The 69,148-nt window shown below is 42.1% G+C and overlaps 1 protein-coding gene across 1 annotated transcript; it reads left to right on the top strand.

Moving 5' to 3' along the window:
- The first annotated feature begins 25,607 nt into the window (after positions 1-25,607).
- On the top strand, positions 25,608-64,781 carry NTPCR (nucleoside-triphosphatase, cancer-related). Its single transcript, XM_087431938.1, has 5 exons — positions 25,608-25,744; positions 30,145-30,307; positions 30,828-30,924; positions 53,754-53,963; positions 64,144-64,781. The coding sequence occupies exons 1-5, from the start codon at positions 25,711-25,713 to the stop codon at positions 64,210-64,212; spliced, it is 573 nt and encodes a 190-aa protein (XP_087288064.1). The 5' UTR covers positions 25,608-25,710; the 3' UTR covers positions 64,213-64,781.
- Positions 64,782-69,148: the final 4,367 nt, after the last annotated feature.

Below are 69,148 nucleotides of genomic sequence, written 5' to 3'. Positions count from 1 at the left end.
GAAAAAGCCAAATTCTTCATGCCTGCCCTGGTCTCCCCACTTCACACAAGCAAATAACTTATTTTAAGAAATGGATGTTAAGAAACCAAATAGTGAAATGAAAAATGACTGTCCACTGTGACCCATGCGTGCTGAGGCTGAGAGAGGGATCAACGGAATCCAGTCAGCAAATATTTACTGAGTCCCTCCCATGGGCAAGAAGCAAAAGGCTGGGCCATGTTTTCTCTCAAGAGGTGACTGTAATTTTAAACCCACTCCCTTATCACCTAGCTGGCTAGCTAAAACACAAACATATTAGTAATTAAAGAATGAAGGTTGAAATAATATTTCAAGGAGAGATATTTAAGCACAGTGATTCACTAAATGAATGGTGTGCATTTGCTATGGGTCTGGGAAGGGAGATACTGGTTGGGCTACATACAGCTTTCCAGGAGAGGGTTTTCGTGGAGGGAAGCATTTGGCTTGGACCTTACTGGATAGTATTAGTTTCTATGTAGCATCCTCTCTTACGAACAAGCAAGGCTTTATTAGCCTTGATAAGGACGTAAGAGCTACCTGACCATCACAGACAGCAATTCCTTTGTGACAAGATCCAGTATAAACAGGAGAAAACACGTGGTTAATGATGGGATGGTTTTGTTCTTATGTGGAAGCAGGGCCAATAGTCCTTCAGATTCGTGTATGAGGTCGCATGGCTTTCCCAACTAACAATCTCCTGCCACACAGCAAAATGGAGACAATGGATCTCAGCTCCCTCTCGTCTTGGCACTCAGAAAAACATCCATGTTCTTCCTAGGCCTTACTCCCATAAATATTATGATTCAGATTCTCCTAGCTCCTGCCCTGACCCTCCTCCTTACCTTCCAGATAATTTTCCAGGTTCACAAAAATGGACATTTATGGAGCTCTTGTCTATCTCTCGTCATAAACAGACATTTATGGACCTTTTGTCTTTTTCTCTGTTGGGAGAACTAGCCATAACCCACCTCTGCCTAAACTACATTCATTCCTTTATTTATTCTTTCATTCAATAATACTTCTTGAGCACCAGCAATGTGTTAAGCACTGTGCTAGGTGCAGGGGATTCAATAAAAATTGTTGGAATCTATAGTCAAGTGAAGGGATCTAGGTAAGCAAAGAGGTTGTAAAAATACTACGTTACGTGCAGTGTCCCTGACTTGGGTGTAAAGAACATATCCCAGAGAAGTGACATCAAAGCTGAACCTGAGTGAGTAGGAGGTGGTCCTGCAGGGTGGACAGAGGAGAGGTTTTTCTCGCCAGACAGGACTGAATGTAAAAGGGCCTGCAGGCTGGCAAGCCGGCGTGTTGCAGAAGCTCAAATGTTTCAGGGGGCTGAGCAAGAGATGAGGCCAGAGAGATGAGCAGGGGTCAGTTGCTGAAGGCCATGTACAAATGCCCAGAGTTTGACTCTGTCATCAGGGCGACACAGAGCTAATGAAGACTTTTAAGCTCTTCAGCGTGACAAGCTCAGAGTGACTTGCCATGTAACACTCATTGGGCACTTTCACCTCTCTCAGCATTTTAAAGAAATGACTGCATCCCAGTGAAGCCGTAGCAGGCATGCAAAAGAGCAGAAGTTTTTCTCATTTTACAGGTGAGGAAACTTGAGATACATGGAGGTGACAGGGCTTGCCAGGGTCACACAGGAGCCCAAAGCAGAAGTTGAACAATCAGTGAAGTCCATGAGGGGACAGGGAAATGTGATAAGAGTGCAATGAATATACTGTCCAAATAGAACTGAGCTAATATACAGTATAAATTCTTTAAATGATTTTTTTAAAAAAGCCAAATACCCTGCTTGAAACTTAATCAGGAATGTATTGTGCAAGTTGGGACAGTGAAGGTCAAGGCTTTGGAATTACACTCCAAATATCTCTTGTCCTGCCTCCTAAAATACAGCCAGACAAGAACCGTGTCACCAGGCAGTGAGTAAAAACCAAGAGCCGCTGTCTTGAGAGGGGAATATGCCTCACTCTCTCTATATATAACTGGTAGTGGATCGACGGTGTAAGTGGTTTTAGTTCTAGGGGGAGAAACGAAAAAATTAGTGCACTTTGATACATGGAAATGCAGAAGGAAGGGTCCAGCATCAATCATTCAAAACCACAGGTAGACAGTGGCCTGTTTCCTCCGCTGTAAGAGGAGATAATAATGGCACCCACCTCATAGGACTTTGGTATGAGGACAGCATGAGTTAATGCACGTCAAAACGCTTAGGGTAGTGCCTGGCATGTGATAAGTATTTGTTAGCTGTTCTTTCCCCTGTGTTCCCTTAAAGAAATGTACACACAGTTTGAGAAATTCGGTGGTAGAAAAGCCTTCCAAAAGCATGCGGCTTCCCTGTATCCAGCAAGGCTAGGATTGTACCTCTAGGAGAATAGGATCAGACTAGACGAGGGACACGTCTCCCTGCAACACCCAGCACATAGAACCCCAGCACTTCATGGTTCAAGCAACGTGCACCACACAGCAGAGGAGGTTAATACCTATGCGCATTCACTGGTGTTAATGTAAAATTCCAGAGTGTTGGATTCTAGTGTGGATCACCAAGAACTGACGACCGAATATAAATGGACAGATACATCCTGTGTGAAGAGTGACTTAGCTAAAAGTGTGGCGTTTGAAAACTATTGTAGCTTTTAAATTTCATTTAACTTAATGATACATGTATTTCAATTAAATATGTAATATGTAATAACAATCCTTGGGAGGCCAGATCTGAGTAATACATGAAAAGGAGGGGAAAATATACCATTTTCTATTTGAAAGGCCACCCTTTCCAATGACTTACATCAGTTTAACAAATCCACACTCGTTGTCCTCTTGTTTTCTGACTGATCCTTTATACCAATCTCTGGGCCACAGATTCAATGAGGAATGAAGAAACTTCACTCTTTTGTAAAAGCCCTTGACCCTTAAAGTCATAGTTTGAGGCGATAAATCTGCGTGGCAAAATCATCCTTAAAAATCTCTTTAGTCTTTTCTGCAAACAAGAGAGCTCCAGGTGGCTGGGTGCTGTCTAGGTTCAGCAACAATTTAAAGGCAAGTTCTTTTCTTTAAAAGGCATCTAATCATCAGTCAGTGGCTCCTAGAGTAGAAGAATGGGTAGTGCCTGACCTTTAAAATTACTTCTCCACCACTTTTAATATTATTTTATTACTTTATTATTTTATAATTTTGTACTGAATACTCCCTCATTGGTTTCCCATTGGTTGTGTGCATACATGAGGTTATGCCACTGCATCTTTGTTTCATTTGATGATCTCTCTTTGCTTAGTTTCTGCAGGATATAGATGGAAACAATCAGAAACAATGTATTCTCTTTGAACTTTTTGCTTTCCAACATAACTAAACGCTTTGACCTCCCGGATCCAGCTGTTTCCCCCTGCTCCAGATTTAACCAGAATGTATGTGCATAATAATCTTGCTAATTTAACTTTTATGTGGCCATGACAAGAATCAGTACTTTTCATTTCAGCAACAATGGGCTCTGTGTGTGACCTCTTGTCTATTGAAATCACAAATGCAATCAGAACTGGTAAATCTGACTCCTGTCTTATACTCTTCCCACCTGCAGTGTGTAATCTGAGGTCTATAAATGTTTAATTGATAAAGATTTCAATGTTTCCTATACATCTACTTAACACTTTGTTTAAATTCTAGCATAGCTAATAAGTGCCAGAACCAACATTCACTATTTATCTGACAAAGGATTTGTATCCAGAATATGTAAAGAACTATTATAACTCAGTAGCAAGCAGACAAACAATCCAATAAAAAAATGGGAAAGAAAATTGAATAGACACTTCTCAAAAGAAGATATACGAATGGCCAATTAGCACATGAAAGATGCTCAACATCATTAGTCATCAGGGAATGCAAATTAAAAACTTAAGATATTTAATGGATAACATTTTTGTAAAAAGACTTGACAATACCAAGTGTTAACAAGGTTGTGGAACAACAAGAACTGTCATGCATTTCTAATAGCAATGCAAAATTTTACAACTACCTTGGTTATTTGGCAGTTTCTTATAAAGTTAACACATATCCACTATATGGCCCAGGCATTCCATGCCTAGGTATTTACCTAAGAACAATGAAAATATATATCCACATAAAGATGGGTATACAAACATTTATAGCAATGAGACATTTCAAATGTCCATCAACAGATGAACAAATCCTGGTATGTCCATACAATAGAATACTATTCAGCAATAAAAAGCCATGGAAAGGAATGAATAAAAAGCTCCTTGAAATAAACTCATAGAGCTATTTATTTTCATACCTAGTGCAACTTCAGCCTGTGTCCCTTCTTCCTCTTTTTGTTTTTTCTAGCTTATAGCTGAGTTCACATAGACAGGCCGCCCAGGTTGTAACTCATGGAACCAACAACATGGATATTATAAGTGAATACAGCCAAACACACACAAAATATATACTACATGGTATTCTAAATAGGAAGAAGTAAACTATCGTGATAGAAATCAGATCAGGGGTTGTTTAGTGTATGTGTGGCAGCAGGATTGTCTGGGACGGGGCATGAGGGAATTTTCTGAGGTGATGAAATGGCCCCTGTCATGCATTTGTTAAAACTGATCAAAGGGTGCGTATCCTTTATTTTTAAAAGTGCCCATCTCAGTAGTGTTGTTACGTGGATTAAACATAAAACATTAAGCCTGCAAAGCATTAAGCATAGTGCCCCACAAAAAATAAGTCCAGTAGTATTAGAAGCTTCTGGTTTCAAAATGGAAACCATAATGAGCTAGAGAAAAACATGTATTATAAAATTATCTATGAGTTTAAAACTTCTCCCCAAATTCCAAAGATTTGGGGTATTATGAAAGCAAGTCTAAGAGTTTCCACGGAGATGAATTAAGGGGAGGAAAAAGAAGGAAAATAGCTTCTCTAAAAGAGATAAGAAAGGAAAGATTAATTTTTCTCTCCAACTTAAAATAGTGTCTTTGTTTGTATAATTAAACTACAACTTGTTTGTAAGACCTGATAGACAGGCAAAATGTCCACATTCAAAATTTGCAATTTAAGAAAACATGTTTTAAATAAAGCAAGAAAAGCATTAATTATAAATTTGTTTTTTTTTTTTTTTTAATTACAATAGGAAACCATGAGGTAGTTTAGTAAAATTCTTCAGTTTTCTAAAAAGGACTCCAGGCTTAAAGTTCATGAGTAGCTTAAAAGTAATTTACATCCATCTAAAACTACACAGATGCTTAGCTACTTTGAAATCCACAGACTACTAGAACAAATCAAACCTGGCACAGAGGTGAGCTAAGTTAGCCCTTATAAAGTGGAAAGGGGAATTCAAGAGTGGTTATCTCGTCCAGAAAGAACTCAGAGATTTAGAGCAAAAGTGAAGATTTCTGCCATAGTCCTTGGTAGAAAAGTGGTTCTGGAAAGTTCTTTGAGATAAATTCATAGAGTTATTTATTCCTGAATCCTGTGCAATGTCAGCCTGTGTTCCTTCTTCCTCCTTTTGTTTTCTCTGGCTTTTGTAGTTAGGTTTATACAAATGGGCCCCCCAAGATGTACCCAAGACCACTCCAGGGTCTGAACCAACCAGGGCTTGGTATTTTGTTAGCTTGTCAACTAGTCCTGGGATAAAGAGTGCTGGAAATGCCCCTTGGGTACTATCATGGGCACTTGGTATCCCTTGTCCAGCCAGGCTTGGCCTGTACTGAAAGGCTGGGCTCCTGCAAAGCAGAGCAATACTAGCATGCAGCAGGCAGACTAGCCAGACAATGAGGTAGCGCTATTTGTGTCAAGTGTCAATAGGGCAGTACCACTGAGCTGCAAACTTGACATGTTTTACAAGTGGGGACTGTGCAACAAAGCTAAGAGTCATCTTTCCACTTACACAAAATGCAATGGTTTGTAGACCATGCATCTGGACCTTTTTATGGACTTCTATAGTAAGATTACTAAATCACTATTTCTTGATGCTTGATTGTTAGAGAGGATGTGGTGGTGAAATTATCTTTAGGCCAGAAATGACAGTGGGAGCTGCTGTCATTGAACCGGATTCCCTGAATTCACTGGGCGTTTTAGGATCCTGGGGTGTTGGGGTTAAGCAGAAACACTGAGTCACAGGCAAGGACATGTGGTATTGGACAGCAGAGCAAAAGCTATTCAGTACTTGGACTGATCAGTAATCAGAATAGTCTGACCTGCAATGTCTTTGGTGTTGGTCATGGTGTTCCTAGAACCAAAATTGTTGAGCACTTACTAAACTCTTAATTTGTATAAGTGGAAAAGCTCTACATCTGGTGAACAGAAGTCTAAGCTGAGTCACCACAATAGACCGTTACAGCCTCTCAACCAGTTCTCAGACTTGAGTTAGTTCAAGTCCAGCCCAGGGCTGGGACTGGAGTGAGGCAAGAAGGAACCCTAGGGTACAAAATCTAAGGAGGTGCTCCCTCTCAGGGTTATGCAAATGCAGGATCAGTGCATGCAGGTCCCTGAGAGTAATCACCTCCTTAAATTTTGTGCGTGAGTCCCTCTCTTGCCTTACTCTAGCCCCAGCCAACAGAGCCCCTTGAATGGAAGGGAGGCCAAGCCCTGTAGAGGAAGGACCTTGCTCTACAGCAAATATTTATACTGTAAATCTTCCTCCAAAGGACCTGTGGCCATTTACCAGAGTGATTGTGTGTTGAGAAGAGGTAAATAATCAGACTTTTCAGGGATTACAGGACATTGGCTCTAAACTGAAACTAATGTCTGGAGCCAGACAACACTGTACTCCTCTAATCAGAACAGGGTCTTATGAAGGTCAGGTGACCAATTAAGTTTTGATGTAAGTCCATTTCATAGTGGACCTAGTGGGTCCCAAACCCATCCTTTGGTGATTTCCCCAGTTTGGAACGTACAGTTGGACTACGCATACTCATCAACAGACAAACTCCGCACGTTGGTTCCCTGATTTCTGGAGTGAGGATGTTATGGTAACAAGGCCAAATGGAAGCCACTAGAGCTGCCTCTACTTAACAAAATAGTAAACCAAAAGCAAAACTACATTCATGGAGTGATATCAGAGATCAGTGCCACCTAATCAAGGTCTTGAAAGATGCAAGAGTAGTGATTCCTACCATAGCCCCATTCTAGTCACCTATTTGGCCTGTACAGAAGACAGATGAATCTGGGAAAATGAGAGTGAATTATCACAAACCTAATCATGCTGTGACTCCAATTGCAGCTACTATTCCAGATGCGGTTTTATTGCTAGATAGAATCAATATATTCCCTAGCAAGCGTATAGACACAACAGCTATAGCTGTTGATCTGGCGAATGCTTTTTTTCTCTATATCTGTTAGTAAGGACCATAAGAAACCATTTGCTTTCAACTGGCAGGGTTAGAAACACACCTTGACTGTCCTATCTCAGAGCTATAACCACTTTCCAGTCCTAAGTCATATTCTAGTCCTCAGGGAACTTAATCATCTCTCCATTTCACAGGACATCATGCCGGTCCATTATTTTGGAGCTATCATGCCGATTTTTCCCTGGTGAAGAGAAAGAAGCAACCATTGGGAGATAAGGTTTTTCACATTTCTGCATGTCTTGCAAGCAGAGGCACTGACTGCCTTTATTCTGAACTATATTTTCAAGGTAGTTTGTATATTGACTAGCCTTGGAAGATAGAGATAGTGTCTTCCTCCAAAGCAAAGGTTAGGCATGCTTACAGTATAGTATAACAATGACAATGTCTCCCTCTGGAGCAAAGGGCAGACATGCTTCCTGCCCATTATAAAAGATTCAGGTTCCCTAAGTTCAGGGTTCTTCTCCTGTAAGGGAACCCACATGGGCCTCTTTGTGTTGTCCTGTAGGAACTCGAGCTTGGGGAACTGGTACAAGAAATGCTGATACTCTAGTTACTGCTATTGCTTTAAGTAATAAAGTCCTTTGGCTATGACCCAGGAGTCTCATGTCTTCTACTAACATCCATTAAACTGTAACAGGTAACTTGTTAGCTTACAAGTAGGGTAAAATCTCAGAGTCTTCACAGTTCTTGACAGCAATTACTCTAGATAATTTGATAAGACTCAAAAGACAGGAACTAAATCCTGCAGAAATCCAGAGGGGTACCACCCTCTTGGTTAAATTCCCAAGAGACCAGTGATTTGGAGTCTGTTGAGATATCCCTGCCAAGATGAAGAACAAGCTGCTGCATTTGGCCCCTGTGATATTGTGATTTATAATAAGAAACACACATATTTGGTCTTTGTCCCCATTTCTGGCACAGAGTTCCCAAAACCCTGGAATTTCCTAAGTGATGAGAGCAGTAAAGGTATCATTTGTTATATTAATGAGGTGATTTCCAGAAAGCACCTAAGGATGGGGGCTTGTTGCCAGGAGAACCAACGGTGTGACTAGATGGTTGAAACTTTCAGTCCCACCCCCTGACCTTCTGGGAGAGGAGAGGGGCTGGAGAGTGAGTTCAATCACCAAAGGCCAATGATTTAATCAACCATGCCTATATAATTAAGCCTCCATAAAAACCCAAAAGGAGAGAGTTCAGAGTGCTTCTGGGTTGGTGAACACGTGGAGATGCAGGGAGAGTGGCACACCTGGAGAAAGCATGGGAGCTCCACACCCTTTCCCCATGCCTTTTATGCATCTTTTCCATCTTGCTGTTCCTGAGTTATATATGTCCTTTTATAACAAACCAGTGATCTAGTAAGTAAAATGTTTCTCTGAGTTCTGTGAGCTGCTCTAGCAAACTAATCGAACCCACGGAGGGGGTGGTTGGAACTTCCAATTTATAGGCGGTTGGTCAGAAGCCCAGGTGACAATCTGGACTTATGACTGGTGTCTGAAGTGAAGGAAGGCAGTCTGTGGGACTGAACCCTTAATTTCTGGAATCTGATGCTTTCTCTGGGTAGATAGTGTCAGAATTGAGTTGAATTGTAGGACACCCAGCTGGTGTCCAAGAATTATTGGTGATGTGGAACCCCTCCCACACTCACACACTGGAATTGGTACTAGAATTTTAGCCCCTCTTATCACTACGAAAGAGGTAGCACATATCTCATCTGTGCTTGCTACTCCCTCCCATTTATTGAGTAATCTGAAAGGTTGCCAGTTTTGAATGGGGCCAAAAACACTGTCCATGGAGTTATGGAGAGGCTTGTGCTGCATCATATTATTCCACATGGCATTGCTTCTGAACAAGAGACTCATTTTTCAGTAAATGAAATGCAGCAATAGGCTCATGTTCATGGAATTTATTGGTCTGACTATGTTTCTCATAACTCTAAATATCTAGTTTCATAGAACAATGAAGTGCCATTTGGAAACTCAGTTACACTGTCAGCTGGGTGGCATACAGTGTATAATCAACATTCTAAATCAGCCACCAAAATATGGTGCTGTTTTCCATAGCCAGAATTCAGGGGGCTGGAAATCAAGGGGTGGAAATGAGAGTGGCTCCTCTCACGATTATCCCTAGTGAAATATGTTTTCTTCCATCCCCATGACCTTGGGCTCTGCTAGTCAGGAGGTCTTAGTTCTCAAAGGATAAATGCTTCCACGAGGAGACATATCAATTGTTCCATTAAAATGGAAGGTAGGACAGCCCGCTGGCCACTCTGGGTTCCCCATGCCAGTCAATCAACAGGCAAAGAAGAGGGTTACTGTATTGGCTATGGTGATGGATTCTGACTACCAAGGGAAAATTAGGTTGTTACGACACAATAGGGGGTGAGGAGAAGTATGTCTGGAATGCAGCTGATTACCTGGGCCTTCTCTGAGTAACCCCATGTCTCCTGAATAGTCAATGGAAAACTGCAGCAACCTACAATAGCGGGACTGCTAATGAATAGAACCTTCTCAAATGAAGGTTTGGTAAGGAATCACAACCAGCAGAGGTGCTTGCTGAGGGCAAAAGGAGTGGGGAGTAGAAGGAGGCTATTATAAATACTGGCTATGGCCATATAACCAATTGTAGAAATGAAGAATGTAACAGTTTGAGTATTATTTCTTTATTTTAATATCTATATGTATTAACCATGTTTTCCTCTTCTCTTCCATTCCCCTACTATCTAACATAGTAAGTGTTAATGGTGGTTAACCTTGATCTCAACACTTAAGTTACAGGGTCTCACAGAGGGAGGGTGACCCAGCTAGAAAAGGATGATCATGCAAAGATGGATAGAGGGACTTTATTCCCTTTTGGGATGAGCGTTAGCATGTCTACCTTTATTTCAATCTTACTAGGACTTGCTGCATTGCGCTAGGCAGAAGCATGAGCTCACTATTATCTTTACTTGGAGGTTGCATTTGGTTAACCGCATTGTATGTGGATGCCATGTTGACACAGGGTAGACTGCGATGACTTTGGACTGTGTCAAGTTAGCTAAGCTGGACTTACGTTTTCCGAAATTCCTGTCCCTCCTCCATCTTTCTGGGTTAGCTTTGACAGCAGGAAGCATCTTGTGCAAGATTTGAAGGCAGTGGTAAAGCAGCAGCCGTGTGTTTTGCCCACAGAGAGTCAGTTTGTGGCGCCGGGCACTGGGGCAGCCCTGTGTGTTGTCACTGATCTACCAGCTCCCCTTGATACTGGGGGCACACCTGGACGCTCAGCTCTCCTAACTCCTGCCAGATCTCCATCAGCTTCTCCAAGCCCTGGGCCTGAGTGTGCAGCTCTGAGGAAAAGGTGCCAGCTTCTCCCACAGGCCACCCCCATCCTCGAGGTTGGAGCTGGTGAGAAACAGGCTCCAGCGTGCCCTTGCTCTCAACCCTGACCAGCTGCCCTTCATCTAACTGACCTCTAGGGGTGTCAGGCTCAACAATGGACAGAGGCAAGCTGGCTGCACCAGCTCCCACAGCTATGTAAGCTCTAACCCTATAATAAATCCCTCATTCTATGTCACCCATAGAGATTGGTTTCTGTGATCAAACTATACCTGATACCGAAGGCAACATATTAATGGGGTCATCTTTAAATAGAGAGGATAGAATTTCCTAAAGGAGGAAATATATGGGGGAGAACAAGAGAAGTAATTGTGCGACAGTGAGAGGTTTCCTCAAGGCCACAGAGGAACGCGTTGACTTAGCTCCTCTGCTGGGGCTCGGCCCACGAGAGTGGATGAGAGTATGTACATTTGCATTTGTGTGTATGAGGAAAGGGCCCTTCACAAAAGGGCGCAGGAAGACCACTGGGCTCCGGCCTCAAATGATCTCCTAACACACAGTCACAATGACACACTGATAGGATGTGAAGATGAAGACAGACGTCACACAACTTTAAATCAGAACAACCAACTTTAAATCATTACGAGACCACATCACCCTCCGTGATGGTTAATTTTATGTGTCAACTTGGCTGGGCCACAGGGCCTAGATATTTGGCCAAATGTTATTCTGAGTATTTTTGTGAGGGTGGTTTTTGAATGAGATTAACATTTAAATCAGTGGACTTTGAGTAAAGCAGATTTCCCTTCATAATGTGAGTAGGCCTCATCTAATCAGTTGAAGGCATGAACAGAAGAAGACTGAGGTCCCCTAATTAAGACGGAATTCTCCAGCCTGATGGCTTTTGAACTGGAACTACTCTTCCCTGCGTCTCCAGCCTGCCAACTTACCCATCAGAATTTGGACTTGCCAACATCCATAATCATGTGAGCCAATTCCTTAAAATAAATCTCTGTGTGTGTGTGTATATACATATATACACACACATACACACATGCATCCTATTGGTTCTGTTTCTCTGGAGAACACTGACTAATAAACCCATAGTGAATTATAAATTAATTTTGTATAATTATTGTAATTATCTTGTGAAAAGCACGTTTATATTACATTGCATTACTGTTTTAAATTTTAATCTGTTAAATGTAAACATTCTTTACAATTATACAATATTTTATAATCCTCTTCTACTACTCTCCCTCTAGCTTATTCTGCTCCGGCCATTCTAGCTTCCTTCCATTCGTCAAACGTGCCTCAAAGACTTTGCATTTGCTATTCCTTCTGCTGGAAATGCTTTTTTCCTCAGACACCTGCATAGCTTGCTCCCTTGCTTTCTAAAGATTTTGACTCAAATGTGTCCACAGAGAGTCTTTCTCTACCCTCTACTCTTTCAAAATTATAACCTCTCCCCCACACTGGCTCCTTGGTGTTGGTTAAGACTCGCCAGATGCACAGAATGCCAACCGCTGGCTGTAGACTTCATTTCTGGAGATGGGAAATGACAGAAATTGTGAATGATCATGAAATTTTGTCATAATCAAAGACAAAGAATTGGCCAAAAGTGCAGATTTATATCTAAATAACTGTATTTCCAGTTCTCAATCTTTTTTTCATAGTTCTTTTAGAATTTTAAAGATTCTAAAACTATATTAAGTAGTTTATACACTGATACCTGTGTAGAGCCATGTTTTATTGCTTGTCAAAGAGTTCTCCACTTATATAATGTTGACATTCTCTAATTATAAAAGTGACACATGTGGGGCCAGCCTGGTGGCATAGTGGTTAAGTTCACATGCTCTGCTTCGGCAGCCTGGGATTTGTGGGTTCGGATTCCAGGTACAGACCTACGCACCACTTATCAAGCCATGCTGTGGCAGGTGTCCCACATATAAAGTGGAGGAAGATGAGCACGGATGTTAGCCCAGGGCTAATATTCCTCAGCAAAAAGAGCAGGATTGGCAACAGATGTTAGCTCAAGGCTAATCTTCCTCACAAAAGAACAAAACAAACAAAAAGTGACACATGTTTGTTGTAGAAAACATAAAGATACAGAAAAACATAAATGGGAAAAATCAAAATCATTCTTATCCAACTCTCCAGAGATAACCAATACTAAGGTTTTAATCATTTACATTTTAGGCTTATTTCTGTGCATACATAATATATATATATTTTATTTTTTAATAAATTTTACAAAGTTTTGGTTCCTTTTTTTAAAAAAACAACATATTTTCCTGTACTCATTAAAATTCTTCACAAGCAGAATTTTTCCTGGCTACATAAAACACACTATTCTATAGTATGACTGGGTCATAATTTATCTAATCATACCTTTATTTTAGGACATTTAAATTATTTCAATTTATTCATTATAATAACAATAAAGTGAATATATTCGTTCATAAATATCTGACATGAGCCTCCTTTAATATTTTGATATTAACCTTGCCTTTTGACTTTAAGCTAGGCCTACAAATCCTCAAATTGCTATCTGAAAAGAGAAAAATTCAGTCAATCTGATCAGTTTGGTACTGTAGATATATCGGCTAAGTATCCTGTCATACACAACCATGTTTTATTTTATTTTCTTCTTTTTTTACCTTCAAAGATATTCTTTTTTTTTTCTTTTTGAGGAAGATTGGCCGTGACGTAACATCTGTTGCCAATCTTCTCCTTTTTTCCTTTTTACTCCCCATAGCCCCAGTAGATAGTGGTATGTCATAGTTGTACATCCTTCTAGTTGCTCTCTGTGGGATGCCGCCTCAGCATGGCTTGACGAGCAGTACGTAGGTTCGCGTCCAAGATCTGAATGGGAGAACTCCATGCTGCCGAAGTGGAGTGCGCGAACTTAACCACTACGCCACTGGGCCAGTCCCCAAAGATATTCTAAACCTCAGATTTAGCTTTTCCTTCTCCTAACTGCATCTCAGAATCAGGATTTGAGAGCCAAGGACTCCTTGAGGCTTTCAGGTCTAATTTCCTCACGGTACCAATGAGAGTGGTGGGGAGGGGACACTTGCCTGGGCACAGTTAGTAATCAGGTACCCTTAGGGTTGCCAGATTCAGCTGGCAAATAAAAATCTAGGATGCTTACTTCATTTGAATTTCAGATAAACAATTTTAGTCTAAGTATGTCCCAAATATTAAATGGTTAAAAAAGTAGTATGCATTGTCCCCCTGTATTTTTCTAGCCTAGGCACACTGCAAACTCAGGCCTCCCGTCAACCTGGGGCAATGTGCTTCTCATCACCCAACACTGTATTTGGGGATTACGGGCTAGGTCTCTCTCCTCTAGCCTCATCCCCCAATTCTGGGCCTCTGTTCCTGAAATTCTCAGAGGGACTACAGAAAACATGACTTTATAACCTGAAAATTTTGGCTCCGTTACAGGGTTGGTGGGACAAGTCACATAATTTTTGTGTTTCTCCAGAACCAATACGGCAGAGGTACCAGTGGCTTCCTTCCTGGATGTAGAGCACATCACCACGTCCTTTCTAAGGAGCTCCTGGTCCTGCAGAGGCAGTGCTGTCTGGGGGGAGGGAGCAGACAGCAGACAGCCCTGCAGTGCAGGCCCTCTGGGTGGCAGCAGCACCGGCTTCCCACCCTGAGTGACCCCGCAGAGTCTGCGACCTGGAGAAGGAACCATTCTTGGGAGCGGCAGCTGCAGCAGCAGAATTTTAAATGAGGTGAATCCATGCATGCACATATACACACGCGAGAGAGCTGCTCCCCGTCTCACTGTGCGTCTCCTACGGCGTGGGTAGACTTACAGCTGCTTCCCAGGTCCCTGCACAGAGCCCATTTAAAGGGTCATGGCTATGTCAAACAGTTCTTTTATAATAGCCGTTTTCAGAGCAATTACCGAGCCATAGAGAGTAGTGGATCTAAACACCCCACAATACATTCAGATTTCAGCAAAGCACTCAGCAGTCAAACAGTGTTGTGAAATCAGATCATCAGGTTGTAATCAGATTATAACTATATAATAGTTAGCAGTCTATATAACAGACTAAGCAGGCCTGGGGATGATGCAGGAAGAATCTCGCAGGAGCAAGGGCTTGGTCCGGCCCCCAGGGATACAGCAGAGCCTGAGGCAAGCACTGGACACAGAATGCTCCGCTAGGACCATGGCTACAACTGCCATGGCCACCGACCCCATGGCCACCATGTCCCTGTGTCTTTGTGTCAACAGCATCTAATTCACGCCAAGGACGGAAATATCTGATTGGTGTGGCCTCAGTCACTTGCCTTTTCCTTGGCTGCAAAGGAGGCTGGAAACACGGTATCTGAAGTGGAAAGAGGGGAACTCTGCCTCCTGCAAAGACTCATAAGGTGAGCAATTCCCCAAACGTACAAAAGGGTTTAGCTGCTGGGCAGCTAAAATGAATGTCAGATTTTAACTACGCTATTTCATAATACTGTTGTGAAACACAGAATGAGATAATGCGTGTAAGAGCTTAACACATAGGACGTGAGCTTAATGAACTTTATGCTTTATGATGATGAGGAGAAGGAGAAGCTGCTACTTTAGGAAGGTTAAACTCTACAAACCTGATGTACATCTGGACACATCAAGAAAGGCAGCAGCATCCCAGGGCAAGCCATTGGATCAAGTCTCTTCATGGAACACCAGTCTAGACGGAATACAGGGTACAGAGGAGCAGGCTCAATAATACCACGGGGACACGTCAGCAAAACCCAGACAGTGAAAAACTCCATAGGACGGACCACCAGTTTCTTTAACAAAGAAATTACCAGGAAAAAATGAGATGGAAGGGGTCCTTTATATCAAAGGGATACATGATGTTTTCAGCGAATTACCTGAGTAGGATCTGCATAAGGCATGAACAAACAAACTAAAAAGAATAATGAGCTAATTAGGGAAATTCCAATGCTGAGTTGGTATTTTATGATATCAAGAAATAATATTTTAGGTGTGGTAATGGTATTATGGTCATGTTTTTAAAAGTATCCTACTATTTTAGAAGTGCATATCAAAATATTTATCAATGAAATGATATGACGTCTGATATTTTTCTTAAAAAAGTTCAGCGTGAGTTTGGGGCAGGGGGCGGAGATGAAACAAGATCAGCCGTGAGTTGATAATCGCTGAAGCTGGGTTTGGGTCCATGGGGCTTATTATTCTATTCTCCACATTTTCACATGTTTGAAATTTTACATAATTAAAATTTAGAAAAAGAAGGAACAAAAACCTGGAGTACAAAAACAAGTCTAAGAAAAGCTTCTAAGAGGAATGCAAGACCTAAGAGAAGGTGCCAATAACTCATCAGGCATGTTCCACCTTCCAGCACATAGGAACTCTGGGATACAGTAATACCGGCTGATTGACCTTATAATTTATGAGAGCTTCTCCATAAACAACCTCACTTCATTCCTACTGCATACCTGAGTGTCCTGCAGGGCAGGAATTTTATTTTTATTTATTTTTTTTATTTTATGGTCACTGAGGCCCAAAGAAGTTGAACAACTTGCCTAGGGTAAAATAACCATCTGGTCTTGGCTCAGCGACCTGAATTCCCACATCAGTGCTCCTTTCACGTTTCTAAATGTTTTTCTATCAGAAGTGGCCGTGCTCAGTGTCACTCGTGCTCCAGTGGCAGGGTGTGAAGCCGGGCTCAACAGCCCTGCTTTTGCCTACGCAGGCTTGGAGGGGCGCGCCCTGTTGGTGAAGATGGGGAGTGTCCCCACTACCCAGCCTCAGGTCTGCAGGACGGCAGGGGGGTTGCTTACCTGGGGTGGGGTGGTACATGCTGCGTGTGTGCATGGGGTTGGGTGTAATTACGGGAAACCAGTCTGGTATTTGCACAGCCCGGTTTTCCTCCCACCAATGAGCTCAAGTGTCATCACATCCATTAGTCCTGTTCTTTCCCACTTTCCCTTCCACCCTTGCTCCCCTGCCTGTCCAGTCTGCATATTTGGGAGAGTGGTCCTCCAAGGCCATCTGTCGGCCATTTAGACAAAATCTGACTTGAGGCAACTGCAAGAAAGGAGCAGAATAGGGCTAAGGACAATCCTGGGTCTTCTAGCTATCTGTGCTAAAAGTCTCTAGTTGGGGTTGTTTCCTGGGGACCACGAGGGTATGTGCATCTCTTTAACCCAACCAGGCCTGGCGGACCATAAGAGGAGCTCTGGAACCATCCCTCTCAATGATCTTCACCAGCCCTTAATTGCAGGAGCCAGTTTACCAGGATTCCAGCTCCAACGAAAGCCGTTGCTGGATAGAAGATCTGCCCTTGGACATCGGGGTCATTCTGCAACAGTGAAAGTCTTTCTCCTGGCTCTCCTCCCCTCTTCATCCTCACCCATTCACGTGATGCATCCTCCACAGCCCAGCTCAAGCCACACCTTCTCCAAAACCCTTTCTCTGACCACTCCAGCATTTAGTGATCTCTTTTCTTCTGCCTAAGTTTCCATCTATTGATGTTTTTTTAAATTTTTAATTGTGGTAAAATACACATAACATAAAATGTACCATCTTAACCATTTTTAAGTGTGCAGGTCAGTGGCATTAGGTACAATGTTGTGCAACCATCACCACCATCCATCTCCAGATCTCTTTTCATCTTGCAAAACTGAAACCCTGTTCCCATCAACCAACAACTTCCATTTCCCCCTCCCCAGCCCTTGACAACCACTGTTCTACTTTCTGTCTCTATGAAGTTGACTCCCCTAGCTACCTCCTATAAGTGGAATCATACAGTATTTGTCATTTTGTGTCTGGCTTACTTCACATAGCATAACGTTCTCAAGGTTCATCCACGTTGTGTCATGTGTCAGAATGTCCTTCCTTTTTAAAGCTGAATAATATTCCATTGCACGGATATACCACATTTTGCTTGTCCATTCAACCACTAACGGGTTGCTTCCACCTTTTGGTTCTTGTGAACAATGCTGCTATGAACATGGGTGTACAAATATCTCTTTGGGTCTCTGCTTTCAATTTTGGGGGGTATATACCCAAAAGTGGAATCACTGGATTATATGGTAATTCTAATTTTTGGAGGAACCATCATACTATTTTCTATAGCGGCTGCACCACTTTACATTCCCACCAACTGTGCATAAGGGTTCCAATTTCTCCACATCCCCACCAACACTTGTTATTTTCTGTTCTTTTTTTTTTTTATAGTAGCCATCCTAATGGGATGTGAAGTGTCCATAGTATTAATGTTTATACTGGGTTTATTTGTATCATTATCTAGTTGTGTTATGAGTGTTGGTGTGGCTTCCAAACTAGATTATATGTATTTTTAGGGCAAAGAGCCTGTTGTATACACCTTTTGTTACCCTAGAATGCCTAATAAGCACTCTATAAGCTGTAGAATTGATAAATATGATGGATGACACTGAAGTTATATTTCTGCAGAATGCTGATATGTGCAGTAGGCTGCTACTTATTCATTTGTATTTCTTTCCAAATATCTTTACCATAAAGGAGGATTTTCAAAAGTGTTCCACTGAAAAATAAACTATTGAATTAGCAATTCATTTATTTAGCAAGCATTAATTGAACACCTAGATGCTGGGGATATAGTGGTGAATAAGCCTGATCCGGTTCCCTTTCTCATGAAGGTTTCAGTCTAGCAGAAGAGAAAGTCATTAAGTAAATTTAAATACCTAATTATTCAATTATTATTATGGTAAGTGAAATGAACTAGAAGTTCAGGAAGCTAAGGCAGCATATATCGGGGACATTTGGCATGTTCTAGAGGGTCAAGAATGATGAATAAATGTTAGTTAGGGGAAGATGATGGAGGAGAGAGCCTTTGAAGCAGAAGAATAGCATGTGCAAAGGCCCTGTGACAGAGAGCATATGATCCCTTTGGACATGTGAAAACATTTTACATCTTCTCCATACCAAGCAGGAGCCCTAGCAAACTCAAGGTTGGCCTAGTCCTCCCATGCAACAATGGCATCATTTCTACTCTGCTGCACCAAGGTGGCATGAGGGCATTCTTAGTATCTTGCTGGGCTATATCCAGGCAGGGTAGCCCAGGAGCCAACTATCCTTGGCTCTTCAAATGTAAGAGTCTGTTGGGCAGTGAACAGAACCAGGCCTTGAGTCTCTTTTCTCAATAACTCTTTACCCTGCTCTTGACTCAGCCTGGAGCATCACTATGAAGTAAGGACTGGAGGTCGAGGTCTGCAGGTAGAACAGTTCTGTCCCTCCACGTCTCGATGAAAACCTGCTCTGTCTCACACTGGGGTGACTGCAGTCAAGAATCTAGGATCTTTGTTTCACTAGCCAATGTGGAATTGTTCATGGTGGGAGAACAGAGCCTGCCTTAAAATGCCCCAAATAATGTATTAGTCTGCCACACATTAACACTTCATACACCCAACCCCACCAGCTTTCAGACCTCATGCAGAGTTAGGAGGGGCTGATGAAGTTTGACCTGGGAAAAAAAATCAATGCACATTGCCCTTCTGGGAAGACTGAAGATATACAATAAAAGGGGAAATGAATTATTCCTCGAGTTTCTCCTTAATTTTCAGTCAGCAGAACCTTTATGAACTTGTCAGGCAGCTGGAGCTGAAACCACCCTCCAAACTAGAAATGTACCAGAGGGCAGCGAGGCGTGCCAAGGCTCCTGTGGGGATGAATGCACCTAATTAAAACCAGCGGCCTCCTGTGCCCGGGCTCCATTGCACAAACAATTCTGGGGATGATATATGTTGACCAAGTTAAAAAGCAACTAGCTTCCCCTACAGACGATTTATAGGGAAAGACAATGAACCTTGAGTAACACCATCGAACTTACACCTCAGTGGGAAGAGAGACACTTCGTGGTGTAGCTGTGCTGGCTAAGGGAGGTCAGGCAGGGTGTCTGGTTTGGCTTCAGCGGGACAGTGGCAGTGTCCCTCCAAAGTGACCTGACGATCACCGATTGATCCAGGGTCTCCAAGTCGGCTGGTCCACAAGGACATATGTGATAGTAATCACCATTCTGGAAAGCCCTGGGGAGAAGAATGAGATTAGAATCAGGCAAAGAGAATCCCCTCATTATCTCCGTGTTCTTACTGTTGTAAAAGAGACTTTAGAGTGCTTATCACACTCTAATACGAGTCATGTTTTCCTAGATGCGGGAATAGCAACCAATGGCCCATGTCTGCAGTCCTCACATGACCCTTCTTGCTTTGTGATATTACCCACCATCTATTTTTAGGACAAAAGTTAAAAATCTGCATCAGACAGATTCTGGTGCCCAAATACAGTCATGTGCCGCAAACGACATCTCAGTCAACCATGGACTGCATATACGACAGCGGTCTCATAAGATCAGTACCATGTAGCCTAGGTGTGTAGTAGGCTATACTGTTTAGGTTTGTGTGAGTACACTCCATCATGTTCGCACAATGACGAAATCACCTAACAATACATTTTTCAGAACACATCCCCCTCGTTAAGCTACACCTGACTGTACCCGAGTTTGAATCTTATAAACACACATGTACACATACACATACAGAAAAACATATACACACATATACATTCACACACACACACATATATGTCTGTGTGTGTGTGTGTGTGTGTGTGTGTGTCTTGCGGTCTTGGGCAAGTCCCTTAGCGTCTTTGTACCTTGTTTTCTCCATATATAAAATGAAGTTTTTGTGAGGATTAAAGGAGATAATATAATTTATAATGCTCTGAGAGGAGAGCCTGGCACACAGTAAACACAGTAAATATTAGCTATTCTCATTTGTTAAACATGTCCAAGTATTAAAATGTTCGTGGCTAAAACGCAATGCCAACTCTTTCACTGATAATTTTTATTCAGTAAAGTAGGTAATCTAAAGGGGTAGGAAAGTAATTCTTCCCCCTGGAGCTCAAATAAAGGTATTTTCATTTTGAAGGGAAAAATGTAGCTCATGGATATTTACTTATTTATTTATTTTAATTTGGACCTCAGGTATGAAATTATTTATGATTGTCTTCTTATCAGGACAGAAGCTATTTCAAATGTTTCTTTGATCCCTACTATTTACCACAGTGCACAGTGTCTGGAATGAAACAGAAGAAGGAGGGAGAGAAGGAAGGAAGGAGGGAGGGAGGGAAGGAAGGAAGGAGGAAGGGAGGAAGGAAGGAAGGAGGAAGGGAGTGAGAGAGGAGGAAGGAAGGAAAGGTATTAAATAACCAGCCCTATTTCTAGCAGGTGTTGAATAAACATTAGATGCAGCAATTTTTGGATCCTACCTGTCAGAGGCAGATTCAAACCAGAACAAGTACCATATTATTCTGCAAACAATAGATTCTCCACTGATGGGATCCGAGTGGACCAAATGAATATGAGCCTGATCAAAACATAGCCGTGCAGTGTTAGCATTCTGAGGAAATGACGTAAAGCCAAATAGAAGCTCTGCCAATAGGCCTCCTTTTCCCCGTACCTCTCAGCTTGTCCTTGGCAATTCACTCTTAGAAGCTTCCTTCTTTACTCCCATCATTTGTTACAGGGCTAGAGAGAATTCCCTTGTTTTTGCTGGTTCGCCATTCTTCATGGAATCCTGCACTTGTAAGCCAGTGCCCTGCCCCACTGGTTTGGTCAAGCCAAGTCTTACGCTTGCGCTCCAGGGACATCACGTGAGGATGATTAATATTATCTCAGTGGAACACTGACGCTGTAAGGCTGGGAAAGCCTGTACAACTCTCCTGCCGCTCTATCACTGCTCTCCTTCTTCCCTGACAGTCTGGTGCTGTCTTTGTGGCTGGCATTCATTTATTCACTCATTTATTCACAAAAACATTTACTGAGGACCCATTATACATATGTGCCAGTAAATGCATGACCATCTCTCATCTGGATTATTATGATAGCCTCCTAACTGGTCTTCCTGCTTCCACCCTTGTCCGTCTACAGTCTCTTTCCCACACAGATGCCTGAGAATCTTTTTCTAAAACTAACTTATATAATGCCACTCCTCTGTTCATACCCTCTGATGGCTTTCCCATTTTGCTACAGTAAAAGCCAGTCTTCACCATGGCCTATAAAAGGATCTGGGCTTCTGCTGCCCCTCTGACCTCATCTCCCACCCGAATGTCTCTCCCAATCTGCTCCAGCCACACTAGTTTGCTGCTGTGCCTCCCTCAGGCCAACCACTCCTGCCTCAGGACCTTTGCACATACTGATCTGTCTTTCTAGACTGCTTCCCCAAGACTTCTACAAGGCTGGCTTCCTTCAGAGCTCTGCTCAGACAATATCTTCTCAGTGACATCTTCTCTGATCACCCTCTACAAAAGGCACATACACCTCCCTTTCCATTCCCCATCCTTTTGTTTTTCTTCCATGGCCTTACCATCATGTGTCTATTATACCTTCTCGTCTATTTGTTTGTCTCTCCCCACTAGAATATAAGCTATACCAGGGCAGAGGCTGTTTTCTTTACTGCTGTACCCCCAGTGCCTAGAACAGCTCCTGGCCCACAGTGGGTGGATGAACGTGCTATAAGTACTGCGTTGCATGCTGGGTATAAAGAGGTGGAGAAGAAAAGATCCTTTAGATCCTTGCCTTTTGAGAAATTCATAATTGGGTGGCAGGAGAAGAGACATTTGTAAACAGATCCTTGCACTGTCACAATTGTGGGGGTGCTGAATGGAAGGCTGGGGCAGCACTGGTGAGGGTCTAGGAGAATCAGAAAAGCCTTCCCAGAGGAGTGACAGTTGAGCCGGTCTTGGAGGATGAGTAAGAGGTGACTGGGCAGAGTGGGAGGGGAGGCCCCTCAGGCCCGTCACTCCCCTTGTCCCTCTGCTCCAGTCTCAGTGGCTGGTGGCTGTCCTCAATCCCGAGTTGCAGGGAGTGACATGCTTATGAGCAGGAAGAGCTCAGATAAGAGTCTTGATTTTATATGCTGCTGACCCAGCTTGGGTCATGAGCTTTCTGGATCCGATCATTGAGCCAGGGAGACGGAATGGTCTCTGTGACCAGGCTTGGTCACACGCTCCCCTGGAGAAGCAGAGAGGGATCCACTCCTTTCAATCACAGGAACTGGGCCTGGGGAAAGGATGTTCCCGGAAGGAGAATTTAGGTGCTATTTCCACAAGGGGAAATGAATGCCAGGCTGGCAAAACAACACATTCACCTTATTTGTCCTTTTTCTCCACTTTTGTATTTTCACATCCCCAGTAGCCAAATTGTTTGTTCTGTTCTCAGTTTCCTTGTACTCAGGACCTATCCCAAACAACAGGTCGGAACCCTTGTTCTGTGTCCAGGCCAGGGAGATACCGCCGGACACCAGGACTGTGTGCGTGTGGTGTGGTGGGGGAGCACCAGGCTCACTGTGCAGGAAGAGGGAGTGTGCGGTGCAGTCATTGCAGCTGCTGCACAGTGATAGGACCCAGAGTCCTAACGGATAGGGTTTCAGGCATAGACTGTGTTAAATAGGCTCTATAGTTATCACCACTGACAAGATTATTTCTTCAGGAACAAGACCTTATATTCACAACAACCAGCTTATAATGAACTATTGTAAGAAGGAAACTGTTTGTTTACTGTCTTCGTCTGTCCAGGCTGCTATAACAAAATACCACAGGCTGGGTGGCTTATAAACAATAGGCATTTTATTCTCATAGCTCTGGAGGCTAGGAGTTGAGATCAGGGTGCTAGGATGATCAGATGAGGGCACTCTTCTGGGTTGCAGACTTCCCACTGTATCTTCACATGGAGAAAGGGGCTAAGGATCTCTCTGGGGTCTTTTACAAGGGCGCTAACCCCATTCGTGACGGCTCTGCCTTCATGAATGAATCACCTCCCAAAGACCCCATCTCCTAATGCCATCGCCTTGGGCATTAGGTTTTCAACATATGAATTTTGGGGGGACACAAACATTCACTCTGTAGCACTTATCCCGATAAAGCCCTTTGGTTTGCTGCTCAAACGCTCCTCTGTCCTTTAACTGTAGAATGATCAACCATCTGGGTTTGCTTGGGATGGAGGGAGTTCCAAAAACATGGAACTTACAGTTTTAAGACAGGGACAATCCTGGCAAAGCAGAGACATGAAAAACAAACAAAAAAATAGTTTTTTTAGGACTTTTGGAATTGTAGAGACTTCGGGCATGTACTTACAAACTGCTTTGATAAAGAACTGTACTGCATCCTATCAAAAGGGAGCCTGCACCTGAGTGCTGCAGGGACAAAGGATTAGAATTACCTGTTCCTTAGGTAATTCTACCTTGACAGGATACTAAGCAAAAGTTAGTTAACAACTAACTAAAAGTTAATAACCTACTTATTTTTAAATGTGTTCCTAATTATGCCCTCCTCTCTTTTGTTGTTAATCTCTAATATAAGGTATTTCATCTGTTGATGTAGAACACATAGAGGAAACTGTATAAAACCAAAGACTCAGATCAATGAATTATCACAAAGTGAGGACAGCCACTTAATCACCACCCAAAGAAACAGTGTTTAATGGAAAACGAACATCCAACTACAGAAGAATTTTCTTTTTGCTCTCTGAGACATTAATTCTCTACACCTGAAGCCTGTACGTTCCTTGAGTTACCTAAACCGATGCCTGCTAGTAGCTACTGGAATTCCAGGTGTAGCATCAAAAGAAAATAATCTGACTTCTGGTGAGCCTTGCAAATACAAATTGCTTTTTAGCAATGGAAAATGTTACATAATTAGCATTTAAAAATAAATGTTTTTAATAAACACAAGAGTATATATATGACTGTGTACATATTTCCCTTCTTTCTTTTGGAAACTACTCCTATGCATTTACTTGGCTACATTAGCTGGTCTTGATTCCAGTTTGCGTGAAGGTGAAAGAAATGTAGGTGGAAGGCCCTACATTACCAGTGATGCATCGTTATAAATGTTGCAGAAATCATGGTGGCAGCTACACTGTACAAGTCTGACTTTTTTTAGATGATTTCCTTTTTAAATAGCAAGAAACTAAGGCCCTCTGACTGTCGTATATCGCAGGCTAAGGAGAGCCCTGGACGTCCTGCGTGGGCACAAACCAGTTAAGTTGAGCACTCACTGAAATTGCGTTCTCAGCCAGGAAGGAAGATGACTGATCACAAGTCCAACTGTTCACTTGTTAGACTGGCAGAGTTTACAGGTAAATCTCGCCCAAGGCCATTGACACTCCATTTCGCTGTCTGAAATACTTCAAGTAGTTAAGTGAGGGGCGGAAAGCCACTTAATTGTTTGCACTGGGTGATCGTCCAACCGGGCCTTGCGTTGGTCTACGCCTATGGTATAGAGGTAGGAAAGGCAAATTGGTCTTCATATGCATGGCTGAAGATTGGAAGTATGCCTAAACCAGTGGTTTTCAACCCCGGTGGACTTTAGAAATTGCCGGGGAGTTTAAAAAACAAAAAGAGATCCAGAGGCTTAGAACTCGCCCAAGACCAATCACCCCGAATCTCTGGAGGTGGAGCCTCGGCATCAAGCAGATTTAATCAGCTAATTCTACTCTGCAGCTATGGCTGACACCACTGAGCAAATAGTTCGAATCGGTAGCAACGCCTCCTCTCTTGAGGAAAGCTTCCAGGACTCAAAGCCCCCGCAGAAGCGTTGTCCCGGAGCCTGCGGGAATTTCAGCTCGCAGGTCCGGGTCCCAGGGGCAGAACTCGAGCAACTGGTTAGCAAAACTGGTTAACTGGTTAGCAAACACGCCATGTGAGCCCAGCACCAAGGCTGAAGTACAGGGACTCTGACAAGGCTCAAAGAGGACTAGCCGCCCACCTCGGAGCCCCTGGAAGGCTAGACGCCGCCCGCGCTAACCAAGGCCGAGAGCTGAGGGAGCAGGCGCGGTCCGAGGACGAGGGCGGAAGCGCATGCGCGGACCGAGGCAGAGCGCTGAGGCGCTTGCGCGGCAGTGGGGGCGGTGCTTCCGGCCGGCCGTGGTGGTACGCGGGGGGCGGGAACTGGGCCGCGACCACTACCCCGGATTGCGACCGCGACTCCGACTGCGACCCGGGTCGCGACCCCCACCCGTCCCACCGGCATGGCCCGGCACGTGTTCCTGACGGGGCCCCCAGGTAACCCCGCAGGGGCTCAGCCTCCGGAGGCCGAGAGTGTGAGCGTGGTGGGCGTGTGGAGGGGGCGGTCCGTGCTCTGGGGGAGGGCGGCCGGCTCCAGGGCTCGGGCTGCTGGCCTCTAAAATCCCGAGTTCGGTGACAGGCTTGGTAGTTTGAAGCCCACGTATCGTTTCCCAGAAAACGTGGTTGTAAGTACATAAGTTAGATAGGATTGGAAATGAAGCCAGCTGTGGTAAGAAAGAGAACGAGTTCGTGATGTGGTCGCATATGGGCTGCTTTATTAAGGCATTAAATCCCACGGTCTAGCGGCGGCGATAACAGCTACTGTCGTTTTGATGTTGCGATGTGCACAAACGAAGTTTCGGGATATCTGCCGCGACCGTGATTGATAGGAAGGTGTTTGATGTCTGTTGATAGGCACACGTGGTGCCCTGTGACTCTGGCCTGCATAGACAACAAAAGGAAGGGCGGAATCGCAGAAGGATAGTGAAATTAAAGATGTAACCTTTTTTTCCCACGTCCACGCTCAGTGTCCCCTGAATTCCCTCCATGGATGAGGCTGCAGGTTGAGAAGCCTTGATACTTAGAGGAACTCCTTCTCAGTGTCAGATCCTTTGTCTGTGCCTGTCCCCTCTAATGCCTGCCATTGGGCAAATCCCTCAACCCTACGGGACTATGTGAATGGGACAGTGTGTGTTCAAATGAGAGACTAGAGGAGGAGATAGATGCCTTTTAAACCAAGGTGCTGCACGTGTATCCGGGGTGACTAAAAGGAGAGGCAGGAAGGTGGTGGCAGCATCAGATAGCCTAAGAAGAAAGATGGACTTAGAGGGGAGAAAGTGATTTTTTCAGTTCCTTTGCAAGGTGGGTCTAATTTTCAAGTTAACTGTGAGTTTAAATATCAAAGATTGTAACCCTGGGCATGGAATTCTCTTTCACTTTATTTTAGTGATCATGTTTAGCCTTAAGTAGCAAAGGCTACACTTAATATTGCAGACTTTGGAATTTTATTTTTACCAGGCACTGGGAGGGGTGAGGAGGAGGGTGGTTTGAGAAATTTCTAATATCCAAATGTACTCCCTAATATTGCAGAGGACTGTCTTTTGAAAGCTGATTTGTCACTCCTTTATTTGAAACTTGGAATGCCGTTTTCTCAGCAGGCTGGCCCTAAGACATCTATGTGTTTCATAACAGAGGTGACCTATTACTGTGACTGTATCTGCCTGAGTCCTGGAGGTGGCTGGGAACAGAGGCTGGCCAGACCAGCACTGGTTCTTCTCTCCATTTTCTTCTTTATAAAAGTTTTATGTACACATAGTTGAAAGACTCAGAGGATTCTACAGTATGGCTCTCTTAAGCCTGTCCTTAAACCCCCACACCTTCTCTTTCTCCCCATCTTCCTAATGCAGTTATAATGTGATTTGGATTAGCTCAGTAGTCAGTGTTTCCAGTATTATGACTATGTAAAAGCTAATCTGTAGTTTCTTTTCCTTTTATACACAACTTTTTTCTCCTTTGTAGTCTGTTGTTGAGTGGGGTGTGTGTGTGTGTTTAATTTTCTTGGTATCTGTCACAAACTCAGTCGCAAACTTTGCCTGCTGTCTAGATCTTCTCTGTGTACTGAGACCATCAGGTAATGTATCTTCTCAAAAGAGGTCACTTTTTGCTGTATATGCTCTCAATGCTCCACCCATGTCTTCTTGGCACTTAGCTTTTTTCCCGACTTCCAGCTGTCCAGCCCATGACCCATCTTGGAGGGCTTTCTCTGGTCACTGGAGCCTGCTCTGCCTGCACAGAGGGCAGACCTGAAGGGCCAGGGAATTCCTGTCCCCCAGGAGCAGCCTCCAACCCATGCTAGATGGAAGTTAGTGGATAAAGTCCCTACTTCCTCACCCTCAGACAGGATACTTCTGAGCCATGTGTCTCCTAGGATTCCCCAGTGGGGTTAAGCTCCAGCTACCCGCAGTGGTAACGGAGCTTGATAATGCAATTACCTCCCTACCGGCGGGTCTTGGGATCACTTCCCAAGTTAAACTACTTACACTTGAATCTTGATCTCAGGGTTGGCTTTATGGGAGAACCAGATCCAAAATAATTCTGGAGCTGTCTGACCTCTTCTTGTCTGCCTATGGTGTGGGGCTGTCATTTTGGGGTCTCCTTAAGCACAGGCCACTTCTTAACCGGTGTAGACAGCACTAGCGTAGCAGCTTAATTAATGGAGATGAAAAATAAACTGAAAGAAGATTTCTAGAAGTGAAGAGGAGAAAAGGGACTTGAGCCAAGTGCCTCTTCTTGCCTTACTATGTCCTACCTACCATACAGGACACAGAGTGTCCCTTTTATTACAGATGCTCCATTTTATCTTTTTCAAAATTTAAACAGTTTTGTTTTTTCTTACAATAAGAGTAATACCTACTCACTATAAGACCGAAAAAAAAAAAATCAAGAAAGTTTTAAAGAAGAAAGTGACAATCATGTGGAATTCCAACATACAGAAATAAGTGCTGTAAACCTTTCCGTATTCTTCTTGGTGTTTTCTTCTGTAGACACATAGATACTTGACTTTAAAAAAAAAAAGCATAATGGAATAATACTATGTTTGTCTGCTGTTTCTTAACCTGCTTTTTCTCCATTTATTTTCATATAATTGTGGTCTGTTTTCTGTACTAATAAATATAGGTAAACAGTATTCTCTTTAATGGCTACATGGTATTCCTGTGTATTTATGTGTCATTATATACATGATGCCATAATTTAACATTCCCTTACTGAGCAACATTTAATAACATTATCAATGTTTTGCTATTATAAGGAAGGCTGGAGTGAACATCCTGTTTCACGTATCTTTGTTGTCAGATTCTTTACTGAGGATGAATTCCTAGCCATAGAATTGCTGTGTGCTGTGGTAGGCACATTAAAGTTACCCTTCAGAAAAGTACCAGCTTAATGTAGCCACCAGTGCCACTTGCCTTCATTAAGCAGATTCTTCAGTGACTTTCCTAAATCAGCAATTACTGAGGGACAGAGCTGGGATTAGAACACTTCACAGTTCTCTTACTAGCCGCAGTGAGCATGTGGCTGGGATCCTCTTAGGTTGCTGTTCCGAAAGACCAGATGCCTTTGTTTGTTAGTGTGAAGTTTGGAGGAGAGATTTATTAAATAAGAAGAAGGGATCATATTTTATCTCAAGGAAGCTGAAAGGTCTTCTTGGGGAACCCTAATTACTCTGGGGGCAGCCATAGAAATAATATGTTTTGCAACCCTGTGTATGGTATCTCAGGATAGCTCTATTGCAGACCTGCTAGAAGTTTTCCCTGTCTTTCCATTTTTGGGCGATCATAATGTCACTGACTTAAATCTTTATGGGAATAAGGCTCATATAAACAAAGTCATGGTGACAGATAAAGGCACCTATTAAAATGTATGGTCCTTACTAGTTGTGTAACCTTAGATAAGTTACCTAACCCCTCTGTGCCTCTGTTTCTTCATCTGTAAAGCAGGGAGAAGGATGGTAACTGACTCAGAGGGTGGTTGTGAGGCTTTAACCAAGAAAATGCTTGTGAAGTGTGCTAGAACAGTGCCTGGCTCCCTAATGTCAGTGATTAATATTATATTGTGTAGCGCCTGTTGGTGCTTGTAAAACACACAAGAATTAATTAGAGTGGTCAACAGCCCATGCTGGGAGGAAAGGAAGGGGTCAGAGGTATGAAGGTGCATAGGTTATAATTTGGGAAGGGCTCGGGGCAAGTCAAAGGAATGCTTAGGCACACTGGAGGAGGTGATGGAAGGGGTTGCCAATCTGATAGGATTGCTTTTGTGGAAAAATTTAAAAATTACCATTTCTAGTGGTGTTAGTGGTATTTAAGAGACAAATTTTCAGGAGACATAGCAATGTGAGTCCGTGGAGGTGTGAAGTGGTTTGCCCACTTTTAAAGGTAGGTTCAGAGTGTCTTGAAGGTTGACATCCTAGTTTAAAGTGCCCAGCCTTTGACTCAAGCGAGGCTGGTTTTACTTCCTAGGTGATAAAATGTGGCCATCCAAGGGGAGAGGAAACCTAGGAGAAAATAGAAGCTTGTCTCATAGGATGCAAATCACACTTGAGACTGTCATCAGAAAACCACTCAGTTGGTTCTAGGATTGTGTATGTGACAAAATTAATAATGTTTCAGAATTTAAAAATAAACTTGATGGTACTATTCATATTTTTATTATGCTTATTTCTACGTGAAATTAAAGTATTAACATCTGGAGCAATCAAAATTCTAGTGAAGCTGATATCCATAAAATCCCTTTGCTGCCCATTTCTCTCCCCACCACGATTGCTCTGAGTCAGCGAGTGCTGTGTGTGTTCCAGCAAGGGAGTGGTTCTTAATAGACTTTTTTTTTTTTTTTTTTTGTAGGAGTTGGAAAAACAACATTGATCCAGAAAGTCAGTGAGATTTTAAAGTCCTCTGGCGTGTCCGTTGATGGATTTTATACAGAAGAAGTCAGACAGGGAGGGAGAAGAATAGGATTCGATGTCGTCACATTATCCGGCACACGGGGACCTTTATCTCGAGTTGGGTACTGATATTTCATTTCTCTGGTGTTTTATTCTCCCTGGCACAGGGTTGAGCTAAATGATCTCTTCTGTCTTGAAGAATCTGGGGCCTTTATGGATTTCTGAGAGAAAGAAAACAGAGATTGAAACCATCATATGAAAAACAAAGTATAAAAATAATCATATTTCACTTAAGACTAACTCCACTGAGTAACAAGCTCTTCTCGCTTTGTAATTCATAGCCCAGTTTCTAGTGCTACTTTTCAAAAATAGTTGGCGCACTAGCTCCGTGGAGCTTCAGGAGTGGCCCCGCCAAGGTAACTGCCATGCCCGTTGGTGGTGGTGGTGCGCACACTTAGTGGTAGTCCTGCCCTCGGGAGAGAGCATGGAATCAGATCAGCTTTGCACACCACCACTTTTTATGTAGGTGATTTTTAAGGTTGATTTAGCATATATGGAAGGCCAGAGACTCAGTGGAGCAGCTAAAACCCAGAAAGCAATATAGGGGTCTTTCAACAAAGAACATACTGTCTTTTCATTCAGGTCAGAGCCTCCACCTGGAAAACGTGAATGCCGAGTTGGGCAGTATGTGGTAGATCTGACTTCCTTCGAGCAGTTGGCGCTTCCGGTCTTGAGGAATGTGAGTGTGTGGTTTCTGCTTCTTGAGGCCATCTATTCTTAGTGCATTGCTGCCGGCCTTGGGAACAGAGAGGCTTTGGCTCTTAAGGAGAGGTCAGTTTTACATTTTACAGTTTAAAAGTCTTTGAGTGATTAAGCCTTAGTAAGGATATGAAACATAATTTGCTGTCACTCTGAACTACAAGTAAATTCTTTGTCACCTAAATTCAGCACATATAAATATTTTATATTGGGAGGGCTGTAATGTCCAGCTACCAAGATCCCCAAAGATGTCTTTCCTCTGTCTTCCCCTTGTTTGTATCTTAACCTTGTTTTCACAGCACAACAAATAAACATTTAGGAAGGGAAAGTATTATATGAACATAATGGTAAGCACCTAACACATTATATCACTGAGATGTAATTCTCATACTAAACTATTCACCCATTTAAAATGTGTAATTCAATTTTTTCTAGTATAGTCACAGGATTGTGGAACTAATTATCACAATCTAATTTTAGAACATTTTTGTCATCCCCAAAAGAAACCCCATACCCATTCAGCAGTCATTCTTCATTCCTTTGTCCCCCCAGCCCCTGTCAATCACTACCCTACTTTCTTTGTAGATTTGGCTATTCTGAACATTTCCTAAAAAGAGAATCATGCAATATGTGGTCTTTTGTAACCAGCTTATTTCACTTAGCATAATGTTTACAAGGTTCATCCATAGCGTAACATATATCAGTACTTCATTCTTTTTTATGGCTGAATAATATTCCATTATATGGATATACCACATTTTATTCTTCAGTTGATGGACATTTGGATAGGTTTCCATTTTTGGCTATTATGAATAATGCTGCTCTGAACATTCATGTACAAGTTTTTGGGTAGACATTTGTTTTCAATTCTCTTGGGTATATACTTAGAAGTAGAAATACTGGATCATATGGTAATTCTATATATTAACTTTTTGAGGTGTTACCAGACTGTTTTCCAAATCAGCTGCACCATTTTACATTCCAACCAGCAATGGATGAGGATTCTGATTTCTCCACATCCTTGCCAAGGTCTATTATCTGTCTTTTAAGTTTTATCCATTCTGGTATGTGTGAAGCAGTATCACATTGTGGTTCTAATTTGCATTTCCCTAATGACTAGTGATGTTGAGCATCTTTTCATGTGCTTATTGGCCATTTGTGTATGTTCTTTGGAGAAATGTCTATTCATTTCCTTTGCCCACTTTTCAGTTGGCTTAGTTATCTTTTTTTTCCTTTTGGTGAGGAAGATTTGCCTTGAGCTAACATCTGTTACCACTCTTCCTCTTCCTTTTTTTCTTTTTTTTTCTTGAGGAAGATCAGCCCTGAGCTAACATCCATGCCAGTCTGCCTCTGTTTTGTATGTGGGTCGCCGCACCAGCCTGGCTGACGAGTGGTAGCTCCGTGTCCGGAATCTAAACCCGCAAACCCAGGCCACTGAAGCGGAACACGCCAAACTTAACTACTATGCCACAGGGCCGGCCCCAATTGGCTTAGTTGTCTTTGTATTACTGAGTTGCAAGATTTCTTTATAAGTTCTAGATATCAGTCTGTTATCAGATATATGATTTGCAAGTATCTTCTTCCATTCTATAGTCGTTTTCACTTTCTTGATGGTATCCTTTGAAGCACAAATGTTTTTGATTTTGAAAAGTCCAATTTATCTATTTTTCTTGTGTTATTTGTGCTTTGGGTGTTTTGTCAAAGAAGGCTTTGCGTAATGCAATTTCACAAAGGTTTACTCCTTTGTATTCTTCTAGGAGTTTTATAGTTTTGCTGTTACATTTAGGCCTGGCCTGTGGTCTACTTTGAATTAATTTTTGTATGTGGTATGAGGTATGGATCCAAATTCATTCTTTTACATATAAATATCCAGTTGTTTCAGCATCGTTTGTTGAAAAGACTATTCTTTCCCATTTAATTATCTTGGCACTCTTGTTGAAATCAGTTGACCATAAATATAAGGATTAATTTGGACTCTCATTCTAGTCCACTTATCCTTATTTCAGTACCACGCTGTCCTGATTACTGAAGCAAGGATTTTGATAGGGATAGAATTGAATTTGTAGATCAATTTGGGGAGTATTGCCATCTTAACAATATTAAATCTTTTTTTTTTTGGTGAGGAAAAAACAAAAACTCAGCTAACACGCTGAGCTCTTAGCTCAGCCCTGAGCTAACATCCATGCCAATCCTCCTCTTTTTGCTGAGGAAGACTGGCCCTGAGCTAACATCTGTGCCTATCTTCCTCCACTTTATGTGGGACGCCGCCACAGGATGGCGTGACAAGCAGTGCATCAGTGTGCACCCAGGATCCGAACCCGGGCCGCCAGCAGCAGAGCACGCACACTTAACTGCTGTGCCACAGGGCCGGCCCCAACAATATTAAATCTTTTGATCCATGAATATGAGATGTCTTTTCATTTACTTAGGTCTTCTTTAATTTCTTTCAACAATGTTGTTTTATAGTTTCCAGCATATAAGTTTTATACTTCTTTTTAAAAAATTTATACCTTAGTATTTTATACTTTTTGATGCTGTTGTAAATGGAATTGTTTTCTTAATTTCATTTTTGGAATGTTCATTACTAATGTATAGAAATGCAATTGATTTTTATATATTGATCTTGTATATTGCAACCTTGCTGAACTCATTTATTAGTTCTAATAGTGTTTTAGTGAATTCCTTAAAATTTTCTATATACAAAATCATATTATCTGCAAGTAAAGATAGTTTTACTTCTTCCTTTCCACTTTGGATGCCTTTTATTTCATTTTCTTGCCTAATTGTCCTGGCTAGAACCTCCAGTACAATGTTGAATAGAAGTGGCGAGAGTGGACATCTTTGTCTCGTTCCTGATCTTAGGAAGAAAACAGTCCGTCTTTCACCGTTAGGTACGATGTTAGCTGTGGGTTATTTGTAGATGGCCATCATCAAGTTGAGGAAGTTCCTTTCTATTCCTAGTTTGTTGGATGTTTTACAATGAAGAAATGTTGGATTTTGTCACATCCTTTTTTTGCACATACAGAGGAGATTATATGATGTTTGTTCTTTATAATATTATTATAGTATATTACAGTAATTGATATTTGGATGTTAAACCAACCTTGCTTTCTTGAAATAAATACCTCTTGGTTGGGGTGTATAATGCTTTTATATGTTTCTGAATTGCGTTTGCTAGTATTTTGTTGAGGCTTTGTGCATCTATATTCATAAGGGATATGGTCTGTAGCTTTCTTTCCTTGTGATATCTTTGTCTAGTTTTGGTATCAGGGTGATACTGGTATCATAGAATGAGTTAGGAAGTTTTCCTTCCTCTTCTAATTTTTGGAAGTTTATGAAGGATTGGTTTTAATTTTTCTCTGAATTTTGATAGAATTCATCAGTGAAGCAATGTGAGCCTGGGCTTTTCTTCATAGGAAGCTTTTTAATTATGAATTCAATTTCTTTACTTGTTACAGGTCTGCTGATTTTTTATTTCTTGTTGAATCACTTGTGGTAATTTGTGTCTTTAAGTAATTTGTCCATTTCATCTAAGTTATCTAATTTGTTGGTATATAGTGGTTCGTATATTCCCCTATAATCCTTTTTATTTTGTAAGCTCTATAGTATTTTATGTTCTTTCATGCATTATTTTAGTTATTGAAGTCTTCTCTCTTTTTTTGGCCAGTCTAGATGAAGGTTTGTAATTTAGATGATCTTTTTTTTTCCCTCAACCTTTTAAAAGTTATTTTATTGACATCATATTGGCTTATAACATTGTGTAAATTTTAGGTGTACATGATTATATTTCAGTTTCTGTACAGACTGCATCATGTTCATCACCAATAGTCTGATTTTTATCCATCACCATACATATGTGCCCTTTTACCCCTTTCGCCCTCCCCCCAACCCATTCCTCTCTGGTAGCCACCAGTCTGTTCTGGTTATCTGTATGTTTGTTTATCTTCTGCATATGAGTGAAATCATGATATTTGTCTTTCCCTGTCTGCCTTATTTTGCTTAGCATAATACCCTCAAGGTCCATCCATGCTGTTGCAAGTGGCACGATTTTTCTTTTTTCATGGCCGAGTAGTATTCCATTGTGTATATATATATATATACCACATCTTCTTTATCCTTTCATCTGTTGATGGGCACTTGTGTTGCTTCCACATCTTGGCTATTGTGAATGATGCTGTGATGAACACAGGGGTTCATGTATCTTTTTGAATTATTGATTTCATGTTCTTTGGATAAATACCCAGTGATAGAATGGCTAGATCATGTAGTATTTCTGTTTTTAATTTTTTGAGAAATCCCTCATACTGTTTTCCATAGTGGCTGTACCAGTTTGCATTCCCACTAGCAGTGTATCAGGGTTCCCTGTTCTCCACATCTTCTCCAACACTGGTTATTTCCTGTCTTCTTAATAATAGCCATTTGGTTGAGTGTGAAGTGATATCTCATTGTAGTTTTTATTTGCATTTCCCTAATGATTAGTGACGTTGAACATCTTTTCATGTGCGTGTTGGCCATCTGTATATCTTCTTCAGAAAAATGTCTGTTCATATCCTCTACCCATGTTTTGATTGAGTTATTTTTTTGTTGTTAAGTTGTATGAGTTCTTTATATATTTTGGAAATGAACCCCTTGTCGGATATATGACTTGCAAATATTAATCTCCCAGTTGGTGGGTTGTCTTTTTGTTTGATTGATGGTTTCCTTTGCCTTGCAGCTTTTTAGTCTGATGTGGACCCATTTGTTTATTTTTTGTTTTGTTTCCCTTGCATGAGGAGACATGGTATTCGAAAAGGTACTGCTAAGACTGATGTCAAAGAGCATACTGCCTGTGTTTTTTGTGTGTGTGTGTGTGAGGAAGATCAGCCCTGAGCTAACATCTGATGCCAGTCCTCCTCTCTTTTCTGAGGAAGACTGGCCCTGAGCTAACATCATGCCCATCTTCCTCTACTTTATATGGGACGCCGCCACAGCATGGCTCAACAAGCAGTGTGTCGGTGCACACCCGGGATCCAAACCGGTCAATCCACGGCTGCCGCAGCGGAGCGTGTGCACTTAACCGCTTGTGCCACCAGGCTGGCCCACTGCCTGTGTTTTCTTCAGCAGTTTTATGGTTTCAAGTCTTACATTCAAGTCTTTAATCTGTTTTGAGTTAATTTTTAAGTGTGCTATAAGATAGTCTACTTTCATTCTTTGCATGTGGCTGTCCAGCTTTCCCAGCATCACTTATTGAAGAGACTTTCCTTTCTCCATTGTATATTCTTGGCTCCTTTGTCAAAAATTAGCTGTCCATAGATGTATGGTTTTACTTATGGGCTTTCAATTCTTGTTCCATTGATCCATGTATCTGTTTTTCTGACAGTACCATGCTGTATTGGTTACTGTGGCTTTGTAGTATATTTTGAATTCAGGGAGTGTGATACCTCCAGCTTTGTTCTTTTTTCTCAGGATTGCTTTGGCTATTCAGGGTCTTTTGTTGTTCCATATAAATGTTAGGATTCTTTGTTCTATTTCCGTGAAGAATCATTGTGATTCTGACTGGGATTGCATTGGATCTGTAGATTGCTTTAGGTAATGTGGACATTTTAACTGTGTTTATTCTTCCAATCTAAGAGCATGGAATATCTTTCCATTTCTTTATGTCTTCTTCAATTTCTTTCCATAATGTTGCATAGTTTTAAGTGTATAGGTCTTTCACCTTGGTTAAATTTATTCCTAGGTATTTTATTCCTTTTGTTGTGATTGTAAATGAGATTGTATTCTTGATTTCTCATTCTGCTAGTTCATTATTAGTGTATAGAAGTGCCACTGGTTTTTGTGTGTTGATTTTGTACTCTGCAACTTTACTGTATTCATTAATTATGTCTAATAGCTTTTTAGTGGATTCTTTAGGGTTTTCTTTATATAGAATCACATCATTCGCAAATAGTGACAGTTTTACTTCTTCCTTTCCAATTTGGATCCCTTTTATTTCTTTTTCTTGCCTAATTGCTCTGGCTAAAACTTCCAGTACTATGTTGAATAAGAGTGGCAAGAGTGGGCATCTTTGTCTTATTCCTTTTCTCAGTGGAATAGCTGTCAGTTTTTTACCATTGAGTATGATGTTGGCTGTGAGGCCAATCCATGGCCTTTGTTATGTTGAGGTACTTTCCATGTATACCCATTTTATTGAGAGTTTTTATCATAAATGGATGTTGGATCTTGTGAAATGCTTTCTCCACGTCTATTGAGTTGATCATGTCATTTTATTCTTGATTTTGTTAAGGTGTATCAGTTTGATTGATTTATGGATGTGGAATCATCCCTGCATCCCTGGAATAAATCCCACTTGATCATGGTGTATGATCCTTTAATGTATTGTTATATTTGATTTGCTAATATTTTGTTGAGGATTTTTGCATCTATGTTTATCAGCGATAATGGCCTGTGGTTTCCCTTTTTTGTGTTGTCCTTGTCTCGTTTTCGTATCAGGGTAATGTTTGCCTTGTAAAATGAGTTAGGAAGCATCCCATCCTCTTCAGTATTTTGGAATAGTTTGAGAAGGATAGGTATTAAACCTTTGAATTTTTGGTAGAATTCACGAGAGAGGCCATCTGGTCTTGTACTTTTGTTTTGGGGGAGGTTTTTGATTACTGTTTCAATCTCTTTACTTGTGATTGGTCTATTCAGATTCTCTATTTCTTGATTCAATTTTGGGAGGTTGTATGAGTCTAAGAATTTATCCATTTCTTCTGCGTTATCCACTTTGTTGGTGTATAGCTTTTCATAGTATTCTTTTATAATCCTTTGTATTTCTCTGGTGTCTGTTGTAATTTCTCCTTTTTTCAGTTCTGATTTTATGTATTTGAGTCTTCTCTCTTTTTTTCTTAGTGAGTCTGGCTAAGGGTTTGTCAATTTTGTTTATCTTCTCAAAGAACTAGCTCTTAGTTTTATTGACCCTTTCTATTGATTTTTTAGTCTCTTTCGTGTATTTCTGCTGTGATCTTTATTATTTCCTTCCTTCTACTCACCTTGGGCTTTGTTTGTTCTTTTTTTGTAATTGTTTTAGGTATAGTGTAAGATTGAGATTTTTCTTGTTTTTTTGATGTAGGCCTATATTGTTATAAACTTCCCTCTTAGTACTGCTTTTGCTGTATTCCATAAGTTTTGGTATGTTGTGCTTTCATTTTCCTTTGTCTCCAGGTATTTTTTAATTTCTCCTTTGATTTCTTCATTCATCCAATTGTTGTTCAGTAGCATGTTGTTTAGTCTCCATATATTTGTGACTTTTCCATCTTTTTTCTTGTAGTTGATTTCTATTTTCATACCATTGTGTCAGAAAAGATGCTTGATATGATTTCAAAATTCTTAAATTAATTGAGATCTGCTTTGTTTCCCAACATATGGTCTATCTTTGAGAATGTTCCGTGTGCACTTGAGAAGAATGTGTATTCTGCTGTTTTTAGATGCAATGTTCTATATATATATCTATTAAGTTCATCTGATCTAGTGTTTCACTTAAGTCTACTATTTCCTTGTTGAATTTCTGTCTGGATGATCTGTCCATTGATGTAAGTGGGGGTGTTAAAGTCCCCTACTATTATTGTGTTGCTGTCATTTTCTCCTTTTAGGTCTGTTAATAGTTGCATTATATACTTTGGTGCTCTTGTGTTAGGTTCATATTTATTAATAAGTGTTATGTCATTTGGTGGAATATCCCTTTTTCATTATATAATGCCCATCTTTGTCTCTTGTTATCTTTTTTGTCTTGAAGTCTGTTTCATCTGGTATAAGTATGGCTACAGCTGCTTTCTTTTGCTTGCCATTTGCTTGGAGTATCATCTTCCATCCCTTCACTCTGAGCCTAAGTTTGTCCTTAGAGCTGAGATGTGTTTCCTGGAGGCAGTATATTGTTGGGTCTTGTTTTTTAAAACCATCCAGCCACTTTGTGTTTTGATTGGTGAATTCAATCCATTAACATTTAGAGTGATTATTGATATATGAGGGTTTAATACTGCCATTTTATCTTTTGTTTTCTGGTTGTTCTAATTTTCATTATTTCCTTTTCCTTGTATTTCTGTCTGACATTTCAGATTGGTAGTTTTCTGTGATGTTTTTCTCAGTTTTCTCTTTATTTATGATTTATGACTGTGCTCCGATTTTTTGTTTTGTGGTTACCGCGAGGTTTGTATAAAAGATCTCATAGGTGGGATAGTCCTTTTTCTCATTGCCTCTTACCTCCATCAGCCTCTACAGGTTCTGTCTTTTTCCTCTTCCTCGCCTGTGTTTTTGCTGTCACAAATTTTTCTTTTTCATGTTGTGAGTTTGTGGCCTAGTTAAAGTGGTTATAGTTATTTTTGATGCTTTCTTTCCCTTTATCTTTTATGTTATAGTTAAGTGTTCACTAAGCTATTCTCATATAGAGCTGCAATTTTCTGATTCTGTCTGTCTGTCTTTCTCCTCGTTCGAAGCTTTGTAAACCTTTTCCTTTTTGTTTCAGGTAGGAGGGCTCCTTTCAGCATTTCTTGTAAGGCCAGTCCAGTGCCAGTAAACTCCCTCAACATTTGTTTGTCTGGGAAATCTTTTATTTCTCTGTCTTATCTGAAGGATAATTTCACTGGATAGAGTATTCTTGGCTGATAGTTTTTATCTTTCAGTATTTTGAATATATCATTCCACTCTCTCCTAGCCCATAAGGTTTCTGCTGAGAAATCTGCTGAAAGCCTGATGGGGTTTCCTTTGTAGGTTATTTTCTTAGGTCATGGTTCCTTTAATATTTTTTCTTTGTCATTGACTTTGGACAGTTTTAATATTATACGCCTTGGAGATCTTTTTGCATTGAAGTAATTAGAAGTTTTATTAGCTTCATGTACTTATATGTCTAGTTTCTTCCCAGGTTGGGGAAGTTCTCATCTATTACTTCTTTGAATAAGCTCTCTACTCCCTTCTCTCTCTCCTCTCTTTCTGGGATACATATTATCGTTCTGTTACTGTTCCTAATTGAGGCAGGTATTTCTTGAAGAATTTCTTCATTTTTTTAAAATCTTAGTTCTCTCTCCTACTCCACCTGAATCATGTCTAGGTTTCTATCTTCTTGTTCACTTATTCTCTCCTCTGTGTGGTCTGCTCTATTTTTAATGCTTTCTACATTATTTTTCATCTCATAAATTGTGTTCTTCATTTCCAGAGTTTCTGTGTGGTTTTCTTTTTAGCATTTCAATCTCTTTGGTGAAGTATCCCTTCTGTTTATTAATTTTGTTCCTCAGCTCATTGCACTGTTTTTCTGAGTTTTCTTGTAGCTCATTGAGTTTCTTCATGACAGCTATTTTGAATTCTCTGTCATTTAGATTGTAAATTTATGTGACTTTAGGATTGGTTTCTGGAGAGTTGTCATTCTCTTTCTGTTCTGCACTGTTACTGTAGTTCTTCATGCTGTTTGATGAATTGATTCTCTGCCTGCACTTTTGTGGTAGTAATCACCTTATTATTTGTGTACAGCTTTGGTTACTTTGCTTTTGAGCTGCTTCTGGTTGTATTTGAGAACCCGCACTTTCCCCCTCCACTGCCTCTGCCAGAGGCATTGTCAGTGCCCACCTTGTGCCACTGTGCCTCTGAGGTTGCTGGTGCCTTGCTGCTTATGATGTCACTGCAATCTCAGGTGTCACCACTGGGGTCACCAGGCTGTGAGCACTTCTGCTGCTTCCCAGGTCACCTGGATCTCAGGTTCCTCCACTAGCTCTCTGTGGGCTCTCCACAGGCTCAGATGCTCCTGCCTTGTGCTCCTGCTCTCAGGTTGTCTGCGGTTGCTGGCTGCACCGCTGCTTGGGGGTGCTGGGTTCACGAGTATTCCTGTTACTCCTGGGGGGTCCAGGGATCTGGGGACTTGTATGCATCCCCTGCTGCTGGTGGAGCCAGTGTTGGGGGTACTGCCACTGGGGGCTGGGTCACCGGTTCTGCTGTGGTTCCTGAAGCTTCTAGACGCAGGTTCCACCTGCCACTGCTGAGGGAGAGCAGGGGCTAAGCAGGGAGTGGTGGTTGTTGCTCCTCGCTCATGCAGCCTCTGGTTTCTGGTGCTAGCCAGTGTGTTTTGAAAATTCAGGTCAAGGCCCCCCACTCCAGCCAGCAAAGTCCGAGTTTTGCATATTATGTCAACTGTTGGAACAACCTGGCTACTGCCAGGGGAGGACGAGGGTGCATGCATGCTGGAGCCACCGAGGGACTTCGGCTCTGAGGTTTGGTTCTTGCATGGAGCAAGCTGTGCCTGCTTTTTCTGTCCCCACAGCATCTGCTTGCAGGCGTGCGGGCCAGATCTGCTGGGGGACGGCCAGGGATTTCTATTGTTTTTGCTCCCACAGCGTCTGTTCACAGGCGCACGCGTCAGTGTGAGGGTCTGTGCCCTGGATCGCCATTGCTGTGGGAGGTGGAGGGGACTACTCTGCTAGTTCCACTGCCTCCCAGGGTTCCAGTTCCCCCACCTTCAGACGTATAGATGTGTGGATCTCTTAGGCCTCCTTTTGTGCTGTGTAGAGAATCATTTATTGGTCAATGGATGTCCAGTTGGTTATAACTTAGAGGGGAGAGAGAAAGGGACTAACTCTCTCCACCATGATGTTGATGTCACATTTCCCTAGTTGATCTTTCAGAGAACCAACTTTTGGTTTTGTTGATTATATATTACTTATTTTTTGCATTCATTCATTAAATATTTATCAAATCCTGGATATACAGTCATGAACAAAACAGAACATGTTTTCCACTCTCTCAGAACTCTCAGTTTAGTTGGAAATGTAGACATTAAACAAGTAAAGGTATAATTGTCACAAATGCTGTGAGAAAAAAAAGCAGGGTGCTATGAGAGAGAGAGGTAAGAGGAACCAACTTTAGATCTGGTGACCAGGAAACAGCTCTGAGGAGATGACAATGAAAAGATAAGAAGGCGCTATCACTTCAGAGAGAAGATATTGGGGTGGGTGTGTTGCGGGGGAGGTCTGGGGAGAACATTATAGATAACGAGAACAGATGTACACTGAGGCCCCAGGACCCTGAGGCAGGAGCAGGTGAAGAAGAGGGTAAGGTTGGTGAGGTGGGTGGGGGCCACATGATGCAGGGCCTTGTGGACCATATTAAGGAATATGGGTTTCATTTAATCTGCTATAGACTTACTACTTTGATTTACTTTTGTGAAAATTGAATGGTACAGACTTGTCTCAAGAGGCAATTACAAACCTTCCGGAGGGTGCTGTTGTACCAGCAATATAGTCTGAAGTCTGTCCCATGGCCTGGAAGGCCCTGTGCTGTCTGGCCCTACTAATATCTGACCTCGTCTCACCAGTCTCCAGCCATACTGGCTCAAACATGTTCCCCGCATGTGCCAGGGCTGTACTAGCCGTCGGCCCTTGGCACTTACAATATTCTTTGGTTGGAACACTCCTCATGTCTTCACCTCTCTTCTTCTTTTGACATTCAGGGCTTAGCTAAAATTTGTGGTGGGCCTGCTTTGCTAGTTGCCCAAGGCTGCTGAAAATTTTAGCTGTAGCCTGCCCAGGACAGTTTCTAACAGTAGAGGGCTGGCAATATCTTGCACTCTATTTTGTAGAGGGCTACTGCTCCTCAGTCCACCTTCTTTGCTTTCTCCCCCTGGCCTGCTCCTGCCATCTCCTTGTTGCCTAATTCCTCTTGACACTTTCCCTCATTCCCTGTGCTGGGGACTGTTATGGCCATTGTATTGCATGGGAGCAGTCAGAGAACTTGATATTTTTTTCTCTAGTTCTTTTCCTACCAGATACATACCTCTCTGCTTAAATGTGCAAAAAGCAAGTGAAATACTTCAAATGAAATTCCACGTGAAGACTCCAGCTTTGGGCACTGGATCAATACAACGAATCGATTTTTACTTACCTTGCTTAGAACAGACAAAATCTTGGGAGAACAGCGTGCACATATGTGCTTAAAGTCTATCTGCGAGATTATGTAAGAAATTTTATGCTGATCAGAATAAGAGCTTGAATCCCTTTTTTTAAATTGAAATATTAAGGAAAGCAGACTTCTCTCATATTTTTATACTTTGATTACCAAACCTAGACATTCACATTCCAGGTAGGAAAAGTTCCTGGGCTGCAGGTTCTTATACAGTCAAGGGTCATGGATTTATTTTCTGAAGCAGAAATTTTCCTCCCATCTCATATATTTTATTGGGATAAAGAAAGGAAAAGGAATTAGTGTTTTACTTTTATACTTAAAAATAGTTAAAGTAATTAGGCAAAAATAGGGGACTATAAAGAGACAGTTTTTATTACTGGAAATTGGAATGACCAACTAAAGTAAACTGAAAGCTTTAGACAGGTGAAAGTGTTTAGGCAGGTGAACACTTTATACAGCTAGACAATGGGTGGGTTCATAGTGCTGGCATGTATGGAAACACAAACTCTGACAATAAGTCAGGAAATATCTGTTAAGTGCCTCCTGTGTATAAGAAATTTCACTATGGGGGAAAAATATTTTGAGTTTTTTTAAGTACTGTGAAAAACATAAGAAATATAATTCTTTGCTTGGGCTAGCAGGGCTATGGCCGCTGTGTGCTGGGAAGTAAGACTGTGGCTGGGAGCTGAAAAGCAGCAAGCTAGGGAAAGGCTGGAGGAGGAGGTCCAGGCATGCCCATCCCCTTTGTGCTGTGGCACCCTCTCATTTCCTTAGGTAGGAATGAGGACCCATCAACTATCATGGGCACACGTGGGCAATAAAGGAAAACAGAGCAAGATTGGTAAACATTCTAGACTTCAGTAAGGTTTTTAGAAAGTCCTTTGTAGGGTTGACTTGATTTTTTTTCATTCTGTGGGTGACATCTTTCCTTATTTGTCAACATTTAGGGTTTTCTTGAAAGTTTCTTTAAAGTTCTACATACTCAAGGTAGAAAATTTAAAAAAATATATAAAAGAAAAAAGAAAATATGAATAACTCATAATCTTATTGAGTTAACCAATGTTAGCATATTTTGTTTCTGCCGTTTTTCTATACCTAGTTTATTTATTCAGTCGTCCAAAATTGGGAAAAATGGTACATATAGTTTTATAGGCTTGGGTATTTTTCCTTAATATGATTGAGTGACATGAGAATGGTCTTACAGCATGATAATCTTTAAAACTGATATTTTAATGATTGCTTGATATTTCATGGTATGGATTTTCATCTTCAGTATAACCGTTATTCTCTCAATGTCAGACATTTAGGTTGTTTATCACTATTGTGAGTAACCTTGCAACAAACAGACTTTGTACATCAGTCTTTTTCTCCAGCCGTGATTGTTTCCCTGGGAAGGCTCTGAAAGTGGAGGTACTAGGTGACGGGATTTGAACTTTGAGGGTTTTGTTGTGTGCACTGAGGTGCTCCTGGGACAGCTGTGTCATTTTTCACCCCACTGCCAGTGCGTGAGTGTGTCTGTCCTGCTGCACTCTTGCCAACGCTGAGCACTATACTGATTGTCCATACAAAACACGCTTTTATTTAATATAAATTGTTCATTCATTCTTTTTCCCATTTTTTTTTTCTTTTGGCTTAAAGAGATCTTTTGTAAGGCAAATAACCTCTTTATTTTACTGACTAGATTTTTCTGAGTTTGTCACTTTGGTGATTTTTCTTTTGTTTTCTTTTCTTTTAGCCCTGAGCTAACATCTTTCGCCAGTCTTTCTCTTTTTGCTTGAGGAAGCTTGTCCCTGAGCTGATGTCTGTTGCCAGTCTTCCTCTATTTTGTATGTGTGTTGCCACTGCAGCATGGCTGCTGACGAGTGGTGTAGGTCCGCACCCAGGAACCAAAACCTGGCCACCGAAGTGCAGCATGCCGAACTTAACCACGAGGCCACTGGGCCAGCCCCTCTTTTTTTTTTTTTTTAACATTGAGAAGGTCTGTCCCTATTCTAAGTTAATAGAAAATTTGTTTCTTCTTCTGTATACTTTTTCTTTTTAATGTTGACATTTTTAATCCATCTGGATTTATTTAGAATGTGATATACAAGGAGCTCTCAATTGATTTTCTTCCAAATACTTAGCCAGTTTACCAGAACCATTTGTTAAATGACCCATTTTTCATTAGTTTATTATGTTTCATTAATTATATTAAAAATGTGTGTGTGTGTATAATGTTTAGAGTTATCTGTTCTCTTCCACTGATATGTTTGATCCTTGCGTCAGTACCATAGTGTTTTTAATTACCATGGTAATTACTTCTTATTATTTTTCAGAAAATTGTCTTATCTTTTGTTGTTTGTGCATTTTTCCAAATTGTAGGAGGATTGGTGGTAACAGTGGTAGTGGTGATGGTGGTAGCAGTGGTAGTAGTGGCAGCGGTAGTTAACAGTTATTGAGCACAAACTGTGTGCCAGGCACTAAGTCATTTCATCCTCAGAATAAGACTATCACTGTATTCCTGTTTTACACGTGAGGAAACTGAGGCAAAGAATAGAAATAAACTTGCCCAGGGACACACAGCTTATAAGTGGTAGAGCTGGCATGAGTTGTAGATTCAAAACTTGATTATCCATTATAAAAAAGTCTTATATGGAGTCATTGGAACTATATGAAATGATAGTTATTTAGAATATAAAGAGTATCTTAATTTTTCAGACAACCTTCATTCTCCACAGCCAAAAACGTAGTATCTCTTTTCATTTCTTTCTTTAAAATTTTTTTGGTAAAGTTATTCATAGGTCTCTTCTGTTTTCTGCTGCTACTGTAACTAGGATTTTTTTTCTATTTTCTAATGATCAAGACTGATAGGATATCACTGGCCTTTTCTTAATGGTCTTTTTGATAGCCACACTGAAAGCTTTATTAGAAGTTGATGCAAAGTAGAATTTAATATTTTGTTGGTTCCCTGCTCACACAAAAAAGATAACAATAGATTAAGCAAGAGATACCTTCCCAAAGCCCTATTTTCTAGGCTGAACAGTGTCGTTCTTAATCAAGATCCATGGAAGGAACTGTAAACTAGAACCAGAACACCCAATAAAAATCAGTGTAGTTTGAACCTTGTATTTCCCTGTTTTGATCAAAATAAGGCTTTTAGTCTATATTTGTTTTTGAGAGCACGATCTCCTTTTGAATCTGAAATAAGACTCTGCTTCGAATCTTTGAAATTTTATTTGAAGGTGAGAGAACTCCTGTCTAGGGAAAGGTTATTTTTTTATCGCTTGATCTGGAAGTGCATCTTTGTATTTCAAACCACTAGGCTTTAGAGAGAATTTAGAAAAATCAAGTTCTAGTCAGGATCCATTCTTGAAAGGTCGACAGGAGCCCAGGCATTACTTTAGAATTTCCCTCATTGTTAGCAAATGTGACGTTTGTTTCTTTGTTCCTCCTCACTCACTATTTCTGTACCTTACGATTACACATTTGTATTGCAGGATCAGCCAGGGAAACTAAAAGCTCTCCGATGTAAACATAAAAATTAGTTTTAACATTTTCGATAAAAACATTTCTGCAGTGAATTAAAATAGGAAATGAACTGAAAGTTCGGTGTAAGGTTGGCCCTGCAGTTTATCTTGCAGGATTTGTCATGGTAGCCCTTGCTGGTAACCTCCGTAATGCCACTGGGCAGGGTCTGATGCTTCGTTATTGCTCTTTGCTGGCCTTAGTGAGGTTCTGTGGAGTTAGATGCTGAGCAGGTGCAGCCTTGGGTTTCGATACCTTCATGCAGTTCTTGCAGCCCACTCCTAAGAAACGTGGAAAAGTCACATGCTCCGTAAGTGGGACGAGGGTAAAATGTGTATAAACTGTCACCTTTCTCCTTTTTACTCCTTCACTTTGTCCCACTTCCAACATTTCTTCTGGCTTTCTCCTCCCACACATGTCAGTTCAAAGCCCTCCAGTCCTTCAGAAGGAGGTTCACATGATGAGTTGGTTGTTTTCTTGAATCTGATACTGGGAAAGTGTGCGTGTGTTTCCTTTTTTTGTATTGATTCTAATTTAAGAAATTAGAAAAAAACGTATTTGTAAAAACTTTATTTGGATATAAGTTTACTGTCAGAGAAAATTGCAAGAATAAAAATAGTGCAAGGCCACTGGTATACTTGTTATCCAGAGTCACCTATTTTTAACATTTGCCCTATCATTTGTTCACTCTTTCTTCCCCTGTGTGTATGATTGTATAAATATATAAATTTGTGGGGGACACCATTTGTGAGTATGTTGCAGTCATCAGGGTACTTGGCTTATAAATGTTCAGTATATTTTTCCTAAGAATAAGGATATACTCTTATATAATTATCAACCTCAGTAAATTTTACACTAAGAAAATACCTTGATCTAATCTACCATTCCTCTGCCAGTTTTGTCAGTTGACTTAACAATGTTCTTTGTAACATTTCCTTTTCTCCAATCTAGGGTAAAGTATTACATTTAGTTGTCATATCTCCATAGCCTCCTTTAATCTGGAACATTTCCACACTCATTCTTTGTCTTCTGTGGCATTGACTTTTTTTTTATTTTTTTGGTGAGAAGATTAGCCCTGAGCTAACATCTGTTGCCCATCCTCCTCTTTTTGCTGAGGAAGATTGGCCCTGAACTAACATCTGTGCCCATCTTCCTCTATTTTATGTGGGACGCCTGCCACAACATGGCTTGATAAGCGATGCGTAGGTCCGTGCCTGGGATCTGAACCTGTGAACCCCGGGCCACTGAAGCGGAGCACGCAAACTTAACCACTATGCCACCGGGCTGGCCCCATATCGCATTGACATTTTTGAGGAATACAGTTCTATTTTAATAGGATATTCCTCTTATGGAGTTTTTCTGAGGTTTTCTCATGATTGGGTTTAGCCAGACTACTACATAAATGCTGATGCCTCTTTCTCGGGCATCTCATCTGGAGGTACGTGATGTTAATTTTTGATTACCTGATCAAAGAATTGTCCATTTTCTCTACTCTGTATTTACTGGTTTTTCCTTTGAAGCAAATAAACAGGGAGCAGGGAGACTCTTTAAGACCATGCACATCCTCCTCATCAAAATTTCTCCTAATTAATTTAATTTTTTTTTTTTTGCTGAGCAAGATTCTCCCTGAGCTAACATCGTTGCCAGTCTTCCTCTGTTTAGTATGTGGGTCACCGCCACAGCATGGCCACTGACCCACAAATAGTGTAGGTCAGCGCCCGGGAACCGAACCCAGGCCGCTGAAGCGGAGCGTGCCAAACTTAACCACTAGGCCACCGGGGCTGGCCCAATTTTAATTTTTTTATCTTTATTAGGTTATCTTAACATAAAAATAATTTTCTCCTGAGGCTTTAACTGGAAAGTAACTTGACTGCCTTTTGAAATACTTTCTGTAACAAAGTGAGCAGTAATTAACAAACGTAACATCACTGTACATTCAAAAGCTGAACTAAAAAAGCCATAAGAGTTGGTTTTTCCTAATATAAGCTGTTCTCTACATTTGTATCCAGTTATGTCACTAGTTAGGAAAAAAGTCATCACCATTTTACTTGAGGAAAAACAATCAACTTTCTCTTCTCCAGGCAATGTCTAATGAAAGGATATCAGGTATCAAAGATACCCAACTTATATCAGAAGTTTAAATATTGACTACAATTTTTCTAAGCAAGTGAAATTAAAAAATTTATTGTAAACACTATCAGCTGATAAGAAAGTGGCAGAAGTTAGTACATTTGGGGATACATGGTCGTGTCTCTTCTGCTGTGTGTAAGGAGGCGTGCTCCTAGTAGAGGGGAGGTCCCTTCACCTGCAGCTCACATCTGCCCCCTAAAGGGGGCCATTCTCTGTACTTGATAAAATGGTGTTGGTGATATTAATTGTTCTGAGACCCCAAACATGTAGTTCTTTTTGAGTAATTGAAAGTAATATGATTGCTCCAAAAAAATTGGGATTTTCCTGGCTATGCCTCTGTGGGCCCCTAGAAACTGAAGTGTTACTGCTTCTCATTGGATAGAAAAGTACTTTCTTCATGGTTCAATGAATGTCTTAGATTCATTTTTTCCTTATTTTATATTGAAAGTGTACAGGTGGTATTGCTCACTGGGTGTGGAAGAGAGCTTTGGCATCAGGTGATCTTGGCTTTGACTCGCAGCTCTGTCACTTGGGAGCTCTGTGACTTGGTAGGAATGACTTCCTTTCCTCATCTGTAAAACAGAGATGCTGATACCTGCTACATGAAGTTATTAGGACTGAATGTGATAATGCTCGCAAGTGCGTTAGTCCCTGGCTGCGAGGAGGTGCAAAACGTCGGGATAGTTCTGATTATTTTTCTTGAGAATGTGAGTGAGGTGACTAGCGGCAGTACCTTGGGAGGAGCCTCACATCAGCAGTCTGATTTGTGTTTGCCAGGAACCCGGGGGCCAGAGAGAGCCATGAATGTGTCATGGAGGCCTGTGAGCCCAAATGTCCAGGCCAGTCCCCAGGCACTGGGATCATGAGGAGTACTGGGTCCTTGATCCCTTGGGCTGACTGTCAGCCAGTAGATGCTGTTTCAGTCCCAGGATAGTTCTCGTAGCTTGGAAAATGCCAAGGGTGCTGTTCTGGTGCTCTGCGGTCAGATGCTGGTGTGGGTGAGCCCCAGAGAGGCCAGTTAGGACACAGGAGGAGCCTCAGAACTAGTGTGTGGGCCCTGGGGCAGGGATATCGGGCATGTCGGTGGGGGCAGCTTCCACCCAGGGCACGCATGCCTAAGTGGGGAAGGGCTGGGTTGCGGGGTGCGTCGGGCAGTCTAGACGTCTTTTCCTGGCTGCCAGCCTATGATTTTACTCCCTAACGGCACACAGTTGACATGCCACCAGACTATAAAGGGATTCTGAAACTTTAGGCTTGGAATAAACACACATATAAGTCTAACTGGTGCCCTGCATTTTCAGCTAATAACTTCAGAGGATCGAGGAATTGTGGGCCGGCTTGGCTGTGGCTGCGGTTATCACCATTCACCTTTCTGGCTTCCCTGGAACTCGTGGCTCTTTGGGGTGAAGGGCTACAGCTCTGCCTAACTTCTGACCCCCCAGTTCTCTCCCATGACTTTTGATACTTGCTGTCCCAGACAGGCGAGCTCAGAAGCCAGTCTGTGTGTCTCATGTTAAAAAAAAAGGTAACTTTAATACCATCAGAGATATTAAGAAAATAATTCAGAATAAGGCAAAAAACACTTTAGCTTTCTCTCAGTTCAATATTTTGGTTAAATGAAATTGATTATTTTCATTTTCTTTGTATTCTTAAAAGTACATACAAAGATTAAATGAAGGATCAAAAAAATCACACTATTTTCAGGTCTCTGGCATAACTGGTACAAAGATATTTTGTTGTTGCTCTAAATTGATTTAATCTTTCCAGAAAGCAGACTAGCTGAGTGCAACCAAAGCTATAAAATTATTCATAGCTTCTCTTACCCGTGGCTGGTCAATTTTAGGACTCTGTCATCCCAAGAAAATATTTTCTCCCTCAGAACAAACAGAGGACAAAATAGGCTTTGTACAAAGAAGTTTTTCTCACTCTTTGTCACAGTGAAAATGTATAATCAACTGAAACATAAGCCTGAGAGGGGTGTGGTGAGTGACACAGGCCTGCGGTGTAGCTCTCAGCGGTCACGCTGCCTGTGTTGTCCTCTGGGGAGAGAAGGTGTGCGAGGAAGAAAGTGTGTGTACACCCAGAGAGTGTGTACACAGGGATTTTCCCCTGGTGGCCCAGAGCCACCCGAAGTTCTTCATGAGCTTCTTCCTCGTTGTTACTCCCCCACAACCGGAAATGGGGAGGACGGGGCAGGCTCCTGACAGTTTTCAAGCCTCGGTTGGTCCGAGTGCTGTAAGGCCGTGTCTTTATCTGCTCAGAAGAGAATCCGGAACAGTGTAAACAGGGTAAATGTTTGTTCACAGGCTTATTTTTTTGTTTCCCTATAAAGTTGCTTGAATTTATGTAGAAATAAAACAGTTTTGAACCTGAGTGGTTCTTTTCTTAAGCTCTTGAATATGTGTTATTTAGAAAAACAAACTGTTTACTGGCTTCTGAGTGGCTTAACATCTGGTATCTGTCTCTCAATTGAACATGAATAACTTACTCTATTTTTCATTAAAAATCCGAGATTTATATTTGAGATTCCTCTAGTTCCTGGATAATAAAATTCCCTAATTCTGGACGGAATGAGGATTTTATATAAGTTAATGTTTTAAAATGAGCATTTCTAATTGGTAGAAAATAATGCATGCGTGTGTGTCCAGGTATCTTTGTGCAGGGGTTTCAATGATGTTGTGAGCTCTCATTGGTGAGTGTTGTGGCGACTGGCAGCAGGGTGCTTGTAGAGCCACGTGCTGTGTATTTATACCTGCTGCTGTGTATTTGCATGCATGACTGCCCACATAGATACACCCGAATAAACACATACACGGGTGCACACACGTTCTTTCATATTGTCTCTCTTTGTCTGAATTGACTGCCTTCTAAACTGTCATTTTCACATGCCAGAATAGAGTTCTATTTGATTTTTAGATGGTAACCTCCAGAAAGACAACATATACAATTATTCATTGCCTCTGGAGGCAGCAAAATGCCCCAAATACTCCTTGATAAGAGTCAAGTCAGTTGGAATGGCTTGCTCTTGTGGGATTGTCTGTTTTTATGCTTATGAGCTGGTGGCTGATAGCTGTTTTATTTCTCCCAAATTTGGCATTCATTTTTGAAGAAAAAGTTTGGAATAAATACTAACTTACTCCAGATACTCACCCTTCCTCCCTCACCCCATCAGTGGAGGGCAACGTTAGCTGCCTCAGCTCAACTTCACAGCATCATTCAATCCCATGGGAAAGAAAAAAATGAATCCAACTTTGTCCCTGTATGTATGTATGGTGTGTGTATATATATATATATATATATATATATATATATATATACACACACACACACACACGTAAACTAAATTGAAAGGTAAAAATGAAGTGCATTGAAACACGGAAGTTTGAGTGATTGTTTAGACCTCTTTTGGATGATTACAGTGGGTCCTTTCCTGTTTTTCCTGCTAATAAAATGAGTGGAAAATAAGTTATATGTATATGACATTAGGTAGGAAAATAAAGAGTACCACTTACTTAAAAGTTTGAAAACTGCTGCTCTGATGCTTTTCTCCAGTCACTTCCCGGGTTTAGACCCCATAATCTCATTTCATCTAATCCAAAAAAATGTCTGAGTTGTCTTCCTGACTCCACTCAGCTAGTAGCCTTTCTAGCACAACTTGTGATCCTCCCTGGCTTAGAATGTCTCAGCTGTTGGACAAAATCTCCATCCCTCTGTGCTTCATACAGGGCTTTAGGATCTGCCCCTCAGCCCCGTGTGTCACTGGCTACCACCAGCCACATGTACCATGGCTTTGGTATTTGGAATTTGAGCAAAATCTAGCTTAACTCAGACATACGTTCTGAGAATGTATTGATGTCATTATTTAAGGAGTCTAAGAATTATAGTGAAAAGTACTTTGTAAGTCAGCTTTACATACAGTTTTCAGAATAATCTTTTATGCAAAGATATATAAAATGTCACTGAGCGTTCATTGAAGTGTTTATCATGTCTTCTATTGTGTCCCTGCTTTGAAAGAACTGTTCAAAGTCATATCAGCTTTCTCTGGGAGGGCTTTCTAGAGAGGATGTAAATATTAGTTCTCTGTTGCTGTGTAACAAATTATTCCAGAATTTAGCAGTTTAGAACGAACATTTATTATCTCACACAGTTTCCTGGGTCAGGGATCCAGGAGTGGCTTCGCCGTGGTTTCAGGCTTAGGGTTCTCACGAGGTTGCAGTCTTCTGAGGCTTGGCTTAGAAGGATTCGCTCCCACGCTCACTCTCATGGTTGCGGGGAGGCCTCAGTTCCCCACTACCTGTTGACGTGAGGCCTCAGTTCTTTACCACATGACCTTGTCATCTGCTGGCGGAGTGTCCTTACAACATGGCAGCCGTCTTCCTCCAGAGCAAGTGATTCAAGAGAGGGAGAAAGAGAGAGACAGAGCACGAGCATGCACAAGTGAGAGAGAGACGGAGATGTTGAGAGATTGAGACCAAGGTGGAAACAATAGTCTTTCTTACCTAATCTCAGGAGTGACATACCACCACTTCCGTCATATTCTGGTGGTCACACAGACCAGCCCTGGTACTGCATAGTGGGGTCTGCACAAGGGTGCAAATCCCAGGAGCTGGGAATCATCAGGAGTCTTAGAGGCTGGCTGCCACACCTGTTCCCAGTGGAGTTTTCAAGGAAGTACTGGACATGAATTGGTATAAAGTCATTAGAAAGGATATGTGAGATTTAAAGGGCACAGCCCTGCTCACTTTTTTTCTTTTAACAAGATTCCTTTCCTTTTAACTTTCACTTCTTTCCACCAGCCCTTGTAGTGCAGATTATGAAACACACAAGCGTTTGCTTGCAGCAGTTACCTCCTCCCGGCAGACAGGGAACCTCATACGACTCAAACTCAAAAAACAAGAGACCAGTGTTAGTAAGGGCTGCCAGACTTGCTGTCTCATTTCTTTTAACCTGAGGCGTTTGGGTCCTGCTTATTTTCTGGGTGTATGTACATATAAAGCTTGGTTATTCTTGGAACCATTCTAGAGGAGTAAAAATTTCCAGGAAAACTGGGTGGCTCAGGGAATTGAGTGATCTGAGTGCTGCAGTCTCCAGGGGAGCTCTTCTAGATTAGTTTGCCAATTAAGTGTTCCCTGTGGACCGGGGGGTGATCTCTTATCTTCCAAAGCATAGTTGACTCACCCTGGTATGACTGTTGGTCGGTGAGTGATTGGGGAGTGGGACCCCAGGGCCCTTTACTTAATGTGACTTTAGTGTCCCAATTAATGTCTTTGTCATCCTCAGGCAGGTTCCAGCAGTGGCCCAGGGCAGAGAGTGTGTGTCATCGATGAGATTGGGAAAATGGAGCTCTTCAGTCAGCCTTTCATCCAGGCTGTTCGTCAGACACTGTCCACCGCAGGCACTGTAGTCCTTGGCACAATCCCAATCCCTAAGGGGAAACCGCTGGCCCTTGTGGAAGAAATAAGAAACAGAAACGACGTTCAAGTGTTCAGTGTGAGTACAGCCAGTCCTCCATATCTGCAAAACGGAGCAGATGACCTAAAACAGCAGATGGCTCTAAAATATACGTTTGTCTTTGAATTACTTTTTTTTTCCTTTTATGCTAGAATATAGGTGAGTCTGATTTCCTAGGAATTTCTAGAAATTAAATTATATCTCTACTCCATGAAGAAACAAACTCGCCTGTGGGGGAGCCGCCCGATGTCTCAGCTGCCCTGGCCGCGTTCTTCCACCTCCCCACCAGACACCAGGACCTCCCTGGTGTCAGAGTCACCTGAGCAGCTGGTGCTCTCGGTCTGAGCACATCTCTTCTCAGGGTGATGATCAGGTTGGGATACAGAAGCAAATAAATACCGTTTTATTTTAAAGGTTTCCCTTTTGAATTGACCCACTTCTGCTTGTGGGGAGAGGAAGCTGTGGCTGTAGTTTGAAGCACAGGTTCCAGATGCCGTAGAGCAGCACTGTCTGATAGAACATTCTACGATGATGGAAATGTACTGTCCAGTGCAGTAGCCATTAGCCACATGTGGCTATTTACATGTAAATAAAATAAAACCTTCAGTTCCTCAAGTCACACTGGCCACATTTCAGGTATTCAGTAGCCACATGGACAGCACAGCTGTGGAGTCTTGCTACACAAAGTGAGGTTTGCAGAGCGGCAGTGTGGGGCATCACCTAGGAGCCTGTAAGATGTGCAGAGTTTAGGCCTCGTGCTAATCTAATGAATCAGTCTCTGGGCCGGGGTCCAGTCATCTGTTTTAACATGCACCCAGTGGTTCTCAGGCCCCCCGCAGTTGGAGAAGCTGTGGCGTAGAGCACATGTGAGAGATGAGTAGTTCTATCCTATTAACTCGTGGCAGTGTCCGAGCCAGCTGTAAGGGACTGTGATAGCACTGCTGGCGCTTTGCCTACATACTTGCCTTTTCTTTCCTCATCATCTCTCTGTACCCTTCTCAGTCAGATACTGTCTTGCCCTGCTCCACTTTTGTTTGTGTCAGTGCTAACTGTTTTCTTGGTGGAGCTCTGCTCGTACCCCTCTCTCCCCACCCCCAGTTTAAAAGCTCACTGGTCCTGTGGGTGCCAAGTGAACAAGTCAGGCTGGCAGGGCCACTCCTGTCAGGGAGAGTGGAGAGTGAGCTCTAGCTGCAGAGTACCCATGAGCACCTAAAATGTCACCATGGCCAGCTGGCCCTAGTGTGACATCCACATTTGTCACCAGAGTATCCTGGGGTCTTTTGGGGCAGTAAATGACCATTAGGGTTAGACCAGCCAGACGTGAAAAAAGACGTGCATTCATTCAGTTTTTTTCTTTCATTCATTTGGTAAATGTTGATTGAGCATCTGTTGTGTGCTGTGCATCATTCTGAGTCTTGGTGGTGAACAAGACTGACCGAGAGCTGACATTCTAGTGGAAGAGTGAGAGAACAAAATGGAAGCAAACAGTTGGGCAATTTCGGATATTGATAAATGCACCAAAAATAAACCAGGGCAATGCGGTAGTTGGGGCTGGAGGGTGGGGGAGGGAGGTGGTGATCAGGGAAGGTCTCTCTGACATGTGACATGTGAGCTGAGACCTGAGAGCCATGCAAGGTCACGTCCTCAATGATGGCTTTGAAAAGTCTGTGGGGCTCTTGTCTTCAGAGTTTTTAAGTTGCCTTCTCTATGTCTTTACATGGCCTCCATATTAGAGTTTTTGGTTATGATTCTAGAGTTTCTATGGAAATAGAGGCAGATCATGAATAGCGAAAGATCATGAAAGACAACTAGTTTTCAGGTCAGGTAGCTCCAGGCTGGAGGCTGGGAAATTGCTGGTGTTAAACTTCAGGGATTGGCTCTCTGCAAACTAATCTAAAAGTCCTAAGGTGGGATTGAGGGGAGTTGACTGTTAAGTCCAGAAAAAAACATTATATTTTAAGATAATACCATATTTTCTCCTCAAACTGGAAATTATTCTCCAGGCAAGGTAATCATTGCTCCTAATGATGTGTAAATAAAGTGATTAGCTTTTGGTTAATTATGTAAGAGATAGGGGCTCACATACCGTATTATTCTTCTCTTTCTTGTGTTCCTTGGGGCTTCTGTGATCTTTCTGTTACTATTTTATAAATGAAGAATCTCATTTTCCTTGTCTGCAGACTTAGGGGTTGGATTAGATATTTCTTGGGTCCTTTCTGTTAGCACTAAAGTTTCTGAATCCGTTTTTGAGAGCATCGTTTGCATCCAGCACTTAGTCCATGGTACAGGCACACGTGAGGCATCTTCCCTTCCCTCAAGAAAAACAGACCATGGGACAGTCAAAATCGGGAGGCAGAGAAGGGAGAGATTTGTATGAGCAGGAGTGGGGAGAGGTGTCCCAAAGGAAGTGGTTTTTGGGTGCGTTTTTGAAAGAGGAAGTGGGGAAGAGAAGGGAGAACATTCTAGGTAAGGAAATAAGTTATGAAAAGTGTGGAGGGCAGCCTCCCGTTGCTAACAGGTGAGCATGTGAGGGCTGTGGAGATGGATCTGAACTCATGATATGGGGGAAAGGATTCCACTCAAAGTTATTTGTATTATCTAGACTTATTGTTCTTAATAGTGTCAAGTAAACAGAGCATTACTTTTCAGAAAAACACCTGAGAACACTTCTAGTTTAGACAAGGTGGAATAGATCCACTTCTCCCTGTTCCTCCTACTAAGTACAGCTAAAAACTTTGGATGTTATATATAAAACAAGCATAAGAAGACCTGAATGGTGGAGAGAAGGAGGCACACTGGCTGGGACCACTGGACCCAAAGAATAACACAACAGACACAACTGAAAATCACTTACCATACCAAGAACCAGGAAAATCAACTTGAATGAGACAAAACAGTCAACACATCCCAACAGCAAGACAACATAGCTGTTGGAATTATAGGGCAGAGATTTTAAAACAGCTGTCATAAAAATGCTTCAATGATCAATTACAAACATGCTTGAAACAAATGAAAAATAGAAGATCTCGGCAAAGAAATCCAAAGTTTCAGCAAAGATATGGAAGATATAAAGAAGGATCAAATGAAAATTTTAGAACTGTAAAATACAATAACTGAATGAAAAAGTCTCTGGATGGACTCACCAGCAGAATGGAGATAACAGAGGAAAGAATGAGTGAAGTTGACGGTAGAACAATATGAATTACCTCACAAAGAGCGGACTGAAAAAAGAACTGAGCCTCAGGGACTTGTGGGACTGTAACAAAAGATCTAATATTCCTGTCATTGGAGGATGGTCTTGGTAATTTAGAAACTTCTGTCATGGTGCAGGCTACGGTATTGATAGCTGCCTTCTTGAAATTGGTTTCTCTTTCAGAAGTGTGGTTAAATTTTTTTTCTGATTTCTTCTAGAGTTTACTGCTCTCTAAGTATAGCCACTCGTAAATGTTTTTAATTTATTTCAGTATTTGGTTATTTGAGGCTAATTGTCAAAAAACATTTAATTATAATGTTAATGCTGTAGAGGCAAGAGATGAAGACCTTCATGGATCAAGATTACTAGAAAGAGCTGTGTGTACTGTTTTCATAGTTTTCTAATTAACAACATGAAAAGAATATTTTTGTCCCTGCCAGTCACTTCTTACCAAAAAATACATATAAATGAGTCTGGTCGTTTTAATGGTATTTAGAAAGCATATTTCATCATTTCCTTTGAAATATTTTCTTAATGGAAATGCTGGAGAATGTTACCTGCTGAGGGGACAGAAGAGGTGCCTGGAGTCTGTGGAGCATTGATTTAGATACCAAGCTGGCCACCAGTCATTGAGCATCTGGAGCTGGGTACTGTGCTCAGTACTGTAGGTACATCAGTGCATACAGACTTCACGGTAACCTGGGGAGGTCTATCATATAATCTCTATTTTATCAATGGAAGGTTGCATAACTCGTCCAAAGTCATTCAGTTAGCAGGCGACAGAGCTAGGATTCAAGCCTCAGTTTGTCTAAATCAGAAGCCTGAGCATTATTAGCATAACCTTGCTGTACTGTTACCTTCATTGATAGGGATGATTCAGATGATTTTGCTATAAAATCTCAGATCCCTAGAAATTATTTGGTTTTTCTACTTTATAAAAATGTTACTATAACTAAAATCTATTCTACTATTGTGAATTTAGAGCCATTTGAACTTGTTTTTTCCATAAAGCAGTTTTTATTCTTTTAGTTTTTGTTTGTAGATTACAAGATCACAGGAATAATGGAAACTAGGTCCAAGTTTTCCTCCAATTTGGAAATTTTTAGACCTCTTTCTCTAACTGCCATGGGTTTTTTCACTAAGCAGGGCATAAATCATTTTAATCTCATCCAGAATTTGATGCTGTCCTCTGGGTCTGTGGACTCCTGTTCTGTAGATACAGGGGTGAGAGTTCATCTGTCAACCTCTAAGTCAAAGTCAATAGGCAGAGTTTTTTGTAGAAATTGGCAAGCTAATCCTAAAATTCATATGGAAATGCAAAGGACCCAGCTAAAACAATCTTGAAAAAGAACAATGTTGGAGGACTCACACTTCCTGATTTTAAAACTTATTACAAAGCTACATTAATCAAGACAGTGTAGTACTGGCATAAGGATAGACACACATCAGTGGAATAGAATTGAGAATCCAGAAATAAACCCTTACATCTTGGATCAATTGATTTTTGACAAGAGTGCCAGGGCAATTGAATGAAGTAGTTTTTCAACAAATAGAGCTGGAAAACTGGACATCCACATGCAAAAGAATGAAGTTGGATCCATACCTCACATCGTGTACAAAAATTAACTCAAAATAGATCATAGACCTAACTGTAAGAACTATCTAACTCTTAAAATATGGGAGTAAATCTTTGTAAACTTAGATTAAACAAAGTCTTATTTATACAACACCAAAAGTACAAGTGACAAGAAAAAAATAGATAAATTGGACTTCATCAAAATTAAAAATTTTGTGCTTCAAAGGAGACCACCAAGAAAGTGAAATGGCAACCCACAGAATGGGAGAAAATATTTACAAATCATATATCTGATAAGCAACCTATATCCCAGAATATGGAGAACTCTTACAACGTAAAAAGACGCACCAATTAAAAAATGGGCAAAGGGTCTGAATAGACATTTCTCCAAAGATAGACAAAGGGCCAGTAAGCACATGAAAATATGTGCAACATCATTAGTTATTAGGGAAATGCCAATCAAACCACCATGAGATACCACTTCACACCCACTAGGATGGTTATAATAAAATCTAAGGAAAGAAATGGAAAATAACAATTGTTAGGGAGGTTGTGGAGAAATTGGGACCCTCATACACTGTTGCTGGGAATGTAAAAATGTAGCCACCATGGAAAACAGTTTGGCACTTCTTCAAAAAGGTAAATGTAGAGTTACCATATAACCCAGCAATTCGACTTCTAGGTATTCATATACCCAAAGGAATTGAAAACATGTTCACACAAAAACTTGTACATGAGTGTTCATAGCAGCCTTGTTCATAATAGCCAAAAAGTGGAAACCACCCAAGTGTCCATCAGCTGATGAATGGATAAACAAAATGTGGTACACATATCCAGTGGGATATCATCTGGGAATAAGAAGGAATGACGTAGTGACACATGCTACAACATGGATGAATTAACGTCACATTATGCTAAGTGAAAGAAGCCTGTCACCAAAGATTACATCTTGTGTGATTACATCTGTATGAAATGTCCAGAATAGGCAAATTCATAGAGATAGAAAATAGATTAGTGGTTGCCAGGGATTGGAGGGAAGGAGGAAGTGTCGTGAATGAGAATAAGGTTATTGGGGGGGAGCCAATGAAAATATTCTAGATAGATAGTGCTGATGATTGTACAACTCTGTGAATAGACTAAAAACCACTGAATTCTACTCTTGAAGAGGTTGAATTTTATGATATATGAATTATATCTCAATAAAGCTTTTTTATATACACACAGAAGTCAGTAGGCAGGATCCTTAAAGAAGCCATCACCCCTTCTTCCTCCTCCAGGGAAGCGTCCTCCTCATTGCCACCTGGATATTGACATATAGGCCCTTACCAGCCGTGGGCCCCGGGTTCCTGAAAACTCCATTGGCAAAATAATTCTTGGTTTAAAAACTTTAACTTTCTAGAAAAAGTAGAGATACAGGGTTTGCATTCATAAATGATCCTATTTTTAGGTTCAATAAAGTAAAGACAAAACATGAAACAGAGAGACTAGTAATAACTTATGATATGTATTGTTATAATAATAAGCATTGTCAAATTAATTTATTTTTGTAATCCTTTGCTTATTAGAAACTTTTCAGGGTCCTTCCCACACAGTTTCAAGGAAACGTACGTGGGTTTGTTTTTCTTTCTTGCACATGATATAAGAGGCATTTTTTTCCCTGCCTGTGCCTCTCTCCAAATGTTCACAGTTTTTCTGGTGTTATTTATGGCACCCAAATTGTTGACTATTGACTCTCAGGCCCTTCCATGGCCCCAGGAGGCACAGAGCAACTTAGACGCTTAAGATGGTCCAACTCTTCGTAATGTTTGTTTAACCACTCAGCTCTACTTCAAAGACTCTTCTCAGCTTAGAATTTAATAAACATTTATTGAGCCCCCACTGTGTGCCAGACACAGGATGAATGAGAGGCAGCACCTGTCCCCATAGAACTCACCGTCCAGTCTTCCCTTGCCCAAGGGCCATGTGGGTAGGCCACTCCTGCAGCCACTGGGCGGGGCAGAGGGCTCAGGTTTTCCCTCAGCTGCCTTTCTCTCTCTCAAGGCTGCAGTGCAGGAAGGAGGAGGGTGCGTCAACCTTGGTTCCTTTCTACAGTGTTCCTCACCTTCTTTTTCTGTTCCCAGCCCCCACTTCCCTCTTCTAATTAGCCTTCAGGAAAGACTCTGCAGCCAAGATTCTGGTGGTTGAATAAAAAGACTAGAATTTTACATAAAGGGAAGGAAGGGCCCCGAGGTTGACAGATGATGCCATACTTGTCCTCGCATGTGAGAGTTTGTCATTGGTGTACAAGGAACATAATAACTGAATACAGTAGACAGTTTCACATAGGCATCATCCTGCATGATTTTCAGAAATCTTAGGGAAATCAGAGGGGGGTAGCAAAATATTAATGTAGTTTTTGCATTCTGTTCATTAATTTTTAATGAGAAAACATTCTCAAAATGCATCTTTTCCAGTTTGAATTTTGATTCTTTTTATATCTAACCAAGGCTGAGAGTGTTCTCTGAGTGTTGGGGCAGCAGGCACTGCCCTGCTGTAGCACCCTCAGCCCCCAGCAGCTCGTGAGGGGGGAGGGAGGCAGGGTCAGGCCTCACTCAGTCAGGACCCTTGGGTAATGGGTGAGGCGTTTGTGCTCATCAGTCTTTGCAACGCTCTCGTCTCCTATGCCTTAGTTTTCTCTTGTATGAAATGGGATAATCGTGCGTGTCTCATGTACCTTACAGGCCTATGTGAAGTTGAAAGGAGGTGACAGAGGCCTTGACAGCCCAGTGTACTGAGTCTAGGGCTGCCACATGGTTGTGGTGATGGAGAGGACGAGGCATTTCCCTGAAATATGGAACTAGGGCTGTGTGGCATGTAAGCGCTCTTTGGGCCTCTTTTTATTACCTCTGAAGCCTCACTCCTGTTAAAATCCGACTTCTCTGCAGGCCTTGGGTGTGCCATTTACACAGCCTTCACTCAGGACCTGTATCTTGGACAGTGGGGTCTTCCACCTTGTCGCCCTTCATTTCCCTTCATATGCCCCCTAACCATTCTGTCAAAGGGCTTAGGGACTGAAAGAATAGAAATGAAGCTTTAGTAATGACCCATAGGAAGACAGCCTCCCTTCCTTCCCCCGTCCTTACTGCAAATGGCTGATTCTGGTATCTCATCTGTATCTCATTGCACCAACTTATATTTACAATTGAGCAGCATCAGAACCGTCCAGTGCAGAACTGGTAAAGTCAAATGCTCAAGCTCCATCTCTGACAGCTCCTTTTAATAGCTGGATGGAGAAGTAAGTGTCTCCTCACGGATATTAGAGGCAGTGATGTCTTGAGGGAGCAGTGCTGTGCTTGCCCCTCCTCAGTACCCCCTCTTGCAAAGTTAGAGTTAATTCTTTCCATCTGGACAGTTTCTTTCCTTTCCTCCTCCCGCCTGCCCATTTCTCTTTTATGCTTCTTCCCTCTTCTTTCCTCTCCCAGCTCAACATCTCATCCTTTCCCTTACATCTATAAAGGAAGTGATGAAATGTTCAGAGAAGAGGAAATGGACCCAAATGCCCCTCATCTCCTCTTCTCCTTTGAGGCACACGGTAGACTCTCACAGACTCCGAAGGCAGAACCTGTTGTAATTCCTGGTGACATCAGGGTGGAGAAAAGGAAACTAATGGCTCTGAGTCTGGCCGCCAGTCCTTTCTGCATGCTACTGCTAAAGCCACATGTATCTCCCCAGCGAGCCTACTGTGTTCCCACCACTGGGGGCCTGCCTGCCTCCCCCTTTCTGCTGTTCCATATCAGGGGATTTCCTTGAATGCAAATAGCAGAAATCGACTTTGGCTAATTTAAGTGAAAACAGCAACAAAAAGCCTCGCCAGGCTGTGTGGTTTCTCTTCAAGCTGAAGGCAAAGCGGATGGTCCCCATTTCAGGGGAGCCAGAGCTGCCCCAGGGAGCAGCATGGCAGGGACCAATGGGCAGTGTCCTTGGACACCACTGGGAGGATTAGCCTCAGCCATTTGCTGCTTGGCTGACTCCTTTCAGGATTCCGATTCTCAGGAAGATCTCCAGGGTCCACCTTGCACTCCTTGACTGTGGGCTAGTTTACTAGACTATAGTCTCCAACGAAAACCAAAGCATTTTTACAAGAAGGGTGAGTGGCTGCTGAGGAGCCAAAAGTGATGAAGTCCACTATGCATTTCCTCATCAGACACTTATTTAGCACCTACTGTGTGCCAGGCCCTCTGTTAGCTACAGAGAGTGTGAAGTTCTGCAGTGGGACCAGGCCCATCTCTCCTCTCAGGGTCCACCCACACTGAACCCGCTGAAGTTTTCCACATGCACTCCCTCTTGCCATAAGTCTTTGCTCAGGTCCTTCTCGCTGTCTGGGTGCCCTTCTCCCACTGTTCACCTGTCAAAATTAAGTCCAGGCATCACCACCTGTGGAAGCCTTTCCTGACCCCCAACCCCCAGCGCAGCATGCCTTTCCAGACTCTCTCTCATGGATCCTTTTCCACTCATTGCTCTCATTGTTGTTCATGTCTGTCCCTCTGTTATGGTCTACAGGCTCCATGAGGTTAAGGTCCCTATACGAGTCATTTCTCTATCTCTAGCACCTTGCCCACTTTCTGGTTGACACGCCATCAGTGTATGTTGAATGGGTGAATGTTGTGTGAGGCCAAACAGGATGGCACTGGTAATGGGAGATGAGGTGGCCCTGCCCTTACTTGAGACTCCCCGATGGTGTCTCAATGCTTTTGTTATACTCATTGGGACTGTGGTGGTGAAAGAAAGAAAAATAAACAGATCACTAGGTAAAGCTCAAATAAACTCTGTGTTACTTTTATTTGTTTTGGTAACGCTATTACCAAAATAGGGGGGTCGGGAGACCTGAGTTCTAGTCTGTATCGTATTACCAACTACCCCTGAGATCTCAGGAAAATCCCTGCACTGGTCTGGGTTCCACCTTCCTTATCTTTCAAATGAGGAGTTGACTGGTGTGAGGGGCTCCTTGCAACACTGATTTTCGGAGTTCATGGAGAGAGGAGTAGATTACTGAGCTTCGAGAGCATCGCAGAACTCTGGGTGCGACTCACGGCCAGTGGGCCCACCTCGTGGGCGAGTTCCCCTGGCTTCCCTCAGGCAGTCCCTTCTGTTCAGGTCAGGTGGCACTTGGGCTGTGTCCCATCCCATCCTGCATTCCCATTGTCCATCCCAGAGCCTCACACAGAGCTCAATTCACAGCTCTTTTCATGGTTAAAATCCATCAGTCATCAAAACCCACTTTCACTTTTTGAGCCATCACTGCAGAAGCTGGTGGTGAGATTCAACCATCCCCATCTTGTTTTCAGAGTGCTCTTGAAGAGCTGGGCTTCGCCCTCTCCCAGCCTTCCGGGCTCTTGTCTTCGACTGTTGCCTATCAGGATTGCAAAAAAGGAAAGGAACTCTGAAGCCCGCTCTCTTGCTTCTTCCCACAGGTCACCAAGGAAAACAGAAACCACCTTTTGCCAGATATTGTGACGTGTGTGCAGAGCAGCAGGAAGTGACAAGGATTTGTGTTCTGCTTTTCTGCACGTGAAGGAATGTGCCAGCTCAAGAGGAGCCTGAGCAATGCCCTGCCTGTCAGAGTTTCATGTCTTCAATGTATGGAACCTTGTGGGCTTTTCCAAAGAAAGCCTGACAGCTGGTTTCCATAAAATGTTTAAAAGATCAAATTAGCCCTAATGCTGGATTGACTCTACAAGATTAACAATCCATTGTGGCTTATTTATGCTGAGAGATTTCTGTTTATTTCCTCTTGCAGTTGTGCATATGATTTGGGTAAATTACGAAATGAGAAATGGTTTTCAGAGTATTAGATGGAATTTGCCCCCATTGAAGTTTATACATGTGTCCAGGGAAGGGGGAGGAAAGAGTCCACTGCCTAATCAATTTTGTGTGTCATGAAAATTAACTCCCTCTCCAGGTGCAGCTGCAGTCTCCTGCAGCTTAAAGTGGTAACAGTTCATTGATTTTCAAAAATTATTATTTCAAAAGAAAACCATTTTAGGTCCTCCCCCCACCCACCTCTTATTGTTTGTTTGCTTATTGCTTAATAAAATAAAAATAAATGTGATGGTTACAAACATGTCAGTTCTTCTGTGGGAGGGATAAATGGTCTTTAGAAATGTTGATAGCAGTTGATACTCAGCAGGGTCAGGCCTGTGGGTACAGATGAGAGCCCCATTTTGGCTACGTCAACTTAGACATATTCTTAAACCTTTTTGTGCCTCGTTTCCCTTCCAGAAAAAGGGAGAAATGAGTGTTGTCAAAGGAAGGCAGTGCCACAGCATGGAAGGAAACCATCTTCAGCCATCCGTGTGATCCCTGGAGAGTGCCCAGTGCCAGGGGCTGGGCTGACAAGGATAATGGTGTAGAAGGATAAGGTTCAGCTCACTGCAGGGCACTGTAGAAAAGACTGCTGAAACTCCAGAGTTCGTAAATGATAAAAACTGCCCTCTGAGTGGTTGATGGTAGGGGAGTGATAATCAGTTCAGTGTATTTAGATCATTTTTGGTGAAGATCTCTGAATTTCCAGGATTTTTTAGCAACGAGCATCAGCTACAAACCCAGCTGGTGTTAGTACGGAGTGTGCCCCTATCTAACCATGGACCAGTCCAGGTGTGTTGGAGCAAGGTGTCCCGTGAGCTGAGCACTGGGCGTGGTGGACAGTGCAGGAAGCATTACAGTCTCTAATCCCATACAGCAGTTTGCAGCCTGTGACAGGCTCTTCAAGTCAGTGTATTTCCTCAGTGCTTTCTCCCAAGGTAGGTTTCTGAACCTTGGTCTAGATTTGCCAGGCCTTTGAGGAATCACAGCTAAAAGGCCTAATAGATTATGAACTAATCTTTTAAAAAGGGTGTTTTGTCCAGTGTAAGGAAGAGGATATCTCTGTCCCACTGTCTCTGCCCAGTTGGGTTGTTCAGGGAGGCGGAGCTCATGACATCTAACAGGCTGGGTGTGACTTCAGCCACACTCACCGGGACAGGAGGCACACCGAGCAGTGTGGTCTGTGAGCTTCAGCGGGCTGGGATGGCCACTGCCTCTGAAGCAGGTAGAGGCTTCTCACAAGGCCGGGAACCCGACCCCTACAATAAATCTACTCTTATCCGACTCTCACCACCCTGAGCGAGCCCGACTCAGCCCTCAGGGGAACTGAGAAAGAGGGAGGCAGGCTGGGGAGATGTTGGCTACGTGCTCCCCCGAGACAGGCCCAGTGGAGCTGGTCTGCCCCAGTGAAGTGGGACCCCCATCAGGATGGAGGCTTTACCGGTGCTTCCAGGAAGGGGCTCTGTATTTATGAGGATTCTCATCCATCTGAAGTGTGAAGGGACATTTTCCTTCCACCACTTGTCCTTTTGAGCTCAGTGTTTTCAGTCAGGATGGCTTTGTAGGTTTGATTTTGCCTTAACTTGGAAGGAAGGCTAATGAGATTTATTTAGAGAAGGTAAGACAGTTCGAGGGCCCTTAGAGCTGAAGCCCAGTGTGCTTATGGAGGGTAAGAGTGTTAGCATCTCAGAAGATCCACGGTGCAGAACAGGTTCGGGACGGCCACTAGCATTAGGGTGCTGGGAGCTTCTGCACGTGCTCTTTAATGGGAAAGAAACAAGCTTATAGTGGCAGATAAGGATTTGAACCCAAGTCTGTGTGGCTCCGAAGCCCATGCTCTTTCGACTCCTCCCACTGTGTCCTCCCGCTGTGTCCCAGGCTGGCTGGCTTTTCCAGTGCATCATGTGCCCCCAGACCTCAGAGCTGACATTTAGCTGTGACAGATGGTAGCTGCTATAGATTGAAAGAGCATCTAGTGTTCACTGGGAATGATTACTGTATGACTGTCAAACAGAATGATCAGGGAGCATGTATGAAGCTGTCAGATGCAATCCCTGTATTTTAAGAAATGAAATTTAATAAAGGATAATGTTATGGTCTGAATGTTTGTGTCCTCCCCACAAATTCATATGCTGAAATCTAGCCCCCAGTGTGATGGTATTTGGAGGTAGGCCTTTGGGAAGTGATTAGGTCATAAGGCCAGAGCCCTCATGAATGGGATTAATGCCCTTATAAAAGAGACCCCAGAGAGCTCTCTCGCCCTTTCTCCGTGAGGACCGTGAGAAGACATCTGTCTGTGAACTAGGGAGCAGGCCTCACCAGACACTGAATCTGCCAGCACCTTCGTCTGAGACTTCCCAGCCTCCACAACTGTGAGAAATAAATGTTTGTTGTTTGAGCCACCTAGTCTATGGTGTCAGGTTAGATGAATTCACAAATAACTCGAACTCAGGGCCAAAGGTGCCCGCCTGTAGAGCAGCATGCTGCTGAGGTTTAAGGGAGGAGGCGCTGCTGAGGCAGGAGATGCTGAGGCAGAACACGTTTGGGGTCCACTCACTTACTGAGCACAGCCAGGACCAGAGGAGGAGACTGAGCACTGTGTCCATGCTCGTGCCACCAACTGAGATGAGGAGCACTCAGAGAGAAAGGGGGGGCGGGGGCGGGAATTCTCTTTTATACCTAAGTTTGAAATGTCTACTGTTTAAACAAATCCAGATACCTAACAGGTAAGTGGGTATGAGTCCAGACTTGAAGGAAAAATTCCTGTCAAAAAGCACAAAATTGGCATATTTATTGCTGGTATGAGGAATTTAACCTAGATTAACATGGGTGGATGAGACAAAGAACTGATCTGGAGAATGGACTGACTTACTAAATCGTTCTTTCCTCTTCCCCATAACAGATTGTACCACCAGCCACTGAACACACAGTATTTTAAAAACTGTTTCTTTTCACCTCTGAATAAGAGTAAGCACACGTAGGAGATGGACAAGTCTTTTAAATTCACAGAATATAACCTCTCTGCTTATCATGGCTGACAGGAACAGGTCTCTACTAAAGTTGCAAGTTCAGTCGTTCACTCCATTCCCAGCCCTCAAATCATCAAGCATGGGGTAGGGGTTGATGGGAGCCCGGGAAATGTGGAATGGGCCTTGCCTCCTCTCTCTCTCTAGCTCGGTATTCATAGAAGCTTGTGTCTGGGAAGTGTGCATGCGTGCGTGTGTGTGCGTGTGTGTGTGTGAGAGAGAGATGATGGCAGGTGTGTGTGTCCCTGAAGCATAATGACTTGGGACAAAACAGAAGACAGCTGGAGGCTCGAGAGGCAAGGCTAAGTAAACAGGCATTGCATTGCACGTTTTACGGGCAAAGAGAAGTTGGAGCGTCGAGTGATTTTAGAAAACTACTTGCCAGGCACAGATGCTTTCAACACAGTGCAAAATTTAGAATCAGTAATGCCAGATTAGCCACGATTTATATAAAACCAAGCACTACAGTTTTTCTATTATTTTTAGAGAAGAAACAATTTTGGGTTCAGTGTCCAAATGCAGAAAATAACTCGAGCTGTATGCTGACATAACACTTGAATAACTCCAGCAAGAAATGTCACCTTAGGAATATCTCCTTTAAGTGGGGGCTAATAATACAATATTTCACAAGGAATACTGTCTGATAAGCAGCTGACTGGCTGAAGGCCAGATTAACAAGCTCACGAGTGGTAAATATAAAAGTTGTTTACCACAATTTAAAAAAAATGTGTGCATCATTGACAGCCATGAGGAGTCCCAGAGTGAGTCCAACAGTGAGCCTTCCTTTTGCGGGCACGTACACCTGTGAATATAAGTGTGTGTGCATTTACACATTCTCAGTACACACACTCAAGATGAGGTTACTCTTTCTTAGACAATGCAGAGAGTTGCATTCGTATCTGAGGAATTTGGCCCTACTGTTGTTGATAAACTATGAATTTCCTCTCCAGCTGCCTCCTCAAAATGCTGTACGGAGAACTAGGGTAAGTAATGGATTCAATGGTTAGAGGAGAAGCTCACGAATCTCTCCAGTGGAACGAGACGGAGGAGCACCCAGGGCTTCCGCCTTCTCATGTGCATTGCCATTTCCCTACAGACTGGTTTTCCAGCTCTTTCAAGAGAGTTCACTTCTGGAACGTGGTGGCTTTCGGTGTTTCTTACTTCTGGATGCCCGAGGAATGGTCAGCTGTACATCAGGCTGACTGCTGCTAGGCGTTTGTCATTTGTCTTACTAAATGCAAGGAGACACCCTAGTGGAGGCCACCCTCACAGCTCAGGGCCTGCCATGTGGTCCTTAGGGCTTGGCTGTAAAGCCACCCAAGAGGATTTCAGGAGCTGCCAGGCAAGTTTGGTTTGCCCGACTTGGGGAACTGCAGTGAGGTCACATAAGCCCCTCATTAGACAAACACATGCACATCAATCAGAAACAACCACATTTGCGTCTCCGGAGATTGCTGATCTGAGAATAATGTCCTGTGTCTCTGATTATAGAGCCCACCTATTGTTATTAATTGCTAATTCGTATTTTACCAAAAAAAAAATACAGCATTACCATCTACTTCCAAGGGGTAAGGAATTCTCTGCACTA

The sequence above is a fragment of the Ceratotherium simum genome, chromosome 6, assembly GCF_057802395.1.
Source record: "Ceratotherium simum simum isolate JZ-2026a chromosome 6, ASM5780239v1, whole genome shotgun sequence".
Taxonomy (NCBI): domain Eukaryota; kingdom Metazoa; phylum Chordata; class Mammalia; order Perissodactyla; family Rhinocerotidae; genus Ceratotherium; species Ceratotherium simum.
This window is presented reverse-complemented; position numbering and strand designations above follow the sequence as displayed.

What these genes read in the sequence shown, in the direction of transcription:
- NTPCR (XM_087431938.1), top strand. Translation starts at nt 25,711, where the DNA reads ATGGCCCGGCACGTGTTCCTGACGGGGCCCCCAG. An exon ending in GGACCTTTATCTCGAGTTGG is followed by an intron (nt 30,308 to 30,827) that starts GTACTGATATTT and finishes CTTTTCATTCAG; the next exon opens with GTCAGAGCCTCCACCTGGAA. An exon ending in ACGACGTTCAAGTGTTCAGT is followed by an intron (nt 53,964 to 64,143) that starts GTGAGTACAGCC and finishes TTCTTCCCACAG; the next exon opens with GTCACCAAGGAAAACAGAAA.